Source organism: Mercenaria mercenaria, chromosome 6 (assembly GCF_021730395.1).
Source record: "Mercenaria mercenaria strain notata chromosome 6, MADL_Memer_1, whole genome shotgun sequence".
NCBI lineage: Eukaryota > Metazoa > Mollusca > Bivalvia > Venerida > Veneridae > Mercenaria > Mercenaria mercenaria.
The window spans coordinates 38225643-38283399 of record NC_069366.1 but is presented as its reverse complement, the minus strand read 5'-3'; the positions used below and the strand labels follow the sequence as shown (position 1 = coordinate 38283399).

General features: G+C 36.4%; 1 protein-coding gene across 1 annotated transcript; it reads left to right on the top strand.

The window, feature by feature from the left end:
• Positions 1-6391: 6391 nt before the first annotated feature.
• LOC123549103 (CBY1-interacting BAR domain-containing protein 1-like) lies at positions 6392-47083 on the top strand. Its single transcript, XM_045336911.2, has 8 exons — positions 6392-6468; positions 30523-30597; positions 34112-34227; positions 35811-35935; positions 36952-37227; positions 39411-39524; positions 43073-43267; positions 44698-47083. Exons 1-8 carry the CDS (start codon positions 6437-6439, stop codon positions 44845-44847), a joined length of 1083 nt encoding a protein of 360 aa, XP_045192846.2. The 5' UTR covers positions 6392-6436; the 3' UTR covers positions 44848-47083.
• Positions 47084-57757: the final 10674 nt, after the last annotated feature.

Sequence of the window (57757 nt, the reverse complement as noted above, 5' to 3'; positions counted from 1 at the left end):
CAAAGTTTCATGAAAATCCTTCAAGGGGTTTAGGAGATACAGAGCTGAAACATTTGAACTTCAGTTGTGACCTTGACCTTGAGTTGACATGGCTGACTCATGAGTTCTTGATGAGGTGATCATTTGACCAAAGTTTGATGAAAATCCTTCAAGGGGTTAAGGAGATACAGAGTGGACACCAAATGGAAGGCTCAAACCTTTGACCCTTAGTTGTGACCTTGACCTTGAGCTGGCATGGTTGACTCATAATTTCTGCACATCGTCTTGATGAGGTAATCATTTGACCCATGTTTTTATAAAAATTTCTTCAAGGGGTTTAGGAGATATAGAGTGGACACGAAATGGAAGGCTCAAACCTTTGACCTTCAGTTGTGACCTGACCTTGAGCTGACATGGCTGATCATAAGTTTGCACATCGCCTTGATGAGGTGATCGTTTGACCCAAGTTTGATGAAAATCCTTCAAGGGGTTTATGAGATATAGAGCGGACACAAAATGGAAGGTTCAAACCTTTGACCCTAAGGTAAATTAAGGGCCTTAATTCCGAATTGCCTGGGCCGATTTGGCTAGTTATCGAACATGGCTGGGCACTTATTGGCAAACACATTTTGTTCAAGTTCGGTGAAGATCGGATGAGAAATGTTCGACAAAGAGTGTGAACAAGCTTTATGACACACAGACAGGAGTAAATCAATACGTCTCCTACACCACTGTGTAGTGGGAGACGTACATAAAAGAGACAACAAATAATTCAAAAAATAAACTTGTCATTAATATTGTACATACAGTGCAACATCTGTAGAGAAACACCCTTTGAGAGATACAAAAGTTGACTGTTATGTAATAGGTTGTTGTTCTAGAGAGGTAAATTTGTAGTATATTTCAGCTTTGGGAAATTTTGATGATGTTACTTACAGAGGTTTTGCTAAAGAGAGGGCCACTTGGAAGGGTTGTACTAGTTCTCTTAGTCTAAATCTTTATCTTTACAACTGCAAATTGAAATGTCATACTATTTCTTCTGATCACTAAAACACTGTTACACATAAAGTGGCGGTATAAAAACAATACATGTACTGAAAAAGGAATTTTTAAGATATTTCAAACAGGCTTTTGCTACTAGTCTAATCATTTCTACAATTTGCAAATGGGTTAATAATGATAACAGGTTTATCAATCTCGCCTGAGTATCCAAAAATACTGTTTACAATGTTAGTGTGTTCAAAACATTACCTTGTTTCTTCTAAATAGGAAAGTACATGTGCTTAACATTTTATAGCTTTGACATAAAGGGCATACTATATCACAGTCAGGTATATTTCATATGACCATAACCTAATCAGTCTATTTAACAATACGGTCTTAAAGAATACATCTACGACAATACGTAGTTACATTTGATTTAACTTTAGAAAATTAACCATTATTAAAGACCTTTCTGTGGGTTTTTATATATGCCAAGAAGGAAAGTTTAAACTAGCCGAGAGAATTTTCATAAACTCTGCATGATCATAGAGCATCATATTATAAACAACTATATTTAAAAAAAAAAAAAAAAAAAAAAAAAAAAAAAAAAAAAAAAATGAGGGTCCCAGTGCTACTTTTGAGTTATCTCCATCTGAAGGTGGGTATGTTATAGTCAATAGGAAAGCCCACTTGTAACTAATTATTACGTTAAAGTTCTATGTGAAAAGTTTTGCTGCATTTTACAGCCTGCAACCCACCTGCCTAACAAGTTTAATGAACAATAAGCATATCTAAAAAATGGTTTTGGAAAATAGGGATAACCTTTTTTCTTTGGGAGGGGGTGGGGGGGGTGGCGTAATCATTGTTGGAGAATTATACTGACCACTATCAAGTTTGAGGGTATTTTATTTTTTTTTTGGTAAAATTTTCTTTGGAAAAAATGTTGAATATATTTTTAAGATGTTGTATCTTGACCTTAAGTCTGGTACACAGATCATTTCTTGAATGAAAAATTTTTTACATAATGTTAGATGTATTTCTTAGGTATGGAGCGAGACCAAATATGTTGGACAACCTGACAGACCTTGAATCATTCCAGAGATACAGGTTTGACCGTAGAGGTATAGAGTACCTTGAGGACCTGTTGCGACCATACTTAGCCAAGAACAGCCAGACACAAAGTCTCTCTGTGAGAGAGAAGATTTAATTGCTTTGAGATATTTTGCTAACTGGGGGTGTGCAGTTGAATGATGGGGTATCCACCATGTTTCTCAATCAACGTTCTAAAGCTGTGAACGAGTGTGGTAACAGCTTATGTACACCTGCTTTAATTCAGCAGTTTGTTTTCCTTCCCAACACAAGTGGCAGACCTTGACAAGCAGGCCAACATTTTACGGAACAGCAAGGTTTCGAAGGTTGTTGGAGTAATTGACGGGACCCACATTAAGATACTGGCTCCATCAGAGGAGGAAGGATATATTTGTGAACCGGAAGGGCTTATCACAGCATAAATGTGCAGGTGGTGTTTGATGCCTTTGACAGGATCGAGGATATTGTTGCACGTTGGCCTGGTTCTACACATGACGCAGGTACTTCACAACAGTGGGCTGAGACAGCTTTTGAAGAGGCATTGTCCATGGTGGTTATCATCTGTTGGGGGACAGTGGCTACCCGTGCCGTAGATGGCTGCTGACCCCCTACCTCAACCCTCAACCTGGGGCACAGAGTGCTTACAACAGGTAAATATATCAACTTCAATCTTGCATAACATACCCCAGTGTTACCAGTCAGGGGTGTAACTGTTTAAAGTTATCGCAGTTTATAACCCATTTGAGTTATTGCTGATACTTTCATAACTTGTTTCAGTTATCATAAAATATTATAAAGCCCTCCTGTGCCAATTCCGTATTTTGAATGTGACTAATGCTATTATTACCTGAATCCTTGACGTTTTATCTTTCCAGCTCTGCAGTAAAAAAATTTACGCAAGGCTGATAAAGTTTTACGCAAGAGTTTTAAAGCTATAAAACTCTTAACATCCCATTATGCTTATCAGGTCATGATCATACTAAAAGAGAATTTGATTAACCACAGTTTGCTACTAATTTCACTATAAAGGTCACTTTGTGAGAAGAGCAAAAAGACTTTTATTGAATAACTTACCCGAGTTAACAATATTTTATAACTAACACAGGTTATAAAATGCTTGAAAAAGTAACTGAAATAGGTTACATGACTTAAAACAGTTACACCCCTGACTGGTTTACAACTAGTATAATTTCGACTTTGCAATGATTTCTCTGTTAAGTTAAAATCTTTATGTAGTAGTAAGTTCAAAAATTCATACAGAGGATTTCGAAATCAGTCAAACCAGTACACAGGAAAACTAAAAGTAGCTTATGATTAAAATATATGAGACTGTACAATTACAATTTTGAAAGCATAAAATAAAATAACTATACAGCATTCAAACTTGTTTTTGCATGTATAGAATAATCAAATCTTTTGCATGTTTTATCATCTGGTAAACAATAGATCAGCATTAACTCAAGCGGTTCGATATGTCAATCTTTGTGCTACTTGCAATACACTAAAGTTGAAGCACAAACCTGTGAAGGAACACTTTTATGTGAAATAGCACCCTGACGTCCTGTCAATGGCTACCAAGTATTAACAAATTTTAACAACTTTTATCCTCAAGTTACAACAAACATGTTACAATCAGAATAGACCATGCCAATTTCAGGCTAATTGTCTGATTTATCAGGATTCAGTAGCCCAATGCTTAGATATTTAATAATCTGTGCTTACACTCCTGGATCAATTCCTACACATCTAAACTGAGCTGTTGTACCTGTTGAAACTTAAACCACTAACGAAGTGATTATTTCATACGTATACGAAAAATGAACCATGTTAAACCAAAATGAGAAGGCTTAATTAGTGTTTTAATGTGCACTGAAATTTTAAGAATACATGTAATTACAGATTTCATCCATAGTAATTCCCTATTTCATATACTGATTATTAGAAACTAATTATTATAAGCCAAAAATATGTTTAGCAGATCTTGCAAGTCTAGATCTCAATAATACAAATTGTTTATATGCCGCATGTTTAATTTAATTGGGCTATGCCAAAGTGATATTGATCCAAACACGTATAATTTCTTCTCATTTGGTTTCAAATATTAAAACATGGGTCTGAAATGTATTACTTCTTATTATAACACGATCCGATTCATTTTCCTATTTTAAAAACAAAGAAGGCAGAAAACAGTGAATTATTATACAACAAATCACTGTTCTGACGTCACAATTATTTTGTCATTGCGTCAAATGGCATAGCGGCGCGCTAAAAAAGAAAACGATAGAAAACGGGCTGCTAGGCCTTGCCATTCATGTAGCTAATAATTAAAGAGTTGAATAAAATAATATTATGCAAGGCTCTGCAGTGCATTTTATCAAGTTAAATAAATTCAATGTTGAAAGTCACAAATGTAATATTCTTTTTTTATTACATGTTATTTTTTTCTTGTCGAAAACATCAAATTTCTACTTTCTACTTTCTTTTCATATATAAACAAGTCAATTTGACAATATACTATTAATTTTATGCTTATTGGTGAAATACTGGAAAATAGCAGTGAGATATAAATGGATATCACTCACAGTGCCGAACTTCCTTTTTTTCCAGATAAATTATCTCCCTTGAAATATATATTCTTTAATTACCTCCCTTTGCTGCCTTTAAAATTACTGGATTATACTAATACTCAAGCCATACACGAATCATGAACTGCTAGACAATCCTATATAGAACTAGCTATATAATTAAATTTGCAAAAGAAATAATGTTACCTTTGTCAGCTTGGTTGCTAGGCCTTGCCATAATTTCATAAAGCTACAGATATATATGTGTTTCCTCTACTTTTTTCCATTGGTTCACTATCGTGTTGTAGATTTTACTGGCGACAGCACATTTAGCTGGTTGTTGTCTTAGTTAATCATCACAAGACATCAACTCAACCTTACGTAATATGCCAGCATTTACTTTCCCACTCCAAGCCCAGCCAGTTGTGTTCCAACTTCCATCCATTTTGTTATGCTATGCAGCTCCTAGATCAATATTTCCTAGCTATTTCTATTGAATCCATGATGATATTTAATTCTGCAGCTTGATTTTCCAAGGACATACGCAAATATTTAAAACGTATGTCAGAATGTCTGTTTGGATGCCAGTAAAAAAATGATATGAAAATTTATACAATAATTCAAGTCTAAATATATATTTATCAATCTATCCTCTATACCCTAAAATCCGCTATACCCTAAAGCACTGTATGCTTCCATTAGTTTGGTCTTTCAAGTGTTTTACGCTAGTCCAGTAGTGCCTACTACTAGTGGGGCCATATTGCCCATACAGTATGAAAAAATTATCATAATATTTCCTAGGACTGCGTCAAATTGGACTACCGTTACCTATATGATTTCATTATCCATTCCAAATGTAGTCCTTAAGACCTGACATAATTCATATCACTTTATAAGCTCATTTCAATGGATATTTTACAGTTTTTATTTTCCATGTTAAATCGAATTTATGCTACACTACTTTCATACTTCCCGTTTAGCAGTTTAGACGTCAAAAAAGGCTTTGATATTAAAAATGCAAAATGTCAGAATATAAAATGTTGAAAGTAAAATGACAACATTTTCACGTCTAACTCTTTGGACTAGATCTATCCCAAATCATGCAATATTTCTTGATTTATGTGCAGAAAGCTTAAAATCCTATCACGCGTAATGTAGATGAGTCATTCAGCGTTTCCGTTATAAGGAAATGTTTGTGGAAATTGCAAGACGGTAGGCATACTACCCTATATCATAGAGGAGAATAAAGACTCGATATGATAAGGATACTTTTTCGTTAAAACTTACTATTTGTGAATTTATGCCTCTGCATGGAGTGGAAGGAGAGCCCCTCCACCCCGCTGTCTCCACCCATCACCTCACACAGCAATAACGCGTCTGACATAGAAAAATTTGGCGAGCGAACGGGCTTCTTGGATTCCTCCATTCCGTCTGCTTTGACAGGTGATATGCGCGCGGTGATTTGTCATATCCGTTTTGATACTTCCGTTACTATATTTAGGCGTGGGAATTTCCAAATATGCTTGACAACGGGTTAAGATTTTACTTAAGTTACTTTGTCAAACTTAAGATTTTCTTAGCTAAGAATTTCTTAAGTTCATTTTAGAATAGGACTTAAGTTTAAGATTACTTTTTATCTTACCTAAGGAAATAAAATTAAGATTTTCCTTATCTTAAATGTATTTTCTTAGATGCTACTGAAATACGGCCCCTGACGCACTGTACGGCATCTATACGGTCTGGTACGGAATTAGTTCTTACTCTTACTTGTTTACTTCCGGGCATTTTTTTTTTTGGACAACAACTACTTTTTTACGAAAATGAGCCGTTCAGGGGCTGAAATAAAAGACAGGTATGTAGATTGAACAAACATAAACGTATAACAAAACTAGATATTAGTAAAATGTATTTTGCTTTCATTTTGAAGATATTCTTCAAATCTGGAAACGATGTCGTGCTTAAACCTGTTCATTTTTTTATATTGACACCAATTTCATGTCTTAGGATGTATTAAGATACCATAAACCATGCCTGTTTTCACCACCTGTTTTTTTATGGGTAAATTCATAACTTCTTGTAGACTTTATCTCCCAATCAACTTCAGCAGGTAAAGAATTCTCGCATGTCCAATCCATTTTAAACATCTCCGATGAAATGACTTGTCAGAAATTATTACTGGCCGGGACAATCCGCATGACTGTCTTTCTGAAAATTTTCATTATCTGCAAAAAGGTTGTGCCAGATTTTTAGCTTGACTATTCGAAGAATAGGGGAGCTATCCTACTCGCCCCGGCGTTGGTGGGAGAGGGATAACGACAACAGGCCGCGCATGGTTGCAAAGTGCGCATGTGCAATTATCGTGTAAAAATAGCCCATCTAAAATTAGCCCGTACATGTAGGATCCCATTAGAAATATTTTTAGATAAATTGTCCGTTTCCGGTTTCGATCATCATGGAATGGGATAAGGAATTATTATATAAATTTTCATATCATTCTTTTACTGGCATGCAAACAGACACTCTGACATACATTTTAAATGTTTGCTTTTTATGTTAATTTTTCATATGTCATCAAATGAAAATTGAAGCTATCCTCTACTGACTAAATCAGTGTGTATGTAAAAAACATCATTGATTGAAAAGTATTTGATAGAAATTTAAAAAGCTGAATGTTTTTGAAAAGGTAATACATTATTATTCTGATTTATAGTAAAAAAAATATTGGGAAGTTTGTTTAGATGTGGATTTTAAACTAATAATGGAGAAATGACCAAAGCTATCCTGTACACCCTAAATCGGCGCATATGTAAACAATGGCTTGGAGAGAAAAAACACGTGAATCTCTTTTAAAAGCTGAATGTTTTGAAAAGAATAGCTGTTTTCTGTCTGATTTACAGAAAAAAACTACTAAATTTCATTTCTTTGAATTGGAGAAATGGAAAAATAAGTTAGCTATCTGCTATACCCTAAAGCACTGTAGAAAGTAAAGAAATTATTGTTAGAGTGCAATGTTCACTAGTGTCAGACTCGAAGCCGCACAAGTAATGAAGTATGTTGATAAGTGGTTTTAACTGCAATAGTGAATTGAAATGAAACTGCTATATAACATTTTATATAACAATTAGTAGAGTAAACATTCACCGACTGTTTTCAGAAGTATTCAGAAACAGTAAAGCCCTCAACAGACGGTAGGTTTTTGTTAATTTAACATTTAATTAAATCCTTTAAATCTTAACAATAAAATTTAACATGTACAGCCAAATATAACCATGTGTATGATTTCTTAAATCTTAAGTCTTGACTTACAAATAGGAACATGTTCTATTTCGTAAGTTTAGCCTTACGTACCACCCACGTTGACAAGCAACAAATTGGTAAATAATTAGTTGATAAGAGGCAGGTGAATTAAATTCCAGAAATAATTTCCCAAATAATAAACACAAATCTGAATATAAAATGGCTTCCAATGCATAATGGAAAAAGGGTGACACTAAAAAGTTAAATGATTTGTGCCGCGCCATGAGAAAACAAACACAGTGCGTTTCCGACCAGCATCCGTGCAGTCTGGTCCATGTTGTTCACTAACGGTTTCTCTAATTGCAATTGACTTTGAAAGGAAATATCATTGTTCACTATGTTAACTAGGTAAATCTCTGTGTTTTATATGGAAGTGGAATACTGTCTGTATTTGACAAATGTACACATTTAAAATTGTACATCTTTGAGATGATTAGTTTTGTACAACTAGAACCTACCGTCTGTTGAGGCCTTAAGTTAAGTGCAGACAAGCATGGTTTTGTATCAGTACTGTAAACAATGCCCTAAGTGTTCTCGTAGTTCGATAGCTACGGCTGGAGCATGGTATCTGTGAGTACCATAGATATCTCCGCATATTTTCGTACTTCAAAAGCATCAGCTGGAACATGGTATACATGAGTATTTTAGATAACAATGCTCTGACTGTTGTCCTGGTTAGATATTAACAGCTGGTGCATGGTATATATCATGGAAGTGACTAGGGGTCCAGTAACCGGACCTCTAGATAACCCATAGAAAGTCGTTCAGTGCGCGACATACGACATACGACATTCGAGAAAAGATGAATGTCGTGCAAAATAAGACATTCAATTTTTCTTTGTCAAAGTTCGAATGTCGTATGTCCAATGTTTTTTGCACGACATTCAACTTTTTTCAAATGTCGTATGTCGCGCACTGAACAACATTTAATTTTTTTTGTCAAAGTTCAAATGTCGTATGTCGCGCTATGGGTGACATTCAAATTTCGAAGGGTCGTCTGGGGTATGTTGCACACGGGAACGACATTCAATTTTTTTTGTCAAAGTTCGAATGTCTATGTCTAATGTCTTTTTTCTGCACGACATTTAAATTTTTCCGAATGTCCTATGTGCCCCACTGAACAACATTCAATATTTTTTTTTTGCAAAGTTAGAATGTCGTATGCCCAATGTCGCTTTTTGCACGACATTCAACTTTTTTCAAATGTCGTATGTCGAATGTCGTGCACTGAACGGCATTCAAATTTTTATGTCAAAGTTCGAATGTCTTATGTGCAATGTCGTTTTCTGCACGACATTCAACATTTTTTGAATGTCATATGTCGCACACTGAACGACATTCAATTTTTTTTGTCAAAGTTCGAATGTCATATGTTGTATGTCGCACACTGATCGACATTCAATTTTTTTTGTCAAAGTTCGAATGTCGTATGTCGCACACTGAACGACATTCAATTTTTTTTTGTCAAAGATCGAATGTCGTATGTCGCGCAATGGACGACATTCAAAATTTTCAAATGTCGTCTGTTGTATGTCGCACACTGAACGACATTCAATTTTTTTTTGTCAAAGTTCGAATGTCGTATGTCCAATGTCGTTTGTTGCACGACATTCATCTTTTTTCGAATGTCGTATGTCGTATGTCGCCCACTGAACGACATTAAATTTTTTTGTCAAAGTTCGAATGTCGTATGTCGCACAATGAATGACATTCAATTTTTTTTGTCAAAGTTCGAATCCGTATGTCCATTGTCGTTTTTTTGCACGACATTCAACTTTTCTCGAAGTCTTTATGTCGTTGTCATGCACTGAAGGGACTTCAATTTTTTTTTACAAAGATCGAATGCCGTATGTCGCGCAATGGATGACATTCAAAATTTTCGAATGTCGTATGTCGCGCAATGGACGACATTCAAATTTTCGAATGTCGTATGTCGGCACTGAACGACATCTTTTTTTTTTTCAAAGTTCGAATGTCGTATGTCCAATGTCTTTTTTTTGCATGACATTCACTTTTTTTCGAATGTGTATGCTTTATGTCGTGCACTGAACGACTTTCAAATTTTTTGGTCAAAGTTCGAATGTCGTATTTCGTATGTCGTGCAATGGATGACATTCAAAATTTTCGACTGTCGTATGTCGTATGTCTCGCAATGGACGACATTTCAAAATTTTCGAATGTGTATGTGTTTGTTTAGCCAACTTCACACAGTTGTCATAGGGTTGGATAGTTTTGTTAAAAGTGTACTTGTGACAGTTGGCATCCAATAAAATCAGCATTATTGAAATTTTTTCAGAGTACTAAGTGCACTTAACACATTTGAACCTTCGAATTATTTGCATTTTGTTGTATCCCAGATTGAGATAATATTTTAACTATAAAACCTATTTAATTTGTGAGAAGTCCTTTTATAGTCTTCCCATATTTATAACCACATTGTTGACTATAATATAACTAAATCATACCAAAAATATTTCCCATTCAATAAAAAGTTTAATGTGCCTAAAAATTTTCTTTTGCGTTTTGCCACTGTTTGAAAAAATGGACTTATACCGTTCTGGCTTTAACCCCCTTTATATCAGTATTACAGATAGACATGTTTGGCTGTTGCTGTGGGTCGGTAACAAAAGCTGGAAACATGGTTATATGAGTACTATGATAACCAGGCTCCGACTTTTACAATGGTTCGGAAATAACATCTACAGCATGATATATATGAGTACTATAGATAACCATACTCCGTCTTTTGTAATGGTTCGGTAATAGCATCTGCAGCATGGTATGATTCTGATACAGACAATGCTCCAGCTGTTGTAACACAACCATGACAACAGTTGGTGCCTAATTATCTTCCGTACTGAAACAGATGCTCCGGCTGTTGGTATCGGACCATGACAACAGTCAGAGCATGTTTATCTATAGTACTGATACAAACAATGATCTAATTGTTGTTAACAACCATGAGAAATAGTTGGGTCCTGAGTATCTATAGTACTGATCAGGAAAGTACTCTAGCTGTTGTTACACAAACATGACAACCATTTGGGCCAAGTTTTTCTTTAGTCTTGGTACAAACCATGGCTCTAGCTGTTGTTACACACCCCCGACCAAACAATTTGGTCCTGGGTTACTTTTAGTACTGAAGGAAACCATGCTCTAAACTGTTTTTACCGGTCAATGACAACAGGCGGAGCCTGGGTTTTTCTATTGTACTGATACAGAACATTTCTCTAGCTGTTGCTACCCGGCCCTGACAACAGCCGGAGCAGGTATTGTACTGATAAAAAACCATACTCTAGCTTGTTACACAACCACGACAATAGTGGGGACTGGTTATCTACAATACTGATACAGTTCAAGCTGTGCTGTTGTTTTCCGGACCATGACAACAGCGGAGAATGTTATATATAGTAATGATACATACCATTTCTCCAGCTGTTGTAACGCAACCTTAACAATTGTTGGGGCCTGTTTATCTATAGTACTAATACCCGACCATGCTCTACCCGTTCTTAAAACACCCCTGAGAACAGTTGGGGCCAGGTTATATTAAAACCTGACACAGACCATGCTCCGTCTATTTGTTCCCGGGCCATGACAACAGTCAGAGCATGTAGACCTATATTACGGATACAGATCATACTCGAACCCACATCGATCATGCTCTTACTGTTTGTACAAACCATGACAACCGTTGGGGCCTTTTTATCTAAAGTAGTGATGCAGAATATGCTCCACCTGTTGTAGCACAACCATGACAACAGTTGGGGCCTTGTTATCTATAGTGCTGGTATAGAAGATGCTCCTGTTGTAACAGAACCATGAAAACAGTTTGGCCCTGGTTACATTTAGTGCTCATACAAACCATGGCTAGCTGTTGTTACACAGCCATGAAAACAGTTTTGGGCCTGGTTATCTATAGTCTGATACAAAAAAGGCTCTGACTGTTTTTACCAGTCCATGACAACAGCCGGAGCATCTTTTTCTATTGTACTGATATAGACCCTTTCTCAATCTGTTGCTTCCAGGGCCATGACAACAGCCGTAACAGGTTATTGTACTGATACGAACCATCCTCTGGCTGTTGTAACACAACCATGAGGGAAGTTGTGTCCTAGGTATCTACAGTACTAATACAGACCATGCTATAGTGTTGTAACCGGCCATGACTACAGCCGGAGCATGTTCATCTATTGCGGATACAGACAATGCTCCAGATTGGGGTTTCCGGATCTGACAACAGCCGGAGCATGTTTATCTATAGTACTGATTACATATCATGCTCCAGCTGTTGTAACGCAACTTTGACAACAGCCGTTAGCAGGTTATTGTATGATATGGACCATCCTCGGCTGTTGTAACACACCATGAGGTAAGTTGGGTCCTAGGTATCTACAGTACTAATACAGACCAGGGTGTAGCTGTTGTAACCGGACCATGACAAAAAGCCGGAGCATGATCATCTATAGTATGTACAGACCATGCTCCAGCTGTTGTTTCCGGATCATGACAACGTCGGAGCATGTTTAATCTATAGTACTGATACATATCATGCTCCCGCTGTTGTAACGCAACCTTGACAATTGGTGGGGCCTTGTTTATCTATAGTACTAATACAGACCATGCTCTACTTTTTTACACAACCATGGGCATCAGTTAGGGCCAATTTTTCATTAGTACTGATACAGATTATGCTCCGGCTCTTGGTACCAGACCATGACCACAGTTAGAGCATGTTTCCTATAGACTTATACAGAACATGCTTAATGTTGTTACCCAACCCTGACAACAGTTGGGGGGCTGATTATCTATAGTACTGATACAAACAAATGCTTCAGCTGTTGTAACATAAACCATGACAACATTTGGGGTTCTGGTTATCTAAAGTAATGATGCAGACCAATGTAGCTGTTGCAACACAACCACGACAACAGTTGGGGCCTGGTATCTAGAGTACTGTAACAGACCATACTATAGCGGTTGTCACACAACCATGACAATAGTTGGGGCATTGTTATCTAAAGTATTGATACAGAACATGCTCCAGCTGTTGTAAAACAACCATGACAACAGCTGGGGCCAGGGTATCTAAAGTACTGATACAGACCATGATGTAGCTGTTGTAAAACAACCAAAACAAAAGTTTGGGCATGTTTATCTAAAGTTCTGATACAGACAATGTTCCTGCTGTTGTAACACAACCATGAAAGCATTTGGGCCTGGTTATATTTAGTACAGATACAGATCATGCTCTAGCTGTTGTTACACAACCATGAGAATAGTTTGGGCTTTGTTATCTACATTACTGATACAGACCATGCTGTAGCTGTTGTAACCGGACCATGACAACAGCTGGAGCATGTTCATCTATAGTACTGATACAGACCATGCTCTAGCTATTGTTACACAACCATGACAACAGTTGGGGCCTGTTTATCCATAGTACTAATACAGACCATGCTCCATCTGTTGTTACCGATCCATAACAACAGCCGGAGCATTTTATCTCATGCACTGATATAGACCATGCTCTAGCTGATGTTTCCGGATCATGACAAAGCGTAGCATGTTATCTATGTACTGATACAGACCATGCTCCAGTGTTGTTAACAACCCCTGACAACAGTTGGGGCCTGTTTATCGATAGTACTAATACAGACATGCTCCCTCTGTTGTTTCCGATCCATAAAACAGCCGGAGCATTTTATCTTATGCACTGATATAGACCATGGGTATAGCTGATGTTTCCGGATTTATAACAACAGCCGGAGCCATGTTTATGTATAGCACTGATACATATTATACTCCAGCTGGGTTTTAACGCAACCTTGACAATTGTTTGGGGGCCTGTTTATCTATAGTACTAGTACAGACCATGCTCTAGCTGTTGTTACACAACCATGACATCAGTTAGGGTCAGGTTATCGTAGTACTGATACCCGATTATGCTCCCGCTGTTTGGTACCAGACCATTACCACAGTCGAGCATGTTACCTATAGTACTTATACAGAACATGCTCTAACTGTTGTTACCCAACCATGGCAACAGTTGGGGTCTGGTTATCTATAGTATTGATGCAGACAATGGCAGCTGTTGTAACACAACCATGGGCAAAAATTTGGGATCAGGTTTTCAAAAATAATGGGTGCAGACCATGATGTTTTAGCCTGATTTATATTTAGTACGATACAGACCATGCTTAACTGTTGTTACGGTCAATGACAACAGGCGCAGCATATTTATATTGGAATGATATAGACTATGTTCTAGTATTGCTACCGGACCCAAAGACAATGACTGAGCAGGTTTATTATTGTACTGATACAGACCATGCTCTAGCTGTTGTAACACAACCATGAGAAAAGTTGGGACGTTGGTATCTATAGTACCGTTCAGACTATGCTCTAGCTGTTGTTTCATAACCATGAGAATAGTTTGGGCCTTGTTTACATTACTGATACAGACCATGCTTGTAGCTGTTGTAGCGGGACCATGACAACAGCCGGAGCATGTTCATCTATAGTACTATTACAGACAATGCTCCAGTTGTTGTTACTCAACCATGACAACAGTTGGGGCCTGTGTATTTTTAGTACTAATTACAGACCATGCCCCCATCTGTTGTTACCCGGGCCATGACATCAGTCGGAGCATGTTTATCTATTGTAATGATATAGACTATGCTCCCGCTGTTGCTACCGGTCAAAGACAACAGCCGGAGAAAGTGTTATTGTTGTACTGTTTATACCATACTCCAGCTGTTGCAACACAACAATGAAAACAGTTGGGGGGCTGGATATCTATAGTTTCTGATATAGACCATGCTCTAGCTGTTGTTACCGGTCAGTGAACCCAAAAGTCGCAGCATGTGTTCTATTGTAATGATACAGCCTATGCTCTAGCTGTTGCTACCGGACAATGACAGCAGCCCGGAGCAGGTTTATTATTGTGATGATACCGACCATGCTCTAGCTGTTGTAACACAACCATGACAACAGTTGGGCTAGTTTATTGTTAGTACAATACAGATTTTTCTCGGCTGTTGTTACCGGACCATGGCCACAGTCAGAGGGCCCGTTTACATGTAGTACTGCTACAGACCATGCCCTAATGCTGTTACACAATCATGAAACAGTTGGGGCTGGATTATCTATAGTACTGATACAGACCATGCGTAGCTTTTGTAACTCAACCATGACAACAGTTTGGGTTCTGGTTATCTAAGTAATGATGCAGACTATGCTGTACCTGTTGTAACACAACCATGACAATAATTGGGGTCTGGGTATCTAAAGTAGTACAGACCATGATGTAGCTGCTGTAACACAACCATGACAAAAGTTTGGGCATGGTTATCTAAAGTACTGATACAAAATAATGTTCCAGTGTTGTAACACAATCATGAAAGCAGTTGGGACCTGGTTATATTTAGTACAGATACAGATCATGCTCTAGCTGTTGTTACAAACCATGACAACAGTTGGGGCCTTGTTTCTATAGTACTGATACAAACCATGCTCTGTCTGTTGTAACCGAACCATGACAACAGCTGGAGCATTTTATCTATTGTACTGATTTATATATACTCCAGCTGTTGTAACACAACCCTGAAAACAGTTGGGGCTGGTTATCTATTAGTACTGATACAGACCAAAGCTCTAGCTGTTGTTACCGGTCAATGACAACAGCCGCGCATGTTATCTATTGTAATGATATAGATATGCTCTAGCTGTTGCTACCGGTCAATGACAACAGCCGCAGCAGGTTTATCTTTTGTACTGATACAGACCATGCTCTAGCTGTTGTAACACAACCATAAGAAAAGTTTGATCGTTCGTATTAGAGTACTTTAATACAGACCATGCTCTAGCCTTTGTTACACAACCATGACAACAGTTGAGGCCTTGTTTTCTATAGTACTTATACACACCATGCTCTAATGTTGTTACACTTTCCCTGACAACAGTTGGGGCCTGGTTATCTATAGTACTTGTACAACCTACTTTAGCTGTTGTTCCGGATCATGACATCAGTTGGAGCCCTTTTTATCTGTATTTATGATCAAAATCTTGCTCTGACCACGGCAACAGTGGGTGCATGGCTAAAGTAATTTCAGAACAGTCAAAAAGTTTGTAGAAAAAAAAGATGCCAAATATGATCAAATTCTGCACAAATTAACTTTTGTGTATACCATTCGAATAGCACTAATATTTCAAATGGTGCGTGTCGTAGAAAGAATTGTGAGAGAGTTATCTTCAAGTATATGTCAAATATTGAAGCAGCCATTTCAATGTATGTTGCCACAAAAAGTTTAATTATGATTACCGTGTTTTTTGCCTCGTAAGTGGCTTATAGGCTGTCCATGGGGATATGTCACTGGGTGAGAAAAATGTACAGCGTGACCCGGACTCGAACACGGGGCCTTTTGCTTAAGGACGAAAATCTTTTGACAGAGCTACCCGATCCCCTTTAAAATTTTATCCACTTCAAACATAGTTTGAATTTTAGAGAACGGCATTCATTTTTCTCGTTAGTTATCACAAGGGCAGTGACTGTGAAAGGCTGCAAAACTCTAAAAGGGTAGTAAGATTAGAATTTTAATCAAATAAACATCACAATTAGGTTAGAAAGGGGAGCGGTGGTCTAGTGGATAAGGTGTCGTCCGCTCAATCCCGGGGTCGTGGGTTCGAGCCCCACTGGGGTTTACGACCATGACTTCTCTATGACACCCGTATGGGTTTTTTCCCGGAAGCGGACTCGAGAAATGGTTCCAATAAGCTTGAAGCTTCATCACAATCGAGCTAAAATTAATTAGGTTTAGGAAATACATGCTGTTTTGCTTCCTTGGGAAGGGGCATGTCTAACTAACAATTTTAACTTGAAAAACAATGATGTCTACAAAAGGAAACACAAAGTTAAGGGAGTTTTGTTGCATATGTTTTATATTGAAACATTATTTTAAATGTTCTGCTGGCGATTTTTGTTTATTTGTATATCTGTCTACTTGCTTTACATGAATTTTAAAAATTTTGAACCATACCTCAAACTTACTATTTCAAGGTAATTAGTTATTTTGAACAAAATTGCATTAAACGTGGCAGTTTCGTGGTTGTAAGGTAACCTATTTTATAAGAAAAAATATACGAATTCAAATTGCACTAAACCACTTCCAGTTAAATGAAACTACTACATCGTTTTTCATCCGCAGCGGTCCACTTTATAGTTTTCAAGCCCACATAAGGGGAAATTAAAATGAGACATATCCGGCTAATAATCATTTTTTTTGTATTTTTACATAACCCTTGACAACCTTGCTAAGTCATACTGTACGGTAGGATACGTCACAAATGGAACTTAAATGATATGTAAATATTGGAATTTCCGACGTCTATAAAAAGTAACTAATTGACGCATGCGCATTTTGCAACCATGCGCGGCCTGTTGTCGTTATCCCTCTCCCGTGAGCATTAGCGTGAGCGTCACACAAATGTTGAAGTTTGCGTACCACCCCAAATATTTTCAAAGTCCATTGAGACATTGCTTTCATATTTTGCATACTTGTTTACCATCATGACCCCAGGCTGTAAAAAGGAGGAGGCAACTCTATCAAGCATTTTGACTGAATTATGGCCCCTTTTTCAACTTAGAATAAATGTTAAATTTTGTGTACCACCCCAAATATTTTCAAAGTCCATTGAGATATTGCTTTCATATTTTGCATACTTAATAACCATCATGACCCCAGTCTGTAAAAAGGAGGAGGCAACTCTATCAAGCATTTTGACTAAATTATGGCCCCTTTTCGACTTAGAATCTTTCGACTGACAGCTCTTGTTTCATTATTTACATGCCGATCTTGCCAATTATTTTCAAAACTCGTGCCTGGAAAATCAAGCCTGTTAAGAATTGTCTGCAAGTACGGACCTCCTTTTTCCATATATATTAACTTACTGGTACTGATGATAAACCTGAACAGATGATAAAGTTGACCACCTTGGAAATATTCGATTGCAATCAGTTATTTATAAAATTGAACACACCATCTAATAGTTTCCACTCACAACACCACCTGGTGTAAACAAAAACAAAATTTGTAAATATTCTGTATAAATAAGTGACTTACATTTATCTGTTTAAAAAATATTTATCCAAAATTACTGGGGATCATGAGGGTGTTTTTTTGCGCATGCTCGCTGTCGACACAGGAAGGCCTGACATTGGGTCACTTTCCTTTACTTGATCAGGAATGACAGTTGCAGCTTTTTGGGGAAAGTTTCAAGATAATACTACGAAGAATAAATAAAGAATCAATAAATTATATTTGAAATTATCTGAGAAAATACAAAACAGTCAAATTTATAAAAACAAACTTTCTGATATGGAAAGTTATATGGAACCCACTTAATGACATATTGTCATTTAACTGGATCAGAACAATTTGTTTCATAACTAATTAGCAAACATGAGCTGAAGGAATTGTTTATGAAATCTTCACTTGTTTCTCATACACAGTCAGTGAATTTAATATTTTCATTTGTAACAAAATTGAAGAGGTAAAGAACCCACAGTGTTTTTAGAAAAAGAGATCCATACTCCTAGAAATCCCTAACATGGTTGTCTAGTGGTAAGGAGATCTGTACCTCTAGAATCAGATTGCCATGACAGTCATGCTAACAGACACTTCCATTATCATTACAGCAAACTTGGTCTGTAGCATCCTTGCAAGGTTGTTCAAATGGTTCTGCTTGGTTCCTTTAAGGGACCACTAGAGCTAAAAAAATCTGACCTTCATATAAAGGAAAAAAAAATCTTGGGAAGTCCCGGCAGAAGTTCAGAGGGTCACCCGCTAAATGAGCGAAAATACTTGCATCCCTCTGGCTCCATATATTGTTCCTGAATAGTGATATATTTATGGTTTACAGTGATGGTACATGAATTAAGAAAAAACCTCAGGAGGACAGGCTAGGCATCTGGCTACTGTATAGTAAGACACAAATGGGCGAGGGTACCAGCATATCCCAAGGGATTCTGGAAATGTTATAGTACTCATTGAACAATTACATGCGCTAACGCTTATCTAGCAGGAAATGTGTAAAAACTGATAAATGAATATATTTGCCCTCAGTGTAGTTAACTTTCCATGAAATGCGCGGGAATGTCTGTGTTATTTTATCACACTGAAATCATTTTCCTTTGAATAATCTGTTTTGGGGCTGCAATATATTTATGCTTTGCCACAGAATGTGCATAATTATGTAAAAAGGTGTTTTAACATCACATGAGCATGAGATTCAGAATCTCTCTGTTAACACACATTTACTGTCCCCAGAAAAGTGACAAGAACAGAAGTTTTATCCTAGAATTATCAAATTAAAATATTCAATATTCTCTTAAATAGGTTAAGGTAGGTATTTTGGTGACATTTTTTAGCTCACCTGTCACATAGTGACAAGGTTAGCTTTTGTGATCATCCGTCGTCAGTCCGTCCGTGCATCAGCAATTTCTTGTCTGCACGATAGTGGTTTCATTTATGATTTTATTTTAACCAAACTTGCACACAACTTGTATCACCATAAGATCTTAGTTCTTTTCTTGAAATGGCCAGATCCCATTATGGATTCCAGAGTTATGGCCCCTGAAAGGGCCAAAATTAGATATTTTGACCTTGTCTGCACAATAGTAGCTTTATTTATAATTTGATATTTACCAAACTTGCACACAACTTGTATAACCATAAGGTCTTGGTTCCTTTCTTGAACTGGCCAGATTCCATTATGGGTTCCAGAGTTATGGCCCCTGTAAGGGCCAGAATTAGCTATTTTGACATTGGCTGCACTACAGCAGCTTCATTTATGTTTTAATTTTAACCAAACTTGCACACAACTTGTATCATCATAAGATCTTGGTTCCTTTTTTGAACTAGCCAGATTTTTTTATGGGTTCCAGAGTGATGGCCCCTGAAAGGGCCAGAATTAGCTATTTTGACCTTGTCTGCACAATAGCAGCTTCATTTATGATTTGAATTTAATCAAACTTGCACAAAACTTGTGTCACCATAAGATCTCGGTTCCTATTTTGAACCAGCCAGATCCTTTAATGGGTATCACCACATGATCTTGGTTCCTTTCTGGAACTGGCCAGATTCCATTATGGGTTGCAGAATTATGGCCCCTTAAAGGTCCAAGATTTGCTATTTTGGCTTTCGAAGCCATATAGAGACTTCATTTATGGAGTGATTTGATACAAACTTCCAAAATATCTTCAACAACAATAAATCTTGGATTCCATGATGAATCTGTCAGATCCAGTGGTAGGTTCCAGAGTTATTTTATATCTAATTACCTCCCCTAATTGTAATCAAAATGGATTTATATCAGTAAGTACTTATAGGACTCAAATTACTTCCCTTTATTTCAAATTAAAGTGGGTATATCTCCATAACTAATGAAGATACTGATCTGAAATTTCATTTATGTCAACAGATGGACTTGGACAATCAGTGAAGATACATATTGACTGAATTTATGACAAATTACCTCCCTTTATTTTTTATCTAAATGAATACACCTTAGCAGCTTCTAATGAGATTGGTTTGAAACATTTATGTCTTCCATGGTAAGAAATAGTCATATTACATAACTCTTGATTGAACATTTATCAATATGAATACTTCACTAATATATTGTTGAATAGGCTTGTACTTTGAATCTTCTACATGCATATACCAATGCATGATTACCTCCCTGATTTTAAGGACGCTCGCTACAGTTTCGTACTTATTTCTCAATAATAGATTTTGATGAAATGTTTTGTATTAAAAGATCATGTTATGATGTATTGAAAAATGAAATTAAAAACTAGGCCACCAGCTTTGTTTCATTTTAATTTGCCCCTAGATATGGTGCTATTTTTAACATTTTCAAAATTTCTGTAATCCTAAAATATATTTCAGTAAAGTACAATAATCAGCACAAATTTGATATCTAAGCATTTTTATAACGGAAAACAATATATCTATTTGAAACATGCTCAGAGAAATCAAAAGAAAATGATTTTGTAAAGAAAGGAATACTTGTTCAGCAGACCCAAGGGCTATTTTTGTCAATTTTAAGTCGGTGCTTCTGCTATTTTATCGAGTTTCACGTAATAGAATTTAATCAAACTCTGCACATACCTTTGGTAATGTCTACCTAATCTAAAGCAAACAGAAAAATTGATAGATCACCATATTAGATTTCGCTTAAATCAAATTACGAGGTGGGGTGTGGCGGGCATTTATACAACGCAGGTTGGTAGGAAATATGCTTTCAGTGTTTGAGCAAATGATTTAGAGATACATGTATATCAAATTATCAAATGGCAGATTTTTTAATAAGCGGATTTTAAGGTGTTTCTGAAGCATTTTGATGTCATAGAATGATGAAAGTTTCCCCCTTTCTCCGTACAAAACCTATAGTTTACGAATACGGATGTACGGTATGGGTACGGTATGGATTTAGAAACAGCTGTGACTCAATGCAGAGTTGGAGCGCTGGTATAAATTTCAGACTCCAGTATATGTCGGATAGATGCAATTTGAACTAAATGTACTTTAAATGTATATATTTTGTAACCATGGTGATACTTACCCTAACATTAAGTCAGTATATTATACATATTTTACATTAAATGCATGCGAACATACAATAATTTGCGAATTTTTGCCGTACGCGACATTTAATAATCACTTCCGGGCATGCGCAGAAAACCGCTCCAACTCTGTAGTGAGCTACATCGATTAGAAACACAACCAAATTGGCATGGTGTTGGGGTAAATATCGACCCGTCCGGAAAAACTGTAGCGAGTGCCTTTAATAACAAGAAATATCTTTAAAAATGATGGTCGGCGAATTGTAATAAGGAAAGAAGTTTATGAATTTTTATGCCCCCGAAGGGAGGCATATAGTTTTTGAACCGTCTGTCTGTCAGTCTGTCGGTCTGTCCGCAATTTTGTGTCCGGTCCATATCTTTGTCATCGATTGATGGATTTTCAAATAACTTGGCATGAATGTGTACCACAGTAAGACGACGTGCAGAGCGCAAGACCCAGGTCCGTAACTCAAAGGTCAAGGTCACACTTAGACGTTAAAGGATAGTGCATTGATGGGCATGTCCGGTCCATATCTTTGTCATCGATGGAGGGATTTTCAAATAACTTGGCATGAATGTGTACCACAGTAAGACGACGTGCAGTGCACAAGACCCAGGTCCGTAGCTCAAAGGTCAAGGTCACACTTAGACGTTAAAGATCATTTTTCATGATAGTGTATTGATGGGCATGTCCGGTCCATATCTTTGTCATTCATGCACGGATTTTAAAATAACTATGCATGAATGTGTGACACAGTAAGACGATGTGTCCCACGCAAGACCCAGCTCCGTAGGTCAAAGGTCCTAAACTCTAACATCGGCCATAACTATTCATTCAAAGTGCCATTGGGGGCATGTGTCATCCTACGGAGACAGCTCTTGTTCATCTAACATTCATCTTTCATCTAACATTTTTCAAATTGCAAAACTAAACACCGCATTTTAACAATTTAAATGGTTCTCTTTTAATTTTTCGCAAAGGTTTCGTAGGGTTGCAATTTTGTTTCGTTTATCCATAGACGAATAATTACAGCAGTAGTTTGATGAAGATTAATGAAGCAGTTCATCAGAAGAGGTCATTAAACGTGTTTATATTTTTAGCTAAATTGGTCCCTATCCCCATTTGTAACAAAATAGCAGGAGACCTTATGATATTGTTACACATCGAGTTTGATAAAAATCCATTACATTTTAGTGGTTAATGCGAAGAAAGGCATATCCACTTTTAGCTATAGTGGTCCCTAATAGGGCCCAAGTTCCTATATAAATAAATTTGGAAGAGGACCTTATAATGATGCTCCAGACCAAGTATGACAAAGATCCACCAAGCTGTTCATGAGACGCTGTATAAAGGCATTTCTAGTTTTAGCTCTAGCAGCCCCTAAAAGGGGTTAAATGTCCCAGCTGAACAAAGTTGGCTGCGGGCCTAATAAAGTTTGATTAGAATACATGAGAAAAAAACAATTAAAGGATTTTTTTATTTATTATTTTTATTAGCTCATCTGATTTTTTGAAAAAAAATGATGAGTTATTGTCATCACTTGAGCGGTTGTCGGCGTCGGCGTCGGCGTTGCCTGGTTAAGTTTTATGTTTAGGTCAGCTTTTCTCCTAAACTATCAAAGCTATTGCTTTGAAACTTGGAATACTTGTTCACCATCATAAGCTGACCCTGTATAGCAAGAAACATAACTCCATCTTGCTTTTTGCAAGATTTATGGCCCCTTTTGTACTTAGAAAATATCAGATTTCTTGGTTAAGTTTTATGTTTAGGTCAACTTTTCTCCTAAACTATCAAAGCTATTGCTTTGAAACTTGGAATACTTGTTCACCATCATAAGCAGACCCTGTACATCAAGAAACATAACTCCATCTTGCTTTTTGCAAGATTTATTGCCCCTTTTGGACTTAGAAAATCAGTTTTCTTGGTTAAGTTTTATGTTTAGGTCAGCTTTTATCCTATACTATCAAAGCTATTGCTTTAAAACTTGCAACACTTGTTCACCATCATAAGTTGACCCTGTATAGCAAGAAACATAACTCCGTCCTGCTTTTTGCAAGATTTATGGCCCCTTTTGGACTTAGAAAATATCAGATTTCTTGGTTAAGTTTTATGTTTAGGTCAACTTTTTCTCTTAAACTATCAAAGCTATTGCTTTGAAACTTGCAACACTTGTTCACCATCATAAGCTGACCCTGTACAGCAAGCAACATAACTCCATCCTGCTTTTTGCAATAATTATTGCCCCTTTTGGACTTAGAAAATCATTTTCTTGGTTGAGTATTATGTTTAAGTCAACTTTTCTCATAAACTATCAAAGCTATTGCTTTAAAACTTGCAACAGTTTTTCACCATCATAAGTGGACACTGTACATCAAGAAACATAACTCTATCCTGCTTTTTGCAAGAATGATGGCCCTTTTTAGACTTAGAAAATCATGGGTAGGACAATATTTCTATTACACAAAAAAAATCAGATGAGCGTCAGCACCCGCAAGGCGGTGCTCTTGTTTATTTCTAAAATAGGCCAACTGATCCCGCTTTAACAAATGCATATTTGCTATTCATGAATTGTTGGACAATGACGTCACACCTATAAAAAAGTGAAGGTCAAGCAAAACGTACAATTGTAATTATTTCAATATTTCTGATTCATAAGCAAAGTTTGACCGTAGTCATATCACATAGATAAACTGTATGCAGTGTACCTTCATTTCAGTGTAATGAGATTCAGTCATTATATAGCATGTATATAATAAAACAGATTTCAGCTGAGTTCAATATTTGCATATCATACTAAAGAAAAATATTCATATATAATAAATCAGTTAAATAATTTATAACAAATATATCAAAGCAAACAAGTACTCATTTTAATATGCAATCTAAATAAGTCACAAAAGCAAGAAACCTTTTCATATACAAACGACAATTGTAACAAGGAAAATCTTTTAAAAAGCACTTCTCTACATAAAAGACTCTTATCACACCCTTATTCATGTGATACGCAGACCGTATTCAGCTCTTTCTTTAATTTGATATATGCTGGTATTTGAACAGGTTTTTATCATATTTATTAAACTTACTTATCATTTTGAGATATATCAATATTCTTGCTAAGGCCATATCAAATTGATTAATAGTTCTTCGGAAAATGTTCAAAAAAAAATTGGAGCGGGCAAGCGAATTTTTTTTTTTTTCTCAATTTTGATTTTTTCAGAGGCGGGTACATTTTACATGGAGCGAGCGGGCTTTTTTAAAAAAATTTTTTCCAAGCTTGGACCCTTGAGGAGGCGGTTATGATTATACATGAAGTAACATTTCTTTAGAAATAACACAGAAATCAAACATTTACAGTGTGGGTAACACAGTATATAGCTTTTCTATTATGTTTTAAAGACTACATGAATGATTTTGCAAATAAATTCTTGCCAAACCTCACTGAATCACTTTGTTTTTTTTTAGTTATAATTTCTAAGGGATGAGTGTCTTATTTTTAATTTTGATTTTTCTACATTAATCTGAAGGCCTGCCTATTTAACGGCGCAGCATGAGGAATATTTAAGACAAAACAGGCACATGTGTGGAATAACATTTCTTCTGAAACACAGTTAGATGGCTTCGGCACATGAACAACTTTATGCCCCTAGTGGAACTCCAACCCATAGAGGTGAAGGGAAGTAATAAACCACTTGACCAGAGAGACCAAACAGGGTTGGTTATACAGATGCTTTGGCATTGCTCGAATCCCTTTGGAATAATTTCTTAACAGATCAGGCTAGCTTATGTTTTTGTGGTGGAGATTAATTTCAGGCAAAAATGATAACAAGACTGACAAAGAATGATCCCAATATGGCCACCCTTAAAGTGTTATATGGCCAACCTTAAAGTGTTGTTTGTTTTGCTTTGACTGAACTAGAAATATAGAGTTGGGGAGGTCTGTTTTTTTTTTCAGTTTTTTTTCCGTTCTATCAATTCACAGCCAAGTAATAGACAAACAGGCAAAATTGGGGTTACAAAAGGACAGATTTTACATCTACACTACTTATTTGAAAAGCTAAACAATTTTTAAATTGACTAAATGCGTTTCGATAGAATATCTGACTGCTGTACTAAAGAAGTTACGTTCAAAAAGATTTGGGCCTAGACAATGTGATAGGTCGGTCAGGATCTGTGAACAAACATTTTTTTAAGATAGTAGTCGGCCTCAGCTTTGGGCTCTAGATATAACATACTGAACTAAACAACTGATAACAAATGGTTTGAAAATGATATCTGAACAATATTTCCAAATATTTTTAACTACATCCCCGTGCACGTCTTACAAGTCGGGCTTCGTTCCTTTCACTGTATTGAACAAAAGTAGAACGTGCCTACTTCATTACCTACCGACACATCGAAGGCCATGTGTGGCACTAGCACAGACACTCCAGATTTAAAACAAATGATGAACAACACCATAACTCCTGACTTTTTTGAGTTTTGGTCATCAGTAACATGTATTACGGACGCATGAAATCCGATCAATATCACTTTGACGCATTAAAACAGCGATAAAACCTGCTTTGCCGTTATTATTCCGGACCGCGTAATCGGGAAAAAAAGTAATTTTTTTTGGAGATTTTTATGTACGTGCGGGCGGGTGATTTTTTTTTTTTTCTCGGGAATGAAATTATTGATGCGGTAGTTCCGACGAATGACATATCAATTTGGTATGGCCTAAATATAGTGAGCCAAAGTTAGCTTTAAAACTGTGAACAGCGTCGTTTAGGATAAACGCTTTGTCTACATTTCACTCAGAACAATCAACAGAGTGAAAGAAATTGACAATCTCGTCCAATAAGGCAAAGTGTTGCATAAATCTTCCATTTTGATAAATTATCTATAATGCGTTATCAATTAGTTTGATTTTCATCCTGAAGTCACGTGGCATAGGTAACGAAAACGAATTTAGACGGCCTCGCCGAAAAATGGATTTATATCGGTAAATATTTATAGAACTCATTTGAAATTTCATTATTGTCTTAAGTTGGACTGAGGCAATCAGGGTAGATATGGACTGATTTTATGTCAAATTACCTCCCTTTGTTTCAAATTAAAATGGGTGTATCTCAATAACCAGTGAAGATACTGATTTGATATGTCATTTGTGCCATCAGATGGACTCTGACAATCAGGGTAGATAACTTTTGACTGAATTTATGACAAATTACCTCCCTTTATTTTATGTAAACGAATATATCTCAGCATCATGACTCATCTAATGAGATTGGTTTTAAATGTTATTTAAGTCTTCCAGGGTAAGGAATAGTCATGTTAGTACAAAAATGCAGCATTTTAGCCTAGGACCCTCAAACTTGGTATGGAAATTGGCCGTGACTAGGTCATAAGGGACTGTTACAAGAAAATGTTTATCCTGATGATATTTAATGTGTATGCCTATGTGCTCTATGTCAAAACTTGATCATATCATTTTGAGCAATGGTACTCAGGTGAGCAATACAGGGTCATCATGGCCCTCTTGTTTTAAAAACATGTTTCATATATAATTCCAAAATTTTATTTCATTTCCTGAGACAAAATCTTTCTAAAAATGTTAAAGAGATTAGTTGAATTTATTTCAAAAAAAAAATCTGCTACATGCAGGTGTTTCTCCTTGAAAACAGATTAATGACTGTTAAATATAAAGATTAATATTTAAGGCAGTTTACCTCCAGTACCCAGTTACAAACGCTTTTCATTTTTATTATGCCCCCCCTTCGAAGAAGGAGGGGTATATTGTTTTGCAGACGTCGGTCGGTCGGTCGGAATGTAGACCAATCCGTTTCCGATAGATAACTCAAGAACGCTTGGGCCTAGGATCATGAAAGTTGATAGGGAGGTTGGTCATCACCATCAGATGACCCCTATTGATTTTAAGGTCTGTATGTCAAAGGTCAAGGTCACAGTGACCCTGAATAGTAAAACGGTTTCCGGATGATAACTCAAGAACATTTGGGCCTAGGATCATGAAAGTTGATAGGGAGGTTGGTCATGACCAGCAGATGACCCCTATTGATTTTGAGGTCAGTATTTTAAAGGTCAAGGTCACAGTGACCCTGAACAGTAAAACGGTTTCCGGATGATGACTCAAGAACGCTTAGGTGTAGGGTCACGAAAGTTGATAGGGAGGTTAGTCATGACCAGCAGATGACCCCTATTGATTTTGAGATGAGTAAGGTCAAGGTCACAGTGACCAGGAACAGTAAAATGGTTTCCGGGCAATAACTCAAGAATGCTTGGGCCTAGTATCAGGAAAATTGATAGTTAGGTTGGCCATGACCAGCAGATGACCCCTATTGATTTTGAGGTCATTAGGTCAAAGGTCAAGGTCACATTGGCCAGGAACAGTTAAACGGTTTCTGATCTTCTTGTCCAAAACCATAGGGCCTAGGGCTTTGATATTTGGTATGTAGCAAAATTTAGTGGTCCTATACCAAGATTATTCAGATTATTTCCCTGGGGTCAAATATGGCCCCGCCCCGGGGGTCACATGGTTTATATAGACTTATATAGGAAAAACTTTGAAAAACCTCTTGTCCAAAACCACAGGGCCTAGGGCTTTAATATTTTGTATATGACATCATCTAGTGGTCCTCTACTAAGATTGTTCAAATTATTCCCCTAGGGTCAAATATGGCTCCGCCCTGGGGGTCACATGGTTTACATAGACTTATATAGGGAAAAACTTTGAAAATCTTCTTGTCCAAACCACAAAGTCTGTGGCTTTGATATTTTGTAATGTAGCATCATCTAGTGGTTCTCTACCATGTTTGTTCAAATTATCCCTGTAGGGTCAAATATGGCCCCGTCCCAGGGGTCATATTGTTCATATAGACTTATATAGGGAAAAGCTTAGAATCTTCATGTCCATAACTTACATCATTCAAATTTGGACCACATGTATAGTTTTGAGTGGCAAGATGAACCTTGACATGAGTGACCTTGATCTTGACCTAGTGACCTACTTTCACATTTCTATAGCTGCAGCCTTCAAATTTGGACCACATGCATAGGTTTGTGTACCGAAAAAAACTTTGACCTTGTTATTGACCTAGTGACCTACTTTCACATTTTTGAAGGTACAGGCTTCAAATTTGGACCACATGCATAGTTGTTTATTCCAAAATAAAATTTGACCTTGATTTTGACTTAGTGACCTACTTTCACATTTCTCAAGCTACAGCCTTCAAATTTGAACCACAAGCATAGTTTTGTGTACTGAAATGAACTTTGATCTTGAGATTGACCTAGTGACCTACTTTCACATTTCTGAAGGTACAGGCTTCAAATTTGGACCACTTGCATAGTTTTGTGTTACGAAATAAAATTTGACCTTGATTTTGACCTAGTGACCTACTTTCACATTTCACAAGCTACAGCCTTCGAATTTGAACCACATGCATAGTTTTGTGTACCGAAATGAACTTTGATCTTGAGAATGACCTAGTGACCTACATTCACATTTTTGAAGCTACAGACTTCAAATTTGGACTGCTTGCATATTTTTGTGTTCTGAATTGAAATTTGACATTGATTTTTACTTATTACCTTCTTTCACATTTCTCAAGCTACAGCCTCCAGATTTGAATCACATGCATAGTTCTGTCTACCAAAATGAACTTTGACCTTGAAATTGATCTAGTGACCTACTTTCACATTTCTCAAGCCACAGCTTTCAAATTTGGACACATACACATTGTTTTGGTCCGAAATGAAATTTGACCTTGATTTTGACCTTGAGCTAGTCTTGAAATTTGGAACATTCAAAAATGGCTCAGTGGATGGCGCCAAGATCACTCTGTAATCTCTTGTTAGGTTAATAGGTTAAAGGTCAAGGTCAGGTTAAACCAGAATGGTAGAACCTTTTTTTACAGTGAGCATATAATTTCTGTTCCTTGTGCAATTACTGAATGCATCAAGGGGGCATTTCGTGTTCGACAAGCTCTTGTTTAATGGAAAAATTAGTAAAAACAACATTTACTATTCTCATGTGTTTCCAAGACTTATAATCTGTCAGTAACTTAGTTTAAAAATCTTCTTTAGAAATAAAGCAATAATTTACTGGTATCTAAAATTTTTCTTTTCATTTATTGTGGTACGATCTGGAGGTCAGTGCCTTTGATAGTGAATAGTCCAGAAAAAATACAACAAAGGTGATTAAAAGCTTCTCCCTGAGAAGTTCATCACTTCTTTTGAGCATGAGCAGCATTACAAATGTACTGTCACTATTTTTATACATTTTCAGAGACTGCAATGTTTTCTGAATTTATAACAAAATTTGTCTTAACATTTCTTAAGAATTTTTTTTTATCATAATTAGGCATTTTTCACTAAAAAAAAACTAAATTGTTTTCCGCTTATTGTTTTGACCTCTTAATGTTTATAATTTAGTATCAAGATAAATTTTGAAACTTATAGATAGTTTAGACTAAATTTTAAAAGAAGATTTAAAACTTTATGGCATTTTTGCATGATTGTTAAAAAATAAAACCTGGAATAAATTAAGATGTATGACTTTTGAGGTGATCTTTATTTTTAGTGGTTATTTTTTAATCCATTTTTCGGAGTTAACAAATGTGCAAAATTAAAAAAAAAGTGTTTCAGTGGAACTGTAAGAAACACTTAGTCAGACTTTGAAGTGAATTGGAAACCACAGTATATTGCTGGTGTCATTTTCAGATGTGATACAGTCACAACAGGCACTATATACTATATACCACTTACATGTATGATCATCAGTGTTCTTGGATGCACACAATACGTATGTGTAACTGGTATGGTTTAAAAAGAAAAAATAAGTTATACCCTACATCGGAGTCAGCCAAACTACACAAATAGACTAATAGACACTGATGAATAAGTGTACACATACTTTGTATACTGTATATGCTCTGTATTCTGTGTTATGTGATGTAAATTTGTTATTTTACTGTTGACAGTGCTGATCCCCTGAATTCTACATCTCTCCCAGTGGAAATAGTACCTGTGGAGGATACTCCACACACACAAATGTTGTAAGTTCCTCAAACTAGTGTGGTATGGTGTGTGGATTAGACACTTAATTGAGTACTTTTAGTTACTTTGTCCTCTAAAACCATTTGTTGTGTTAACTGTAGTGTAGTTTTGACATTTTATATTGTTCCTCCTTAACAAAAATTATGAACACTAATGCCAGCCAATTGTTTTGAAGTGCTAATTTGAAAGTCCTATTTTTGTAGCACCTTAAACAAAATTTTGTACAGTGCATTGATATACATGTAGTTTAGATTTCTGTTATTTCACGGATGTTATCATTTATTTACACCGGTCACCGTGGCCCAGTGGTTAATAAGGCGTCCAGCTCGGGATCGGGAGGTTGAGGGTTCGACCACAGGGAGTGTTCATCCGGGAGATGTTTGTTATGGGACTCATTTTGAAAAGGCTGGTTCGTGAGCCGCAAGCTAGTTAAATGAATGGTTACCGACTTCTATCCGCCTGGCACCTGGCATAGTGGTAGGAGTTGGGAGGTAATTGGTACGCACAATAAAGGTGTCTCATAAGCCAAATAGGCTGGCCCTTTCAGTAGAGGTGACACTATAATAAACAAGACCTTTACCTTTACCTTTTATTTACCTAGTTCACATACTGTTTAACAATAGATGAATTGAATATATTCATGTGTAACATAAGTTTGCCTCTAATACCATATTTGGTAATGACTAAATAGATAGAGTTCCATTTCATTTTGTTGCCAAATTCTCATTTTTTCTGCAAGTTCATGATATGAGTTGTTAATATTGTCTCTAGATCTCATTTCATTGCAAGAGAGATGTCCATTCAGCCTTGTTCTTTAGAAATTCCAGGAAATATACTGTTCTGTCTATTCAGTTTAGTCTTTGTTTTACACAATGTAGATGTTAGTCTTGTAGAATAAATGTTGTTTTCAGTATTAAAGTTTCAAAATATTATGGTAAAAATATTAGATAAGATTTTTATTGTGAATAGAAAAAGGTGTTTGCAATAAAGTAATGGTTTATTATAAAATGGAATTGACATTTGTCACAGAAAGGTGTTTTTCACAATGGTGTCATACATGTATTTGTACTACAGATTGTGGTATAATTGTCACTGAGTGTTGTTATTAACATTTCATTTTTCTCTCCTATCACTTAGTACAAGCACTTCTTCCTAGTATATTCTACTCTCTTTACACTGAGGTGACAACATGCTAGATATATTGACTTTGTCTGTCTGTTTGTCTGGTGCTTAAAATGACTGTAGGTCAGTAACCCACAAGGTGCCATGGTCATTAAATAATTCAGAGGGACTCAAGGCAGGTAACAATTAACAAAGCACATTTGCAGAAATGGTCCTATATGTTGGACATGGCCATCTAGACCTCGCTCTGGTACAAATTACCTTCTGTAGTTTGAAAGTCGCATGTTTGATAGAAGCCATATAATGGCCTAAATGGCCCATTATTTGGACACAGTGGCCCTTCAATTGAGACCACTTTCGTAGAGGCTCCATAAAACTTGACCATCCATCTGTCTACCTGTCACAAAAATGTCTCCAGACTACTCTAAAACTAACAGTGGAAAGTTCAGTACAACTGCAAGTTTTGCAAATCTTCTGCATTTTTGGGTTGAATGATGTTTGTTGGAATTATGGCTCCTTTAAGGTCAGTACTGGATAAAGTTATGTCAATATTACTTCTCCTATATATAGATATGAGTGATGAGATTTGAATGGAACTTACAGGATTGATACGATTTATCAGAATTCCATATTTTACTAAGTTAGTCCTCTAGAACAAATTATTTCTTCAGAGAAAAAATTAAGCAATTCAAAATGTCACTTATTTTTTAAGGTTGGTTGTCGTTGGCTTTTATCTTCATTACATGTACTTGACTTTGTAAAATCGGCAAGAAACACTACATGTGAAAATCATGTTAAAACATATAAAAAAGTTATATGTAATTGAATGAAATAGTCATTTAGCATATAATCTGCATTGACTTATATAAAGTGAAAGCCAGGTTCAAACATAAGGGCAATAAAATGAAGTTGTGTGACATTTAACTTAAAACAGAAATCCTTAATAATGTACTAAATTATCAAATGTAACTGGTAGAGAGGGTGGGCATAAACTGTGTTTGCTGCCAAATGTTTACAGTTTTACCTCTGATGAAGGTAAAGCGCCAAACAACATGAAAGAAAAACATAGAAATGTTTGTGTAATAAACTGCCAAAATACATACAGTAGAAACTACTGAAGTTTGAAAGTAATGACAGAGAACCCTAAAATAGTTACTATTAATTTTTAGCTCATCTGATTTTTTGAAAAAAAATGATGAGTTATTGTCATCACTTGAGCGGTTGTCGGCGTCGGAGTCGGCGTCGGCGTTGCCTGGTTAAGTTTTATGTTTAGGTCAGCTTTTCTCCTAAACTATCAAAGCTATTGCTTTGAAACTTGGAATACTTGTTCACCATTATAAGCTGACCCTGTATAACAAGAAACATAACTCCATCTTGCTTTTTGCAAGATTTATGGCCCCTTTTGTACTTAGAAAATATCAGATTTCTTGGTTAAGTTTTATGTTTAGGTCAACTTTTCTCCTAAACTATCAAAGCTATTGCTTTGAAACTTGAAATACTTGTTCACCATCATAAGCAGACCCTGTACATCAAGAAACATAACTCCATCTTGCTTTTTGCAAGATTTATTGCCCCTTTTGGACTTAGAAAATCAGTTTTCTTGGTTAAGTTTTATGTTTAGGTCAGCTTTTATCCTAAACTATCAAAGCTATTGCTTTAAAACTTGCAACACTCGTTCACCATCATAAGTTGACCCTGTATAGCAAGAAACATAACTCCGTCCTGCTTTTTGCAAGATTTATGGCCCCTTTTGGACTTAGAAAATATCAGATTTCTTGGTTAAGTTTTATGTTTAGGTCAACTTTTTCTCTTAAACTATCAAAGCTATTGCTTTGAAACTTGCAACACTTGTTCACCATCATAAGCTGACCCTGTACAGCAAGCAACATAACTCCATCCTGCTTTTTTGCAATAATTATTGCCCCTTTTGGACTTAGAAAATCATTTTCTTGGTTGAGTATTATGTTTAAGTCAACTTTTCTCATAAACTATCAAAGCTATTGCTTTAAAACTTGCAACAGTTTTTCACCATCATAAGTGGACACTGTACATCAAGAAACATAACTCTATCCTGCTTTTTGCAAGAATGATGGCCCTTTTTAGACTTAGAAAATCATGGGTAGGACAATATTTCTATTACACAAAAAAAATCAGATGAGCGTCAGCACCCGCAAGGCGGTGCTCTTGTTAAAGTGATAATGATTATCATTGTGTACTTTTAAAGTTACCTGATAATACCATAACATTCTAAAGTTTGCATCCTATCTCTGGTCAATGGAATATTTCTGAAGAGCTTGATTGGTTGGAGAGTTTACTTCTGTTTAACCATTCTCAATTGTTTTTGAAAACACTAGCATGTAAAATCATGTGTATTTTGTATGTATATTTCAGTGAGAGCCAGTCAAAGTTTATCCAGGACAGGATAACTGCCACAGAGAAACACTTTGGTCAGCTGTGTGAAACTTTCTCTTCCTATACAAGAAAAACTGCAAGGCTTAGAGATAAAGGTATATATTATGATAGTACATATATTTTGTCATTATATGTAACAGATAGAAAATATTGTTGATTAGTCATTTTATAACACTTAGTGTTTGTCTGTCACTGTCCCAGATACGTCGAAAATTGTTTTAAGGACGGCTCCTCCCACACATGTGTCAATATCACTCGTATGTAAACACTTGCTTCTAAGAACAGCTTCCCACACACTTCTCTGTTGCCATCACTCAAATGTAAACACTTGCTTCTAAGAACAGCTTCCCACACACTTCTCTGTTGCCATCACTCGTATGTAAACGCTTCTAAGAACAGCTTCCCAAACACTTGTCTGTTACCGTCACTCGTATGTAAACACTTGCTTCTAAGAACAGCTTCCCACACACTTCTCTGTTGCCGTCACCCGTATGTAAACACTTGCTTCTAAGAACAGCTTCTCACACACTTCTCTGTTGCCGTCACTCGTATGTAAACACTTGCTTCTAAGAACAGATTCCCACACACTTATCTGTTGCCGTCACTTGTATGTAAACACTTGCTTCTAAGAACAGCTTCCCACACACTTCTCTGTTGCCGTCACTCTTATGTAAACACTTGCTTCTAAGAACAGCTTCTCACACACTTCTCTGTTGCCGTCACTTGTATGTAAACACTTGCTTCTAAGAACAGCTTCCCACACACTTCTCTGTTGCCGTCACTCATATGTAAACGCTTGCTTCTAAGAACAGCTTCCCACACACTTCTTTGTTGCCATCACTCATATGTAAACACTTGCTTCTAAGAACAGCTTCCCACACACTTCTCTGTTGCCGTCACTCGTAGTTTAACACTTGCTTCTAAGAACAGCTTCTCACACACTTATCTGTTATTATTGTTTTTCTCGGGAACAACTTGATTGAAGTCATCTCTGGGTATATCTTTCCCAGCTTTGTTCATAAAGTGGTGCTTGACTGCTTGTAGTGGGTGCTAGATCATAGAAATAGAAAAACTTTGAACAATTTTTTCTAATCTACCACTACATGGGTGTTTTCCAAACTTGTTCAGTAGCATCCTTACATGTATGTTATCCTTTTGAAAGTTTCTTCAAGTTTAATTGCTACCTTTTAATTGAAGTCTACTAGTGCTAAAATAGAATAACTTTTTAGGGCATTTCTTGGAGTTGTTACTGCCAAAAAGTATTTGACCTGGAGTCATTAAACATGACAATATTGTTATGCAGCATGTGAAGAATGCGCTCATACGGCATATAATTTGGCACAAGGATTCACCATAATTAAACAGTGTGTGTGCAACACCCAAATCCTTAGCTCAGAGGTCTCAAGGTCACTCTTAGATATCAAATATTTTAAGATATACTGATAAGGATCCAAATACCTTGGCAAATTCACATTAACAAGGTGACATGCCCCTTACAACTTAGGTTTCAGGACAGAATGTTCTATTGTCAAAGTACATTTACCCACAGTATAGACATTTCAGTGTTCTAACTTTCATGGCAGGGGTATCCATGCCATATGGACACATTTCTAGTTTTGTCATAATATGATAACAATGTCCTACTTTATTTACATGGAGCTATAACTTTCTTTTTCAGGTGACCAAATATCGAAGGATATGATCAGCTATGTTGAGGGAGAGACATTGAATCCTTCATCAAAAGAATACTTCTCAGAGTTTGCACACAACCTTTCAGCCATACAGGACTACAGAAATGCTCAAGTACATAGATTATTCTGTTATGGTTGCTGATAAGAGACTGATAAGATTTTCTTTGCATTGTTTAAATATATTCCTGGCATACTGGCATTAAAACCAGAAACCCAGAAGATCCAGTCTACATAATCCAGCATTTGATTGGTTGATTCTGAGCTCAGTCTGGAAGTTGACCAATGGCAAGGCAGAATTCTGAGACTGGTCTCCAAACTTCACTTTATAATCTTTGAGACTGAAGTGTTTACAAACCAAACAATTCTGAAATAGAAATCATCACACTCCAAATATCATGACTTCACTGTAGCCTACATGGTTATGAAAATACAACAGGGTTAGCTTTTAGTAAAACTGTTTACTTTGAACAGTATCTGCATTCAGTTCAAACTCGAGGAAAATGATTTGTTTAGACAGTCATAATGTAAATAAGCTAGATTATAAAAAAAGAAGAAGAAAAAAAAAACACTTAAACCTGTTTGTGACAAGAATCTTGGTTTTGTTTATACAATTTTCTTCCTCTAATGTCTTTTCTTTATTTTCTATAGATCTAGCATGATTTAGATTGAACTTTCAATGACTTGTAACTGTAATTGAAACACATAGTGTGGTACTGTTGCAAATAATTTTCATCTTGAAAAAGTCTCTTTTGGGCTGATTGCAATAGGTTAGCTTGTTCTCAGCTTGCCAGTTGCCTATTGTGCTGAAAGCCTGGTAAAAAAATCTTCATTGCATTTGAAAGCCCTGGTCTTTTCTCCAAATTAAAATTGTGTTGTGATACTGTCCCTTCAAAATGGCCTGAATCAGTGTAATACAGTATGATATTTTGATTTTTATCTCTTGTAAAGTTACATAATGTTAAATGATATGCTGTGAACTTGTTGCTGGCGCTGTGTTTGTTCAGGCATGTTCTTTAAGACAAGTTTGTGTTAGTAATAACATTCTAGATAGATTGAAGCAAATGATTTATGATACTGATTTATTTGTGTATATAATTGTCGTTGTATTGATTATACTTTGAAATACAGGTGACACGACTAGAGTCGAAAGTTCAGCAACCTTTAAGCAATTATGGACTTAAGTGTAAACATACAAAAGCTGATCTTAAAGCAGCATTTGCTGCAAGAGACAAAGAAACAAAAATACGCAAAAAGTTGGAAGTGGCAAGAACTAAAGGTGATACACGTCAGATAGCAACACTGGAGACTGATTTGCAACGTGCCAGCGTGGATGCTTCTCGGACAACAAAAAATCTGGAGCAGCAGTCGGATAAATTTGAACTGGAAAAATTGCAAGATGCAAAGGTACATGTATGAATCATGTTGTCTATAAATAACCAAACACTGTATCCTCCCCAAACGTAGTCTGTAGCATCCTTACAGGGTCCTCTCAGAAATTAGTGCAAATGGTTCATCTGTGCAGCACCTTGGCCATAAAAGCTAAAAATAAATGATCATATATACAAGTATTTTGAGGAACTGCTTGATGGATCTTAGTAAACATGCAGCATCCATCAGGTCTGCATCCTAACATAGATATGTCTCAAAGTTGTACATATGGTTAGCATCTATGAACATAAGTGTGTAAGAGGTTGAAATAGAAAATCTGTTAACAAAATTTTATTCATGAGCCATTTGATTGATCTTTGATCTCACCTTTCAGAGTGGTTCCAATTGTCAAAGTAGCAAAATCTTCAAATGTATTCTGCACATGAACTACTTTATTGATCTTCACCAAACTTGACCTGTAGAATATTTGAATGGTCCTGCTTTCAGAAATTTTCTGTATCCTTCTACATCATATATTTTTGGGGAACTTCTATATTTTCTATGTTTTTATTTATTTTCACTTTTTGGCTCACCTGAACTTTGTTGATGGTGAACTATTAGCTTAGGTAGGTGGTCTGGTGTCCTGCCTCAATATTTATAAGATGTACGCCTCTTGTTAGCTCACATAATCCAAACATTGAGGGAAAGCTGATTGTATGGATGAATGATCAGGCATCCTTCTCTTCTTGTCTGTCTTCCATAGATATACTGTTACCACTTTAGAGGTAACAATTTAGGACCATTCTAAATGAAACTTTGTCAGACTATTTGCATCAATTAAAATTTTTGATGAATTTGATACTGATTTATCTGGCATCAAAAATAAGTCAAATCATAGAGGCAACATTATCTGCACAATCTACACAAACATGGTCAGAATGTTTGTCTGTGTAAAGTGTAAGTCAAGTTTGTAACTGGTTCATCTTTTATCTAAAACTAGGTCAGTAGCTAAAACCTTTGAAAAACCTTATTAATATTCCAGAAGCCAAATGTTCTACCTGACAGAATGAGTTTGAAACTAGATCACAAGGTGAAATTATAGAAAAACTTTGTTAATTTTCTAGAACCTATTGTTTGTGAAACAATGTCAGTGTTTGTCTTTATAAAGTCTAGGTCAAGTTAGTACCGAGATCATCTGTAGTCAAGTACGTGGTCACTGAGTCAGATTTAATAAAATCTTTGTGAATGCTCGACAGTCCACATTTTCTACATGCTCTACCCTAAAACATTGTCAGAATGTTTGTTTTGATTAAATCTTGGTCAACTGTTGAAAGCCGGGTCATTGTGGATCAACAGATACTACATTATTTATATACAAGTATATTAACTTTAAGATATCAGAATTATCAGATTTTGATTAAGCTTGGTTAGAATTATCAGTATTAGGTTAAGTTTTTGTATTGTTAGGACGCTCCTAAAGCAATTACAGCAATTTGATTATACATGTATTTCCATTCTAAATAATAACCCTACATCATTCTAAGAGTTTATTTGTCATTTTATCACTGCTTGATCAGTTTTGCAGTATATGAGGATACTTTAGTTAACTGACGTTCCCACAATTATAGATGTAACATATTTGAGTTTCCAAATTGGGATGTAATTTTCCTGTTTGGGAAGCTTTGAAATTCAGAAATATGAAAGTGAAATAAAAAATTTATTAGTACATAAAAAATAAATTGTAGAAAATTTAGTTACATAATAGTTTAACATAGGATATCTCATTCACTCATTCCATGTATATTCTAATGCACTGAGCTTTTTGAATGAAACAGGTAAAAAATGATGATTTTGCTTCCCAATAATAAAGCAAGTTAACAAGTTTCCATTTTAGGAAGAAGGGAAAATTAATTTTCAGAATTGGAAGTTTTCCCTACTGTGGATACTGAACCAAGTTCTGGTTGCAGGCATGAGATAGAGTTATATGGTAGTTCTGGTTGGATGATTTCTCTTCTAGTTGTGGTCCTTGAACCCAAGTATAATATTTATACATTAACAGAGTGAAAGAAAATTATTATAGTCCATACACTTTTAACAGAAACCCTAAGACTAACTGAGGCAAATTATGTGTGTGGTTTATCAAGGGTGAGGACATTTGGTGTTGGTGTATTTTACTTTCTGCTGCCAACTTACAATAAATACCAATTATTCTGTTTCAGAAAATAATGACAGATTTTGTAATGATAGAGATGGCATTCCATGCTAAAGCACTGGAAGTGTATTCTCAGTGTTACCAGAGCCTCAGTAATTTAAGTGTAGACCAGGATATCAGGGTATGTATACATGCGCATTTTATAATAATAATTTTTCCGATATTTATAATAAATGTTTCTACAAATGACTTAAAAATTTCAGATTGATTTTACCAGAAATTTGTTTGATATATATGGATAATTACCCATCTCTTTTTAGCTCACCTGTCACGTAGCGACAAGGTGAACTTTTGTGATTGCCCTTCGTCCGTCGTCCTTTCATTGTACGTCTGTCCGTCGTCGTACGTCCACAATTTCTTGTGAACACGATAGAGACCACATTTTGCAATAGATTTCAATCAAACTTGCACACAGTTTGTATTGGCATAATATCTCAGTTCCTTTCGAAAACTGGCCAGATCTTTTCATTGGTTCCAGAGTTATGGCCCCTTAAAGGGCCAAAATTTGCTAATTTGGCTTGTGAACAAGATAGAAACCACATTTTGCAATCAATTTTAATCAAACTTGCTCACAACTTGTATTGGCGTAATATCTCGATTCCTTTCGAAAACTGGCCAGATCCCATCATGGGTTCCAGAGTTATGGGCCCTTAAAGGGCCAAAATTTGCTATTTTTGGCTTGTGAACACGATAGAGACCAAATTTTGCAATCAGTTTTAATTCAATTTGCACACAACTTGCATTGGCATAAAATCTTGGTTCCTTTCAAAAACTGGCCAGATCCCATCCTGGGTTCTAGAGTTATGGCCCCTTATAAGGCCAAAATTTGCTATTTTTGGCTTGTGAACACGCTAGAGACCACATTTTGCAATTGATTTTAATCAAACTTGCACACAGCTTATATTGGCATAATATCTTGGTTGCTTTTGAAAACTGGCCAGGTCCCATCATGGGCTCCAGAGTTATGGCCCCTTAAAGGACCAAAATTTGCTGTTTTTGGCTTGTGAACACAATAGAGACCACATTTTGCAATTGATTTTAATCAAACTTGCACACAACTTTTATTGGCATAATATCTCGGTTCCTTTCGAAAACTGACCAGATCCAATCATAGGTTCAAGAGTTATAGCCCCTTAAAGGGCCAAAATTTGCTATTCTTCCTTTTGCAGCCATATTGAGACTTCATTTATGGTTTGATTTGATACATACTTGTAAAATATCTTTAACAACAATAGATCTTGGATTCCATGATGAATCCAGCAGATCCAATTATAGGTTTCAGAGTTACGGCCCCTGGAAGAGCCAAAATTTGTTAATTTTACCTTGTAAACACAATAGAAATGACATTTTACAATCGAGTTTAACCACACTTACACACAACTTAAGTCACAGTAATAATTCAGTTCCTTTCAAAAACCAGCTAGATTCAGTCATTGGTTCTAGAGTTTCTGCCCATGAAAGGGGCAAAATTTTCTATATTGGCCCTTTCAGCCATATAGAGGTTTCATTTATGCTTTGATTTGACACAGACTTGCACAGAATGTTTGTCTAGATGATCTCTAGGCCAAGTTGGAAACTTGGTCATGTGGGGTCAAAAACTAGGTCACCAGGTCAAATCAAAGGAAAAGCTTGTTAACACCCTGGATGCCACATTTATGACCATATCTTCATGAAACTTGGTCAGAATGTTTATCTTGATGATTCCTATGCCAAGTTCAAAACTGGGTCATGTGGGTCAAAAACTAGGTCACCCAGTCAAATGAAAGGAACAGCTTGTTAACACTCTTGAGGCCACATTTATAACCCTATCTTCATGAAACTTGGTCAGAATGTTTATCTTGATGATTTCTAGGCCAAGTTAGAAACTGGGTCATATGGGGTTAAAATCTAGGTCAATACTCACAACAAAGGAAAAGCTTGTTAACACTGTAGAGGCCACATTTATAACCCTGTCTTCATGAAACTTGGTCAGAATGTTTATCTTGATGATTTCAAGGTCAAGTTTAACAGGTGAGCGATATAGGGTCATTACGACCCTCTTGTTTTATCTCACCTTTACTTTTTCATTTTGAGCTGCACATAATAGGATAATTGGTTTTGGTAAATGACTTCTTCTCATGAATGATCTTCACTAAACTTGGTCTGCAGCATCCTTACATAGACCTCGCTCAAGGTTGTTCAGATGAATCCACTTGGTCCCATATTGGGCTGCAAGTGCTGAAAATAGATAAAACCTTTAAACAATTTTTTCTCATTGTCAGGTTTGATAGATCTTAACAGAAATTCATTTGAAGTGAAGCATCCTTGATTGGATCTATCTCAGTTTGGTTTAAGTAGTTTTTGTTGGCTCATTTAAGGGATACCAGTGCTAAAACTAGAACAGCCTTAGAACAACTCTTTTTGAATCACTTGATGGATGTTAATTAAACTTGGTCAAAAGTAACCTATAAAGTTATTGCAAATGGTTCTGCGTGACTTCCTCTTTTTGCCAGTGTCCTCGCTATCATTTTTCAGGATTAATTGTTTTGTCCTAACAACAAATTTGTTGCATTTTATGATACAGTGTAGGGACCTCTGTGGCCAAATGGTTAACAACTTCAGATCACTTACCTCTCACTGATGTGGGTTCAAAACCTTGTTTGGCTTGTAGAATTCTTAATGTTAGCAATCCTTCCAGCTGGCTTATGAAAGGACAGAGGTTCTACACTGATGCCAGCCCCTGTCAGAAACAATACCTAAAGGCACCTGAGATCTTCCTCAACAATCAAAACCCGCCCGCTAAGCTCAGTAGGTAGAGCGTCGGTCTACGGATCGCAGGGTCGCGAGTTCGATCCTCGGGCGGGGCGTGTGTTCTCCGTGACTATTTGATAAACGGCATTGTGTCTGAAATCATTAGTCCTCCACCTCTGATTCATGTGGGGAAGTTGGCAGTTACTTGCGGAGAACAGGTTTGTACTGGTACAGAATCCAGGAACACTGGTTAGGTTAACTGCCCGCCGTTACATAACTGAAATACTGTTGAAAAACGGCGTTAAACCCAAAACAAAACAAACAAATCAACAATCAAAAGCTGGAAAATTCACCATACATTGTTGTAATATCTATAATAGTGTAACATGTAATATAATAAATGCTGGTGATTACATCACATCATGTCTTGTTTTGTTTTGTATTATCATTTGCAAGGATACTTTTGTAAAGCTACTCCTTTCTTATTGACTTTTATGAAGATATCAAAAAACTGTGTCAGGGTGACTCTAAACTCAGCAAAAAAAAAAAGATCAATTGTGTCTTGACAATAGGTTTAAAGTAAAGGTCAGGTGAGCATCTTAGGAGCCATCTTGACCCCCTTGTTTAACCTTTAGCCTGCTGGCGGCAAGTGATTCTGCCTTTGCGACCGGTGCAGACCAAGATCAGCCTGCACATCTGTGCAGGCTGATCATAGTCTGCGCTGTTTGCTGTTCAGTCAGTAAATTTTCAATGAACACCCCTTTAAATAATAAGTGGTACTGCCCAGATTGAATGATGGATCAGTCCATTTTAGAAATTTAGCAGGGTAAGGGTTAAATAAATTATGCAGTAACAACTGCACCAGTAAAAATCAGTGTTGCAGCCAGTTGTGACTTCTGTAAATGCACAATTATATTGTACATGCTATCTATATTCTAGGAATTTAGAGCTAAGATGCGTCCATCAAGCAGTTCAGCACGTATGAATATGGCAAGGACAGGCTCAGTATCCTCTGTGAGTTCAAGCACAGTTCATGAGAATACGCCTCGAGCAGATCTACGAGGTTCTCCACAAAGACAGCAACAAACAGCACATCGTCAGCAACAAGCAAGACCTACTGCAAATGGTGTAGGGGTAAGGCAGCTTGATGACATTATTTGACATTACTAGTTTTGAATTTATTGTCAAACAAAACTTTGATGGTGTGCGGGAGAGTGGGGATGGAGTTAGATTTTATTTTTAGCTCACCTGAGCCAAAGGCTCATGGTGAGCTTTTGTGGCTTCTTCTTCAAAACCACTGGGCAGATTTACACCTAACTTGACATGAATGATCCTTGGGAGGCCCCCTTTCAAAATTTTTCAAAGAATTGAATTCCATGCAGAACTCTGGTTGCCATGGCAACCAAATAGAAAAACTTAAAAAATCTTTTCCTGACGACCAATATTCTGTTCCAGCCTATTAAAAAATGCATTTGTTTACTCAATGCCAATTAGTAACATGGACTGCAACCAAAGTATCTGTATATATTGCCAACCAGTCTATACTACAACATAGCAAAGTTCAATGTGTAGATAGTTTAACAATCAGAAACACCTCAAGATAACTTGATAGGGTAAACAGTTCAACCAAATGGTTCCAAACAAGTTTTTAACTCGACTATTCATAGAATAGCAGAGCTATTGGACTCGCCCATGCGTCGGCGTCCGCGTCTGCGTCCCGATTTGGTTAAGTTTTTGTATGTAAGCTGGTATCTCAGCAACAACTTGTGGGAATGGATTGAAACTTCACACACGTATTCACTGTGATAAACTGACTTACATTGCACAGGTTCCATAACTCTGTTTTGCTTTTTTACAAAATTATGCCCCTTTTTTGACTTAGAAATTTTTGGTTAAGGTTTTGTATGTAAGCTGGTATCTCAGTAACCACTTGTGGGAATGGATTGAAACTTCACACACTTATTTACTGTGATAAACTGACTTACATTGCACAGGTTCGATAACTCTATTTTGCTTTTTTACAAAATTATGCCCCTTTTTCGACTTAGAATTTTTTGGTTAAGGTTTTGTATGTAAGCTGGTATCTCAGTAGTCACTAATGGGAATGGATTGAAACTTCACACACTTGTTCACTGTCATGATCTGACATGCCCAAAGCAGGTCCCATAACTTTATTTTGCTTTTTTACAAAAATATGCCCCTTTTTCAACATAGAAATTTTTGGTTAAGTTTTTGTATGTAAGCTGGTATCTCAGTATCCACTAATGGGAAAGGATTGAAACTTAACACACTAGTTCACTGTCATGAGCTGATAAGCACTATGCAGGTTCCATAACCCTATTTTACTTTTTTACTAAATTATGCCCCTTTTTCGACTTCCTTATTCATTCAAGCGACAAGGCTGTTAAATAGTCGAGCGTTGCTGTCCTCCGACAGCTCTTGTCTGTCATCTGATGCATGTGCATTAAAAAAGCGTTGCATGGTTTTAGTACATGTACTTAGAAGTTAGAATGGTTTGTACAGAACATGATGATAAAGTAAATTTTTATTGTATTTCTGTACAGAACATGATGGATGATGATGAAGAAGAAAGTGAGGAAGAGGAAACAGATGAAGAAGAGGGAGAAACAGACGAGGACGAGAGTGAGGAGACTGAGGCTGAGACTGACAGAGGTCATCATGTACAGGCAATACGTCCAGCCAGTAGGAGATGAAACGATATATTATGAAGAAAACACAAAATACTGTTTATAAAAGAGTTAATTCTGTTCCCTGACCAGTTTATCAGTCCATTAGACAATATATTAGTTAGGTTATCAATGAAAAATCTTTGTCTTGAATTTATTTTTCATATGATTCTACTATTCAGATATTTTGAAACCTTGTAAAGGATGTATAGCTCATTTAGTTGAAAAAGCCATTCATTCAGCTTCCAAAAGGTAAGTTGTACCCAGATGTTGGCCCTTGTTTGAAATGATGCACAGAAAGGGTCTTCCTTCACCATTAAAAGCCAGTTGACCCAGATTGTGTTGGTTTGATTTAAAACCAAGTAAACTTTATTTACAGACTATATTTGTTAATGACTTTTAAAGCGTATTTAGATACAAAATATGAAATTTCAGCTTATAATTTGCAGCATAGAATGATGGTCAGATAAATCATTCACTAATAAGCATGAGATTGGTATAACTTTAGTGCATTTATGTGTTTTATTAGCTCACCTGTCACATAGTGACAAGGTGAGCTTTTGTGATCACCCTTCGTCCGTCGTCAGTCCGTCCGTCCGTGCGTCCGTCAACAATTTCGTGTCTGCACGATAGTGGTTTCATTTATGATTTTATTTTGACCAAACTTGCACACAACTAGTATCACCATAAGATCTTGGTTCCTTTCTTGAACTGGCTAGATCCCATTATGGGTTCCAGAGTTATGGCCCCTGAAAGGGCCAAAATTAGCTTTTTTGACCTTGTCTGCACAATAGCAGCTTCATTTATGATTTGAATTTAATCAAACTTACACAAAACTTGTGTCACCATAAGATCTTGGTTCCTTTCTTGAACCAGCCAGATCCCATTATGGGTTCCAGAGTATTGGCCCCTGAAAGGGCCAAAATTAGCTATTTTGACCTTGTCTGCACAATAGCAGCTTCATTTATGATTTGAATTTAATAAAACTTGCACAGAACTTGTGTCACCATAAGATCTCGTTTCCTTTCTTGAACCGGCCAGATCCTATAATGGGTTTCAGAGTTATGGCCCCTGAAAGGGCCAAAATTAGCTATTTTGACCTTGTCTGCACAATAGCAACTTCATTTATGATTTGATTTTTACCAAACTTGCACATAACTTGTATTACCACAAGATCTTGGATCCTTTCTTGAACTGGCCAGATTCCCTCATGGGTTCCAGAGTTATGGCCCCTTAAAGGTCCAAAATTGGCTATTTTGGCTTTTGCAGCCATATAGAGACTTCATTTATGGTTTTTTTTGATACCAACTTCCAAAATATCTTCAACAACAATAAATCTTGGATTCCATGACAAATCAGATCCAATCGTAGATTCCAGAGTTATTTTATATCTTGATTACCTCCCCTGATTTTAATCAAAATGGATTTATATCAGTAAGTACTTATAGGACTTATTTGAAATTTCATTATTGTCATTAGTTGGACTGAGCCAATCAGGGTAGATAACTATGGACTGATTTAATGTCAAATTACCTCCCTTTATTTCAAATTAAAATGGGAATATCTCCATAACTAATGAAGATACTGATCTGAAATTTCATTTATGTCAACAGATTTATTTGGCAGATCCTTCTTTTGTTCACTTACAATATTTTTTTTATAATTACTTCCCTTTTATGTTACTATAAATAGCTTATTTTTAGTAACTTTTTAGCTCACCTGTCACAAAGTGACAAGGTGAGCTTTTGTGATCGTGCGGTGTCCGTCGTCCGTCCGTCCGTCCGTCCGTCCGTGCGTCCGTCCGTCCGTAAACTTTTGCTTGTGACCACTCTAGAGGTCACATTTTTCATGGGATCTTTATGAAAGTTGGTCAGAATGTTCATCTTGATGATATCTAGGTCAAGTTCGAAACTGGGTCACGTGCCGTCAAAAACTAGGTCAGTAGGTCTAAAAATAGAAAAACCTTGTGACCTCTCTAGAGGCCATATATTTCACAAGATCTTCATGAAAATTGGTCAGAATGTTCACCTTGATGATATCTAGGTCAAGTTCCAAACTGGGTCACGTTCCATCAAAAACTAGGTCAGTAGGTCTAAAAATAGAAAAACCTTGTGACCTCTCTACAGGCCATATATTTCACAAGATCTTCATGAAAATTGGTCAGAATGTTCACCTTGATAATATCTAGGTCAAGTTCGAAACTGGGTCACGTGCCATCAAAAACTAGGTCAGTAGGTCAAATAATAGAAAAAACCTTGTGACCTCTCTAAAGGCCATATTTTTCATGGATCTGTATGAAAGTTGGTCTGAATGTTCATCTTGATGATATCTAGGTCAAGTTCGAAAAATGGGTCACGTTCCATCAAAAACTAGTTCAGTAGGGCTAAAAATAGAAAAACCTTGTGACCTCTCTAGAGGCCATATATTTCATGAGATCTTCATGAAAATTGGTCAGAATGTTCACCTTGATGATATCTAGGTCAAGTTCGAAAGTGGGTCACGTGCCATCAAAAACTAGGTCAGTAGGTCAAATAATAGAAAAACCTTGTGACCTCTCTAGAGGCCATATTTTTCATGGGATCTGTATGAAAGTTGGTCAGAATGTTCATCTTGATGATATCTAGGTCAAGTTTGAAAGTGGGTCACGTGCCATCAAAAACTAGGTCAGTAGGTCAAATAATAGAAAAACCTTGTGACCTCTCTAAAGGCCATATTTTTCATGGGATCTGTATGAAAATTGGTCTGAATATTCATCTTGATGATATCTAGGTCAAGTTCGAAACAGGGTCATGTGCGGTCAAAAACTAGGTCAGTAGGTCTAAAAATAGAAAAACCTTGTGACCTCTCTAGAGGCCATACTTAAGAATGGATCTCCATAAAAATTGGTCAGAATGTTCACCTTGATGATATCTAGGTCAAGTTTGAACTGGGTCATGTGCCTTAAAAAACTAGGTCAGTAGGTCAAATAATAAAAAAACCTTGTGACCTCTCTAGAGGCCATACTTTTCATGGGATCTGTATGAAAGTTGGTCTGAATGTTCATCTTGATGATATCTAGGTCAAGTTTGAAACTGGGTCAACTGCTATCAAAACTAGGTCAGTAGGTCTAAAATTATTAAAATCTTTTGACCTCTCTAGAGGCCATATTTTTCAATGGATCTTCATGAAATTGATCTGAATATTCACCTTGATGATATCTAGGTCAGTTTCGAAACTGGGTCACGTGCGGTCAAAAACTAGGCCAGTAGGTCTAAAAATAGAAAAACCTTGTGACCTCTCTAGAGGCCATATTTTTCATGAGATCTTCATGAAAATTAGTGAGAATGTTCACCTTGATGATATCTAGGTAAAGTTCAAAACAGGGTCACGTACCTTCGAAAACTAGGTCAATAGGTCAAATAATAGAAAAACCTTGTGACCTCTCTAGAGACCATATTTTTCAATGGATCTTCATGAAAATTGGTCAGAATTTTTATCTTGATAATATCTAGGTCAAGTTCAAAACTGGGTCACATGAGCTCAAAAACTAGGTCACTATGTCAGATAATAGAAAAAACGACGTCATACTCAAAACTGGGTCATGTGGGAAGAGGTGAGCGATTCAGGACCATCATGGTCCTCTTGTTTATTATTGGCCGTAGGGAAAAACCGAGACCACTTTTCTGTGGTACAACATGGATGGTACCTCCAATTTTTAGGTGTATTTTGACATATCTGTACCTTGTAAGAATTTTTTTTTCTTTTTGGTTAAATTTCTTCCCTTTGTTGTTCCTGTCCTTTGGACTTAGATATTTTTTCTGAGGACCTTCTTGTCCTCAAGTGCAATGATAACAGGTGAGCGATATAGGGCCATCATGGCCCTCTTGTTTTGCCATTACCGGTACATGTGAAATATGTGCTTGTAGTTGTTACATCACTTTATTAGCTCACCTGTCACATAGTGACAAGGTGAGCTTTTGTGATCACCCTTCGTCCGTCGTGCGTCCGTGTGTGCGTCCGTCAACAATTTCTTGTCTGCACGATAGTGGTTTCATTTATGATTTTATTTTAACCAAACTTGCACACAACTTGTATCACCATAAGATCACGGTTCCTTTCTTGAACTGGCCAGATCCCATTATGGGTTCAAGAGTTATGGCCCTTGAAAGGGCCAAAATTAGCTATTTTGACCTTGTCTGCACAATAGCAGCTTTATTTATGATTTGATTTTTACCAAACTGGCACACAACTTGTATCACCATAAGATCTTAGTTCCTTTTTTGAACTGGCCAGATTCCTTTATGGGTTCCAGAGTTATGGCCCCTGAAAGGGCCCAAATTAGCTATTTTGACCTTGTCTGCACAATAGCAGCTTCATTTATGATTTTATTTTAACCAAACTTGTACACAACTTGTATCACCATAAGATCTTAATTCCTTTCTTGAACTGGCGAGATTCCTTTATGGGTTCAAGAGTGATGGCCCCTGAAAGGGCCAGAATTAGCTATTTTGACCTTGTCTGCACAATAGCAGCTTCAGTTATGATTTCAATTTAATCAAACTTGCACAAAACTTGTGTCACCATAAGATCTCGGTTTCTTTGTTGAACCGGCCAGATCCCATAATGGGTTCCAGAGTTATGGCCCCTGAAAGGGCCAAAATTAGCTATTTTGACCTTGTCTGCACAAAAGCAGCTTCATTTATGATTTGATTTTAACCAAACTTGCACACAAATGGTATCACCACCAGATCTTGCTTCCTTTCTTCAACTGGCCAGATTCCATCATGGGTTCCAGAGTTATGGCCCCTTGAAGGTCCAAAATTGGCTATTTTGGCTTTTGCAGCCATATAGAGACTTCATTTATGGTTTTATTTGATACAAACTTCCAAAATACCTTCAACAACAAGAAATCTTGGATTCCATGACAAATCAGATCCAATCATAGGTTCCAGAGTTATTTTATATCTGATTACCTCCCCTGATTGTAATCAAAATGGATTTATATCAGTAAGTACTTACAGGACTTATTTGAAATTTCATTATTGTTATTAGTTGGACCAAGACAATCAGGGTAGATAACTATGGACTGATTTTATGTCAATTACCTCCCTTTATTTCAAATTAAAATGGGTATATCTCCATAACTAATAAAGATACTGATCTGAAATTTCATTTATGTCAACAGATTTATTTGGCAGATCCTTCTTTTGTCCACTTACAATATTTTTTTTTTAATTACTTCCCTTTTATGTTACTATAAATAGCTGATTTTTAGTAACATTTTTTATCATTGGCCGTAGGGAAAACACGAGACCAGTTTTCTGTGGTACAACATGGCTGGTACCTCCAATTTTTAGGTGTATTTTAACATATCTATACCTTGTAAGATTTTTTTTTCTTTTTGGTTAAATTTCTTCTCTTTGTTGTTCCTGTCTTTTGGACTTAGATATTTTTTCTGAGGACATTCTTGTCCTCAAGTGCAGTGATAACAGGTGAGCAATATAGGGCCATCATGGCCCTCTTGTCTCTGCTTATATTGCAATAATTAGCAAATTTAGTAAACTGGTAGATTTAGAAAGACAAGGAATATATACACATTAAACTTTGAAACTAGGCAGTCGGCTACCATTATTTAACAGGCAGGTGTCTCATTAACTTGTCTCTCTTCAGTAAAATGACTGCCTTCGACGAGGCTTGAACACTAGACCTCCCAACTATGGGACATGTACCTTATCAATATGGCATTAGGTAAACAGCATCTAGGGGTGTATGTCTCTGGGAACATCATTCCTAGCCCATATAGACCCAGTGAAAGGTTGATTGTGTGGTGTTTCACCACTTTTGTAATTCACATAATTTACTGTAAAATCACTCATGTTCATGGGGGACTCATTTTCATTGGACGTTGTGGTTTCACCAAACCACTAAATTTAATCCAATCAAACACATGAAATTTCCATTCATTCAGTTTGATGGTATATCTTCAAAACTTGAAATGCAGGAATTCATATTACAAATGTTTCAGAAAATAGCCATTTTGACCAAAACCAGAAATTTCATGCAAACAAAATAAAATGATTTTACAGTATGTATACGATATTTGTACTAAACTTTAAGGGGAGCAGTTATCTAGTGGTTAAGGTGTTGGCTGCTCAACCCGGGAGTCTTGGGTTCGAGCCCCACTGGGGTCTTGACCATGACTTCTCATATGACACCAGTACTGGTTTTTCCAGGAAGCTGACTCGAAAGTGGTTCAAATAAGCTTGAAGCTTTCATCACAATCGAACTAAAATAAATTAGTATGTACTAAACTTGAAAAGCATTGCCTGTACAAGTACATGTTTAGAAACAGAATGTTGAGTGCAAGATAAACACATTGTATAATTATTTATTTATGAAAGCTCTTGTTAATTATTTTTGATTGTTATAACATGTAAAATGAATGAGTTTGTAAGCTTTGAGGAATCGTATGTACATGTAGTTTAGTGCCAAACATGCAGCAGATGTGATTATTGTTTTATAACCTGTATATAGTTGCACAGTGCTTATTCATATATGAAGGAAACAATTTTACTGGTGCTTCACAGTGTAGTGTCCCATTTCATCAGTACCACAGGAATATCTTATGAACATTTTTTACTTGTTTTTAGGAAGGTGTAGAAAATGCACCACTGCTACTCACAGATTGTTTTGTATCATATGGCAGTGTAATCATAATTTTGGGCTGCTTTAGTGGTAATGATGGTGCCTTTGAAACGATAAATATATCATGTTCATGATCTAAAATTTTAAATTAAAGTATTCACATGCAGTATATTCGGATTTCAATGAGTAAGGTTCTAAACAAAGGCAATCTTTGTAATAACTGGTACAGTCCAAGAATGATAAAAACCATGTTCCCTTCAGATGTCACAGTGACCTTGACCTTTGACTTACTAAACCCTAACATGCTGACAGTTAACCTTTAAAGCTTGATGGACATAGGCCAAAGAAAGCATTCACTAAATATTGGAAACTGTTAAACTTTTCAGGACTTTTCAGGTCATTTTAACTTTGCCCTTATGACGCCAAAACAATAAATGTCATCTGTTGACCATTATCAATTGTTCTACAGAGTTTGACACTAAGTAGGCTCAAGCTTTCACCAGCTATGTGTCATATAGAGTTTTAAGTCTAGAGGTCAGTGTTGACATGGAATTTACATGACATGGAACTTTGACCAACTGACCATTAACCACAGGCAGTCATCTCATAAAGTTTGGCAGACACTTATTTTCAAGATAACTGAACTTCACATTTAACACATTTATGTTGCACTTTTTCATGCATATACACATTTAAAATTGCAATACGTCCCCAGTTATGGTCAGTCTCAGTGGCTATGATCTTGACCTTATTAACTCTATAACTACAGGGATCATCTGCTGGCCAAAGGCTACCATCCTGATAAGTTGGACTGCTGTGGGCTGAATCCTTCTTGATTTCTTGACCTGTGAAACCAGTGTTTCACAGATGACAGACAGGAAGATAAACCAACCAACTGAGGGTGAAAAAGGAGTAATAAACACCTGCTTTTATCTTTTTAAGGTGTTCATCCACATTCAAAAATGATATTGAAAGTTTAGCACAGATCCATCTTTAATCTGGATATATTTATTACATGTACATATATTTAATGAAGAAATAGCTTGGTCTTGTTTATATGACTATTCTGTAAAAGGTTGTAATAGACATATAGTCGTTCTTGAAGAACAAATGAAAGTTATTCTGTTTGTTCCAGAATTAATTTATTGCGTGTACTTTGTTGAGTCAAGAATGGGTCCTGATTTATGTGCATTTTAACATATCAGTGATCATTTAGACTAAAAGTGTGTTGTATATATATCGCTATTTTTTTATCCGTCCACTGGCTTCTTAATTAAAAGACAATTTTTTAAAACCTATATGATGTGATGTTTCCTGAAATATAGACAAGACAGAACTGAGCAGTTTGACAGAACAAAATGATGAAAATAGGACAATGTTGAAGATGCTTCAAAATCCTGCTTGAGAAGCAGTAGCAGCCATCTTGGGCACAGTGGCCTTATTCTTTCATTATAGAGGCATTACTTTATATTGTCAATAAATCAATCACAACTGAGATCTAATCTGAAGCTTAATTCCAAAGTACCTGGAAAATAAATCCTACTTTTATTTGTAATTTGCTATTTGTATTTCGCAAAGGTTTTGTTACAATAGGTTTGGTAAAGTCCATATAATGAAAGTCATGATGTCACAGAGTCTGAAATACATGCTGCTTCATATGTAAAGTCTGTTAAAGTGCCTGTATTTTTAACTTTACTTCGATAAATAGTTAGAACTATTGCACTGGCCTTTAATCAATGTCTGGATTAGTTAATATTTTAGCTAACCTGAGCACCAAGTGCCCTGGATGAGCTATTGTTATCACTCCATTGTCCATCCAAACTTTTCTTCAAACAAAATCTCTGAAATCATTAGGTGGAAGTTGATGAAAGTTGGCCTTGATGTTCCTTGGATGGTTTTCATAATTTCATTCCTTGCAGAATTATGGATGCCATGGCAACTTAAAGTAAAAACTTCAGAAATCTTCATCTACAAAACGTAAGGCACAGAGAGGAGATATTTGGTGTGAAGCATTGTGTTGTGTCATCTTCTACCACTTGTTTTTCAAATCTTGCCCACATGGTTAAAATTGGCCCTATCCCTGGGTTCATTTGTTTTACATAGACTTGCAAAAATTTTGTCTAAAATCTCAAGGCCTAGAGCTTAGATATTTGGGATATGGTAATTTACAAAGAAATGATACTCCCATTTGACAAAGATGAGCAACTTCGTGCCATCATTGCCCTCTTGTATGCATGTTGCTATCTCAGTAACCAAAATACACATGTCCAGTAACTCTACTTGCTTTTTAACAAAGTAATGCCCCTTTTCCACTTACCAACTTTTGTAAGCTTGTATCTCATATAGTATTAAATCAGACAGAAGTTCTTTAACTTTTACTTGCCTCTTGTGCATCACTAAACTTGGTCTGTAGCATTCTGTCTTAGAATTATGCAAATGGTTCTGCTTGACTGATTTTAAGTGCCGCCAGAGGCAGAAATAGAAAAAAAAATTAAACAGCGTCTTCACTTGTACTATTTGATGGATCATCACCAAACTTTGGTCTGTAGTGTGCTTGTAAGGCGTCTTAGAATCCATGTAACGTCCTCTCACACGTTTGTTCATATGATTTAGCTTGAATGATTTTAGAGCTAAAAATAGAAAAACATTGGAACAACTTCTCCTCACGAACCCCTTGATGGTTTGATATCAAACTTGGTCTGTAGCATCCTTGTAAGGTCCTCTCTCAAATTTATTTGAATGATTTTGTTTTGACTGATTTAAGGGCCATCAGAGCTATAAATAGAAAAACCTTAAAACAACTTCTCTAGAACTAGATGATGGATCATCACCAAATCATGGTCTGTAACATCCTTGTTAGGTCTAGTCCTCTCTCAAGTTTGGTTAAAATGACTGCTTTTTGGGGCTGCCACAATAAAAAAATAGAGAACCATTTAAGTACTTTTTAATGATTTTTTAATGGATGTTCATCAAATTTGATCAAAAGCAAGGTCTAAAGGTCACGATCCTCCTCAGGTGATTGAATAAGCCTTATTTGGGTCTCTTTGTTTTATAAATGAATCTCTATTTATATAATGTAAGAAGCCATATATATATTTTTAAATATGATCTGTATGTGTTATGTATATACATTGTGCTAATGCCATTATTTAGCCGTGATTCTTGTTGATGTACAGCAAATTTACATGAATTGTTCTTGTATATTAACATCATAATAAAATACTAGTTTTACCATTCTTGTTTTAGTTATGAATTGTGTGCCCACTGGCAGGAGTTTCGTTGTGAAATATATAGTGTACTCTATTTTCCTCAGTCTCAGTGGTAGATCATAGATTTTATACAAACATCCAGCATTTGCATAAATTGCAACTTCGATGAAATTTCTTGTAAGACTTAACAAATGTTACTTGACATAACAGCAAGTCATCAGTACATTGCAAAAATTTCATATGCTAAAATTTAACACAGGGATTTTCCCAAGAAATACTTCAGTACTTTTGGTTCTTACATTTCTTGAAAAGTAGGGTGTGGAATCAGAGATTCAGATAGTAATGAGCTTTGATATAAGCAGTATTATTACATGTCTCATCTTCTACACATGTACAAGATTCATTTTGATGCATGCTCCTATTCTTGCCATTTTGATATTGCCATACTTTTGTATTGAAAAGAATCCAATGAAATAAAAGACAGGTAAATATACATGTAGTCTGTAAGATGTTTAGAAAAGACTTTAACTCTTAAGTTATATGGTAAAGTATTGATTTAAATAGCACTTGAACTGTATATTAAGAAACCAACTCAAAAGGTTCTAGATCACTCCCAGCACAAATATGTTTCATTAAGGCTATATTTTTAACCCTTATACCCTGCTAAATTTCTGTAATGAACTTGTCCATCCTTCAATTTGGACAGTACCATTAACTGTTCAATGGGGTGCTTACCAAAAAGATACTGAATGCCAGACTGCAGATCTTGATCAGACTGCACAGACAATCTTACTGGGTCAAGTCCCATAACCCTGACGTGTTTTGGCCAAATTATGCCCCCTTTTGGACTTAGAAAATCCTGGTTAAAGTTTTGCATGCAAGTTATTATCTCCAAAACTAATGCAAATATTGAATTGAAACTTCACGTTCTTCGGGGTTATAAAACTAGGTGATATAATCAAGTCCCATAACTCTGACATGCATTGTAGCCAAATTATGCCCCCTTTTATGCTGGGACTGTACAACAGTTCGAATAGTCCAGCATTGGCTGTCATACAGACAGCTCTTGTTTTCATAACCTAATAACCTCGACCTTATGGATAATTGATCTCTTATCTACCTTGATAATCTGGAGGCAGCTATAGTTAGACTTGACTTACTGTTGCCAAACTTGATGTATAGCATGTTTATATTAAGAACTGGCTTTGGATTGCATTTTTGGTCATTGTAACTAAAAATAGAAAAGAGTTTATGCTCAATATCTTAAGTTTGGGTGCACCTGTTGTCAGCAAACTTTATATTTAGGTAGTTTTTTACATATGGCAATGACACATCTACTTTACTCATAACAGTACTTCTGAATGGCATCATTGGATGCAGTCAAATATGTATAATAGAACATGACCCGTTTTTAAACAGAACCTGTTGGCGTGATACAAAGTTTGAAAACCTGATTTTGTGGAATTTCCACATTTCTTGTTTTTCCTATCTGACCATTTTTTAGCTCACCAGAGCCAAAGGCTCAGGGTGAGCTATTCTGATCACTCACTGTCCGGCTTCCGGCGTCGATCGTCCGTTGTCCGTCTGTAAACTTTTACTTTAAACGACATCTCCTCATAAACCGCTAGGCCAATTTCATCCAAACTTCACAGGAATGTTTCTTGGGTGAAGCTCTACAAAAATTGTTCAAAGAATTGAATTCCATCCAGAACTCTGGTTGCCATGGCAACCGAAAGGAAAAACTTTAAAAATCTTCTCAAAAACCAGAAGCCCTAGAGCTTAGATATTTCGTGTGAAGCATTACCTAATGGACCTCTACCAAATTTGTTCAAATTATGACCCCGAGGTCAAAATTGACCCCGCCCCAGGGGTCATTTGATTTTACATAGGAAAATCTTAAAAAATCTTCTCAAAAACCAGAAGCCCTAGAGCTTAGATATTTGACATGTAGCATTGCCTAGTGGACCTCTACTAAAATTGTTCAAATCGTGACCCCGGGGTTAAAATTGATCCCGCCCCAGGGGTCACTTGATTTTACGTAGGAAAATCTTCAAAAATGTTCTAAAAATAAACCAGAAGGCCTAGAGCTTAGATATTTCACATGTAGCATCACATGTAGCATTGTTGTCTAGTGGACCTCTACAAAATTTGTTCAAATCATGACCCCCGGGGTCAAACTGACCCTGCCCCAGGGGTCACTTGATTTTACATAGGAGAATCTTCAAAAATTTTGTAAAAATAAACCAGAAGACCTAGATCTTAAGATATTTGACATGTAGCATTGCCTAGTAGACTTCTACAAAATTTGTTCAAATCATGACCCCCGGGGTCAAATTGACCCCGCCCCAGGGGTTACTTGATTGTACAAAGGAAAATCTTCAAAAATTTGCTAAAAATAAACCAGAAGGCCTAAATCTTAGATATTTGATATGTTACATTGCCTAGTAGACTTCTACAAACTTTGTTCAAATCATGACCCCAGAGGTAAAATTTGCCCCGCCCCAGGGGTTACTTGATTGTACATCGGTAAATCTTCCAAAAAATTTCTAAAAATCATCAGTTTGACATTTGAAACATGTAGCTCATATTACTCAGGTGAGCGATCCAGGGTCATCATGACCCTCTTGTTTCAAAAGTAGTTTCTTGTTTTCTGTATCAGCTGTAGACTTGCAGCAACAAAGCACAATAAAGGATATATATATGAAAAAAAATTGATAAAGGCCATTCCAGGATGCTACAGACCAAATTTTGTGAAAATCAACTATGTGGGTCCACTGGCTTAGCTCAATAAGGAGCGCACAGGTCTACGGATGACATGGTCGTGAGTTCGATCCTGGGGCGAGGTGTATGCATCTCTGTGTCAGTTGATAAAGGACATTTTGTTTTAAACCATACATCCTCCATGTCTGATTCATGTGGGGAAGTTAGCAGTCACTTGCAGAGAACAGAATATCCAAGTAAACTGGTTAGGTGAACTGTCTGTCGTTGCAGAACTGAAATACTGTTGAATAAACCCAAACCAAACAATTATGTGGTTCTTGAGAAGTTGTTTCGAGGTCTTTTCTGTGGCCTGTAAGTGCATTTAATTAAGCAGAACCATTTGA

Bases quoted from the DNA above. Each gene is read 5' to 3' on its own strand.
- LOC123549103 (XM_045336911.2), top strand. From the start codon at position 6,437: ATGAGCCGTTCAGGGGCTGAAATAAAAGACAG. The intron at 6,469-30,522 runs GTATGTAGATTG...TACTGTTGACAG, and splicing joins GGGGCTGAAATAAAAGACAG to TGCTGATCCCCTGAATTCTA. The intron at 34,228-35,810 runs GTATATATTATG...TTTCTTTTTCAG, and splicing joins TGCAAGGCTTAGAGATAAAG to GTGACCAAATATCGAAGGAT.